Here is a 72,089-nt window from a genome sequence, read left to right on the forward strand (position 1 = left end):
TTTAGTATTTATAACAATTTGATTATATCCAGTAATTACACAAAGTCTGTTGCATTGACCAAACTAATTATATATGAATAAGATTGTAGAGGAATATTGTTAGATCTAAAATTTTATTTCTTTGATGCATCTGACACACAGACAGACACAGAGACATAGATACTGACACCAGCACCGACACACAGAAACACAGATGCACACAGACACATGCACATACTGTAGTTCAGACTGGAATCTTTACTGCCTACAAATGTGATGATAGACCTCTTTCTTGTCATCCTTTAGATTCCCCCCTCCATTTCTTTTTTTTTCTTTTATGCCTGGTCATATCACTATGGCACCATTTTGTGGGCAGCAGAATTGTTGAATTGGAAGGGTCATTTTAGCCATCATGTTCAAACCTGCTCATACAAGAATTCAAATTAAAATATTCTAGTCAGATGGCTGCCTATCCTTTGTCTGAACAAATCCAGTGAAAGGGAGGTCACCATCTTTGTAGGAATGGTTTCTTTGTCAAAGTGCTCTTGCTGTTTCTAGTATTCAACTTGAATTTGCTTTCCTGTAATTTAAACCTATTATTCCATATCATCTGTGCTGAGGAATACGAGAGAATAAGCCTAATCTTTTTATGCTATATTCTTTCAGATATTTGTAGAATAATAGCATGTTCCTTTGGCTATCTTTTGAAGAACAAACATATCCATCTCCTTCTTTGTGGGATGTAGTTTCTTGTCAACTGATCATGTTTATTATGGCCAATTTAGCAGTTTCAATTTCCTTCTTGAATTGTGGTATCCAGAACTGACACAACACTTGGGGTATATTATGGCCAATGTAGAATACAATGGAACAATTAGTTCCTATGATTTGGAAATCTTTATTTCTGCTGAAAATACATTTGCCATTTTTTGCAGCCACATCATAGTCAGTTTTTCTATTCCAGGATTATTTTTTCCATAATTACTATTGTTGAGTTAGTTATTCTCCTTTCCAATTTGATGTTTGATTCTTCAGTGAAGAACATTGTACTTGCCTCTGTTAAATTTCATCCTGTTACTTTTAACCTATTTCTCTAGCCAAGGGATTGTTATACAAGGTTTATGAAAAAAAGTATTTATGTGTTTGACTGTTGTTGTGTTTTTTTTAAAAAAAATGCCTCAGGCATGATAGCTGAGTCTGAACTTCTGTGTATTGCTAAACTTACAAACTGATTTTCACTTGCTTCCTTTTTAGCAGACAGACAAGGACTTTATGAAACTCCAAAAATATTGCATTTAAAAATGATTATATTATAGAATGTTATTTTCAAATGAACTTATATATGCTTATAAGTGAAGTTCAGTAGTTTAATACACTGTTCTAGATAACTTTTAACCATGGAAATGTTTTGGTGGATGGTGAAAGAAAAGCTAAAGAAGATCTATCTTATAGTAGTGCTGAAAAAAAATCAAGCCTAAATCATGAAAACAGGAGGAAAGTTTTGTATCTTTTGAATGGACAAATGTTTTATTTTTACTGAAAAAGGCATGGTCTCGGTGTGCTATTCATTAAACATACATTCTTACATCTGGACTATACCCAAATTTATGGCCAAGCCTACATGATTTGATAGTCTTTGCTCTTATGTTATTTATTTATTTATTTATTTATTTATTTATTAAATTTTTATACCGCCCTTCTCCCGAAGGACTCAGGGCGGTGTACAGGGCAATAAATATCAAAATATAAATACAAAAGTTAAAAAAGAGTTAAAAAGAATTAAATAATTATGCCCAATATAATACAATAATAAAAGTGTATTAAAACTAAATCCAACCCCAAACCCATCAGACCAGGCCAGATTGTTCAAATAAATAAGTTTTTAAATCACGCCGGAAGGAGCGAAGGTCGGGGGCCATCTGGAGCTCAACTGGCAAGCGGTTCCACAGGTCTGGCGCGCCCACAGAGAACGCCCTCCCCGTGGGGGCCACCAATCAACATTCTCTGATCGGAGGCACCCTGAGGAGGCCCACACTGTGGGAGCGCACTGGACGGAGGGAAGTTGATGCCGGCAGCAGGTGCTGCCGTAGGTAATCCGGACCCATGCCATGTAGGGCTTTGTAGGTCAAGATTCCTGTTTTATGTAGGTGATCTGTTATTGTCTTGTATTTGCATAGTGCTACATTGACTGTATCACTAGTTGATATTCTCTGTGGTCAACCAGTGCTTAAATTAATCTTTCATGTATAAAAGTGTCCCTGTATTTTAATAACATACCCAATAAACTTATCAGTTTTTTAAAGGTTTTATTAAAAACATATACAGCTAAAATGAATTCAGTCTAAAAACACACAAGACAGTAGGTAAAAGCATAGTGACTGGTTGAGCAGATTCAAACTTACCTGCAAACTGCTTTATGATGTATACTGTATGATTCTTATAGCTGACTATTTCACATTATAGCAAATTGACTATTCTAAAATGTATATTCATAAACAGGAGTTTGGTAATTTATAAAGGTATTGCTATACACTAAATTTCCAGGAGAGGGAGTAAGGCATCTACAGAGACCTTTCTTAAATTTAAGTGAACACCATTGCCTAACTCTTATTTAATTTTGAATTTTGGCTGCTCAGAATCAAAGCATTAAAAATTCTGCTTTAAAAAAAGTTTTAATATTTTATACAGGACACACTTTGCAGAATTCTGATAGTCTTTTAAAATTACATATATGAGAAATTTAAAATGTTTTAAAAATATTAAAGTTCAGTTTTTTCTGAGAATGCATTATATCTGAGACTGCATAATATACACAGTAAATCAATCTGTTGAGCTATATTTATTTGGGTGGGAATAAGTACCACTGAATTAAAATGAAATTATAGCATAATCCTATGTTTTCTCCCAGAAGTAAATTCTACTATGTTCAATGTAACTTAATAACTAGTAAATTTAATTTAGGATTCACATCACATATAGTCCATCAATATTCAAAGAACTAGTACAAGAACTGTACTAGTTTTTATTATGCATAATGATCCTCACATATACCATAAAGTATAAAGTATATTAATGTGTGTCTGTGTGTTCTTTCTATCTATCTATCTATCTATCTATCTATCTATCTATCTATCTATCTATCTATCTATCTATCTATCTATCTATCTATCTATCTTCCATCTAATCTTCCTTGCTTTATGCTAATAGAATTTACCTGTGATTCACTGATAAAACTATACATTCCAATTATCTATCTCAACATGTTATTCAATGATAAAGTTTGATACATCATGTAGTTCACGGAATATCATGGAATATCACTGCCTCCATGGATGAAGTGTACTTACAGTGGTATGCTTATATAATTTGATATTATGTGTCAATTAACAATCAAACATATAGATCAATACATTCTTATAGGAACAAACATAGCTGTTTTGATATTATAGTTGTCTGTCATATCCTGTTAGAGTATCACTGCATTCCAAATTGTAGAGAATAAAGATGATGGCCTTGATGGAGAAATCTATTCAGCAACAAGGAGTAAACATGTTTTGAGTCTAAAACAACAAGAAGGGATCTGTAAACCCTTCAGACAGACAACCCCCTAATTAACAGATGTCTAAGAAAGTATAATCGGATTTTCAAGATTTTGTTAAGAGTCCATCTTAATAAAAGTAGTTTTAATTTCAATGGAGCTGTTTCTTGGCCAGGTCAACATTTAGGGGTTGACAACAACATTCCAGCCAATTGCCAGTGTGTTGTGCAATTAGCTCACATGGTGTAATAAGATGGAGGGTTTGTGTCACTGTAAGTTGGGGGTGGAGTCACGAAGGGAGGCTCAGCCAATCTCAATGTATACATTGTTGTACTTTGACAATAAAGGTTCATTCATTCATTCCTGGTTTGAGGGATCCTTGGTGCACTCTGAGCTTGATTGCTTTCTTACAGCTGTTTCATTACCCAAACTAGGTAACATCATCAGTGCTTGGGTACTGAAATGTCTGCAAGAATACAACCAAGCTGAGAGAGCAACAAGGATCTCTCACTTCAGCCCTAAGCTAGAAATGTTCTCCTTTGTTGGTATGTTTGTAATACCAAGATTTGGAACAGAGTAAACTAGATTTAACCCATATTCTCTTTTTTTATTCCCTAGATATACCTTCGACTAAAATAATAATTCCCAAACTAATTGTTACGAACATCAAATCAGTCATGGAAAGCCATTGGCTACTTGGAAGTTTATACATCTGGGGAACACATAGGTTCAGAAAGATTGACCTAAGTTATCTCACATGTTTATATGAATATAAAGGGTAGACTCTTCAGCAGCTTGGAAACTTACTGTATATCAGTTACTCATAACACAGGTGAGCAATGGTATTTCTTACAGATTGCATTCCTTTCTGGCATCTCTTTTTGTGGGACAAATGGATAAAGATAGGGCAAAAAGCATTTATTTATTTATTTAAAGGTATCGACTGCCCAACTCCAGTGGATTCTTCTGCATCTTCACATTTGACTCCTCTGCAATTGTCACCTAAATGGGAGGTCTGTATATATCACAAGACTTAGGAATAGATAACTTCCATCCACTTGAGGGCTGCAACCGGTTTTGCATGGCAAACTAGCATGATTTCTCAAACTTAGCAATTTTAAGATGTGTGAATTTTAACTCCCAGAATTCCCCAGCTGGCATGAGTTAAAGGTAAATAGATGCTTACATTTCAGGGCCCCCCATCTGGTTTACTTCTTTATTTCTCTATCCAATACTGAAATGCTGACCCCAACCTGAGGGTAGAAAGAGAGATGTTTGTGAGTGGCATGTTCATTCCAGGCAACACCTTTTGCACTTTTGATTTAAATGTTACATAAATATTTCAATTCTGTTAATTTTGTATATTTGGGATTTACCAGCCTGTCAGTAACACAGTAAAAGAGAATATTGAATCTGATGAGAGAAAGAGTTGAAATACAAACTTTTATGGAATTATTACCATATTGTCTTATGTACTTCAGTAGGCCAAATTTTCATGACTGAAGTAGTCCTTACAATATTATTGTTCTCTAACAGACTAATGACAGCCACCCTGACATATATTCACAAGTTTTCCTCTACAATTATTATCCCCCTCTCCATTCGATGGCTATCATTGATACAAGTTTTAAGGATTCTAGTTGGCAAATTTCATTTTTAAAATTGGAGCGATATCAGATCTTCCAACTTGTTGTTGTTGTTAGTTGTGAAATCGTGTCAGACCCATCGCGACCCCATGGACAACATTCCTCCAGGCCTTCCTGCCCTCTACCATCTTTTGGAGTCCATTTAAGCTCACGCCTACTGCTTCAGTGACTCCATCTAGCCACCTCATTCTCTGTCATCCCCTTCTCCTCTTGCCCTCAACCTTTCCCAGCATTAGGCTGTTCTCCAGTGAGTCCTTCCTTTTCATTAGGTGGCCAAAGTATTTGAGTTTCAACTTCACAATCTGGCCTTCTAAAGAGCAGTCCGGGTTGATCTCCTCTAGGACTTACTGGTTTGATCACCTTGCAGTCCAAGGGACTCGCAGGAATCTTCTCCAGCACCATAGTTCAAAGGCCTCAATTCTTTGGTGCTCAGCCTTTCTTATGATCCAACTTTCATAGTCATACATTGCAACTAGGAAGACCATAGCCTTGACTATACACACTTTTGTTGGCAGGGTGATGTCTCTGCTTTTTAGGGTGCTGTCTAGATTTGCCATGACTTTCCTCCCCAGGAGGAAGCGTCTTTCAATTTCTTGGCTGCAGTCCCTGTCTGTGGTGATCTTGGAGCCCAGGAAAATAAAATATGTCACTACTTCCATTTCTTCCCCATCTATTTGCCAGGAATTGAGAGGGCCAGATGCCATGATCTTGGTTTTCTTAATGTGAAGTTTCAACCCAACTTTTGCACTCTCCTTCTTTACCAGCAACAAGAGGCTCTTTAGTTCCTCTTCACTTTCTGCCATTAGAGTGGTGTCATTGCATATCTTCCAACTTAAGTCCTTAAAACTTTCTTTTGCAACTTGGCCTGACTTTATGAACCAATGAAAGCATAAAACTACCGGTAAGTACTTTTGTATAGACTGAAATATAGCTATAATAACATTCTTGGCAACTCTTTTATTTTCATTTAAAATATATTTATATGATTGTTATCCTCATATCATAGCCAAAGAATTGGGGCTAAGGATGAATGTTTGCCTAAGGACATTAATGAAATTACCTCTAAGAGTATATTTGTACTGGTGACTTCCCAAGTCACGATTCATTTATAGTACATGCATTGTATGAAGTCACAATTCATATACCTGAAGGCTCTTCTGCACAGCAGCCTTCAGCTGCTAGTCTCCCATGTGAAACTGGAAATGAAGCTGGCTTAAAAAAAAAACCTTTCTAGATTTCAATCCTTTGCTTCATTTTGACTATAATAACGGCCCAGGATTGTGTCTGGAGCACCATACATACTTCCCAAATAGTGGGTTCCCCTGCATTTTTCTGACTCATCTGTATCTGCCAGTCAAACCACTTGCTGCTTTTTCTTCTCTAGGATGAGTCTTCTATTATATACAGTATATAAAACTCATTATGAAAAACATAATGCTGTCCACAATGTTAGACCATTAAAATACTCACGTGCGTTCTTAGCTTTAGAAAAAAATACTGTTTTGCATTGCTCAAAAGTTGTCTTCCTGTTGCAGCTATACAGCTACAGAACTGTTTCAGTAATATATTAGTTATTAAGTTTACTTCATGTGTGAAAGGTTGCCAGTTTAAAAAACACCTTTTTAATTGCTATTTTTCCCCTTGAGCTACCAACTTTCTTTCTTTGGTGTTGTTTTGACTGTTCACCAGTGGACCGTTTCATCACTCTTGCTGTCACTTCAGATAGAAGGGTTTGGTTCCAGCTGCCAAACTGCCCAAATAGATAACTGCTACCAAGAACTTATCACAGTATCTACCTGAGGCCAGATAAAAATTAAAGAAAACAAGCAGCAATATTTCAACCATCTCCCTGCAGATTTTTTTTTAAAAGAAAGCCCAGTGGAAATGTGAATAGCTAGGATAAATATTATTTGCTGTTTCTTCTTGGTTGTGAAAGACAAAAGAATATTTTATTTTGAAGCTGTTTTTGTGTGTGCATATGTGTGCGTTTAATAAACCAAAGCAAATCATTATTTTGACAATGAGGACCCACCACTATGAATATCAGGCTGTATTCATGCCCACAAATAACCAGGCCAGTTAAAGATCTAGCAGTTTATATACATTTGTCTTATTTGGGGAAGTTAGTGGTTCTATAGTTCAGTGAAACCCCCAAACCCTAAGAAGGTTCATTCTGAGCAGAACATTCAGTTCAGTGGCCTAACCTGAAAAAGGATGTGGAGCTAGAGAAGGATTAGTGGAGGGCAGTTAATATGATCAAGGGGCTAGATAAACCTTCCTTTTAAGAAAAGCTGTGACATTTGAGGGGTTTTTTAAAAAAAAATCTAGAAAGAAAGAAACTGAAAGTAAAGATGACTGAGATATACAGAATTCTGCATGGTATGGAAAAAGTGGACAAGAAGAAGTTATTTTCCTTTCCAAAATGCCAGAACCATAGTTCAGCCAATGAAGTGGAATTCTGGAAGAGTCATGGGGTACAAAGGAAATAATAGTTATGCAACATGTAATTCTTTGGAATTCACTACCATGAAATATGATGCTGACCACCAGCTTGGCTGGCTTCAGAAAAAAACAATCCTCAGTCCTGGGTATCAATAGTTATTAGACCTGATGGCAGCATGACTGCCACTGAAGACCACCTACTAGGACACTAATGGCCTCCTTGTGCAGTTGGTTGGCCACTGTGAGAAAAGATTGCTGGGCTAAATGGGCAGAGATCTAATCCAGCAAAATATTGCTCATGGTTGTACATTGAAATGGACATGGAGAGCACTGCCCAGGGAATGGAGAAGGTTATCACTGCACATAACAGTATAGCCAATCACTGGAAGCATTTCATTAAAATTACGTGAAGTGCAGCAGAAAAAACAGCTATTCTTCTATTAGCAAGAGGAAAATGCTAGTTTTAAAACAATAAAAGTTGTAATGGGAGTAGGTGGCATTTGCTACAAGATGTGTTAGGTTTGGGATGATATCACGCATTTCTGTCCTCCTAAAAGGCAAGGGGCTCATGCTCCCCATAGTTTCTTTAGCAAACTTTTCTTTCTCTCCAGTTCTCCCGAACTCAAACCAAGTGCTAATGTGTTTAACAGAACTGTTAATGTGTTTAATGGATCTGATTTCCACCCAGTTTTAAAGGTTTTTTTAACCTTTAACCAGTACAAAAAGACTATATTATTAACTTAACCCAGATTTCAATATCCAGCCAGTGTAAATAACCGCAACTCTTGCCCTGCTATTATGACATTTCTTTGTACAGATGGGCTTCCTGTGTGGTTCAGGAATGCACTGCAGGGTTGTTCCTAAGAATGTCTCTAGGCATGCTACTAATTATACACAAATGGCCTGTATAGTACATAGCTTCCAATTTCCTCCCCCCACTGTTTGTGCAATCAGTTGAAGGTCACAAAGGTGAGATATGATCTTCATCCAATCATGACTGAGACCATTAGCTAGCTCTGCATGGCCTACAGTGTATAGATCAGTATTTCTCATCTTGTAATGCATACACCAAAAGTGGGACTCTAGGTCTAGAGTAAATCTAGAGTATAAGTCACCGAAACCTGTAAATCTTTGAAATGCATAGTAAATTTTAAATATAATAACAGAATATCTGTCTTGCAATCATATAGATAAAAAGTTCACTTTTTTCCTATTATGGAAGGGCTCAGACAGAGGTAATTTAAGGGACTGAAGAATATGCAGCTGCACTGGGCCCCAGAAATGTGGTGACTGCTAAGCAAGTGCTGACCATCAGCTCCCAACTCCCCATATATTCATGAACCCTATCTGCTTCAGTCATCCTCTGCTTGCTGTCCCTGCCAATCTTCTGCACTGTTTTTGCACCTGCATCTACATCCTTTTTTGTAAAGCCTAAATGCATGAGATCAAGCAGGCAATGGAGGAGGAACACAGTAGCAATGTCACTTTTGTGGAGGACAGTGAAAGAAAAACATTCTGTTGTGGCATACGTCACTAAAGGAAGCACACTATCCTGCCAGCCTACCGTACTCTGTGTCCAAAATCCAAGTCAGTTTGTCCTAGTCAATGTCTACAACATCTCAGCTACCCAACCATTGTCTGCCCGCTGTTCAACTTTTCCAGCAGTATGCTGTCAACACTAAACTTATACAACAGTAACAGGCACTGCTGACTTCACTTTTATAGATCTTCTACTCCATCTTTGTTGTACATACAGTGAAGCACGGGATCCCTCCCAAATATTAATGGAAAGCATTTAAATAGGCGTACGTGAGAAATACTCACAACGAGTAGGAGTTAATTGAAAAGTGTAAGAACGTCTTGGTTTGCTACCTTTTTTTCCAATGTTTAAAGTTGTTTCAGTATATTCTTGCAGGTTTATTTATGAATCTGTTCAGCAAAGTAATCAACTTTTTGCTTACATATAATGCATTTAGTAATTTGAAGTAGCATGTTTTCAGTGTGGGAGTTCTCATGAGGAAAGTGAATGTTTTATGTATGCAGGTTTTGTGGTTGTGCCACTGTGGGACTGTGGTTTTGGTGGTGATTACTAGTTCTCTTCATTGCCTAACATGCCTCTTTTACCACTTAAACAAGCAAGCTGATGTTGTGGTGAGGCTAACAGCCAAAGGATAACGAGTCAAGTCCTATCAATATACAGAAAGCAATTCTGTATATATTTTTTTCTTACCATATCAAGCTATAAATAGTTAGTACTTTGGAGAAAGGAAACTTTGTCCAGACTTATGATTCTAGTGGAAAAGAATATGAAAATAAATAATCTTGTTTAGCAGTAATAATGCTAAATGATAAAGGACATTTTTCTGTTTGTATTTTGTACAGTAAGTTAATTTATCCAATTTACTCTTAAAACTATTCAATTATATCAGAGGCATAAAATAATCTGTTTTTCCATCTTAAAGATGCTTACCACCATATATTAGAAACATAAATAGAAAAATATACTACATTGAAAATTACTTTGCAAAAAGAATATTTAGAAAGAATATGCACAAAATATACATATTAGAAAAATGTGGCCACAAAATATTATAAGAACTTATAATTAAAATTCAATATGGAATTGAATGAATGTAAATCTTAACAAAATCAGATCTGATGATTTTGCTTATTTCTATAACTTCTGTTGTTCTCTGGTTGTTGAACTATGGTGCTGGAGAAGACTCCTGTGAGTCCCTTGGACTTCAAGGCGATTAAACCGGTCAGTGCTAGAGGAGATCAACCCTGACTGCTCTTTACAAGGCCAGATCCTGAAGTTGAAACTCAAATACTTTGGCCACCTAATGAGAAGTAAGGACTCACCGGAGAAGAGCCTAATGCTGGGGAAGATTGAGGGTAAGAGAAGAAGGGGACGACAGAGAATGAGGTGGCTGAATGGAGTCACTGAAGCAGTAGGCGTGAGCTTAAATGGACTCCAAAAGATGGTAGAGGACAGGAAGGCCTGGAGGAACGTTGTCCATGGGGTTGCGATGGGACAGACACAACTTCGCAACTAACAACAGCATAAGTTCTGTTACTGTATCATAATAATTAAATTTATTTTTAGCACAATAGGGTGTTTTTGTTACTATTTATTTCTTGATTATATATTTCCTTTTAAAAGTCATGAATAGTAACACTGAAGCACTGAGCTTCTAGTGGGGCCTAACTGTGATCTTACTGTCTCTCCAGGAATGGAAATAGCATCATGGTGGAGATCAGTGACCAGTGGGTCAAAGCTAGATCTTCAGGTAAAGGAGAGATTGTGTAATAACGTACTTGTTTTCCAGACAGTACTACCTGTAAATAAACCACAAGAAATGGAAATTTTGTGGTTCACTTGCAACTTCTGTGTCTGGGAAATGTGAAATTCCATCTATGTTCATATCCATGATGAAGCCTCTATGAACAATTACCCCAACTAAACCTAATTTCTTAGGCGTATTTGGGATCATTTTACAGGTTGAGACAGAGTCTCCTTTGTTGTAGATAGGATTTCTCTTGGCAAGTTTCATTTTTTTTTCTAGATTACAAAATTAAAAGAGAATTTAAAAATTTAATAATATTTGGCAAAAACCTTAACAAGTTATGATTCAAGAAAGCTTGAACTGGACAGGTATTTTTAAAATATGTTTTTTTCTACAAAAATCAGGGTTTTTTTTCTCATAGAATGCTCAGAACGGAGTTCCGGCACCTTTTTGGGATGGAACCTTGTGGGGTAGGCAAGGTGGATTGTATGACATGTGTGAGTTCTGGCACCTTTTTCTTTTACAAAAAAAGCACTGACAAAAATACATTGGAATATCTGTAACTGAATTAGGCAGTTGACTTTGACATTTCATGGGGAAGTTTATTACTTATTACTAAACAATGCAGACAATTGGAGAGTTGCAGACAGTTTGGTTTACAAAACAAAAATTACTAGTAACATGAGCAGACTGCGTCTGACTGAAACCATAGAGATGTGGATGTGATTACAGCATTAAATGTGCAGGAGGATAAAAGAAGAAGTGGAAATGTGTCTTTCCTTTTTTTCTTTGTTTGAGACTTTCACTTTTGGATTGTAACATAATGGCTGTTTAAGACTGCAAACCCTGTTTGGTTCACACTCATGTGCTTCCCAAGGTATGCCACAGGGGGTGAGCTACTTCACACCAGAAAGAAAGACGAGTGGCTTTTCCACAGCATCATCCAGGGCCCTCTCCCTCCTCTGAGGGAGGGAAAGGCATTGCAATTGTGAGGTTCCAGTGCCAGCAAGATTCTAACTGTCCACACAAAGTGCTGGCTCATCTCCCACTGAAGTGGTATCTATTTATCTGCTCGGATATAACATGCTTTCAAATTGTTAGGTGGGCAGAAGCTGAGGCAAGTGATGGGAACTCACCCCGCTAGGTGGTGCTAGGACTTGAACCACTTGAGCAAAGACCATCTCCAGCATCATTAAGCAACTGAGTCACTATGCCTCTTAATATAATGATGACTCAAAAGGGGAGAAAAGGATCATTAGAGTAGCCTATGGAGAAGGCTACCCTTGGATATCTTCAGAAAATGTTAATTAACTTGGCAGCAAATTGGCTCAGTCACTTGAGAATAAATTTTAGTTTTTGGGGAAAAAAATAGGTGAAAGAAATATAGAGATGAAAGAGGGAGGTGAAAGAACTTTAAAAAATGAAAAGCACAGTAAAACAGATGTCTGAAGATATAAAACAAGAATGACAAAAGTGGGAATTTTGGAGAGTAAGAAATAAATTATAGCTAGAGAGCTAGAGAGAGAGTTGGGTAATTTAAATAAAACAGATTTAATATGTAAAAAGTAAAAATGGACAACAGATATGTTCATTTGTGATATTTTATTGAATTATAAGAAGTACAGGCAGGATTTCGAAGAGGCAGAGGAACTAGAGATCAAATAGCCAACATACGCTGGATCATGGAGAAAGCTAGAGAGTTCCAGAAAAACATCTACTTCTGCTTCATTGACTATGCTAAAGCCTTTGATTGTGTGGATCATAACAAACTGTGGCAAGTTCTTAAAGAGATGGGAGTACCAGACCATCTTATTTGTCTCTTGAGAAACCTATATGCGGGCCAAGAAGCAACAGTGAGAACTGGACACGGAACCACTGATTGGTTCCAAATTGGGAAAGGAGTCCGGCAAGGCTGTATACTGTCGCCTTGCCTATTTAACTTATATGCAGAGCACATCATGAGAAAGGCAGGGCTAGATGAATCAAAAGTTGGAATTAAGATTGCTGGAAGAAATATCAACAACCTAAGATATGCAGATGATACCACTCTAATGGCAGAAAGTGAAGAGCAACTGAAGAGTCTCTTGTTGTGAGTGAAGAAGGAGAGTGCAAAAGTTGGGTTGAAACTAAACATTAAGAAAACCAAGATCATGGCATCCGGCCCTCTCAATTCCTGGCAAATAGATGGGGAGGAAATGGAGGTAGTGACAGATTTTATTTTCCTGGGCTCCAAGATCACTGCAGATGGGGACTGTAGTCAAGAAATTAAAAGACGCTTGCTCCTCGGGAGGAAAGCCATGGCAAATCTAGACAGCACACTAAAAAGCAGAGACATCACCCTGTCAACAAAAGTGCGTATAGTCAAGGCTATGGTCTTCCCAGTTGCAATGTATGGCAGTGAAAGTTGGACCATAAGAAAGGCTGAGCGCAAAAGAATTGAGGCCTTTGAACTCTGGTGCTGGAGAAGACTCCTGCGAGTCCCTTGGACTGCAAGGCGATCAAACCGGTCAGTCCTAGAGGAGATCAACCCTGACTGCTCTTTAGAAGGCCAGATCCTGAAGCTAAAACTCAAATACTTTGGCCACCTAATGAGGAGGAAGGACTCACTGGAGAAGAGCCTAATGCTGGGAAAGGTTGAGGGCAAGAGAAGAAGGGGACGACAGAGAATGAGGTGGCTGGATGGAGTCACTGAAGCAGTAGGTGTGAGCTTAGATGGACTCCAGAAGATGGTAGAGGACAGGAAAGCCTGGAGGAACATTGTCCATAGGGTCGCGATGGGTCGGACACGACTTCGCAACTAACAACAACAATTGAATTATGTAATACAGAACAGCTTATTCCCAATTATTCTAAATAATATGTTATACCTTTACTCTTTCTCAATCTATAGATTTCCAAAGCATTGTTGATTTCTCAAGTATGACTGATAAATTTTCAGTATCTTTAAACCTTTAAAATGTCCTGAATGTAATGTTGAGCTATTTACATGGAATTTGCTTGTTCCATAACGAAATTATATCCATGTAAACTTATTGGCATTCAGGTAAAGGTAAAGGTAAAGGTTCCCCCGCACATGTGTGCTAGTCGTTTCCGACTCTAGGGGCCGGTGCTCATCTCCGTTTCATAGCCGAAGAGCCAGCGCTTGTCCGAGGACATCTCCGTGGTCATGTGGCCGGCATGACTAGACGCCAAAGGCGCACGGAACGCTGTTACCTTCCCACCGTAGTGGTCCCTATTTTTCTACTTGCATTTTTACGTGCTTTCGAACTGCTAGGTTGGCAGAAGCTGGGACGAGTAACAGGCGCTCACTCTGCTACGCGGCACTCGGGATTCGACCCGCCAAACTGCCGACCTTCCGATCGACAAGCTCAGCGTCCTAACCCACTGAGCCACCGCGTCCCTTATTGGCATTCAAGGCATCACTAAAAAAGGAAAAGCTGCTATGCAACTGAGAATGTGGAGGTCATTTTACATAGGAAAGAAAAATATTTATTTTGCATGGCTTCTACCAGCACTGAGATGGCTAAATTCAGTTCCAAGCAAAGTCTGTAGCAGAATACCTTTATGTTGAATACAATAACAGGATTTGCTAGTTCTCACCTTTCTGTTCCTCCTCAGCGCTCACTTTCTGATCTTTACCTGCTTATCTATTGGATTCCCTTTTTGTCTACATTCTGTTTATTCCTCTTGAATTCTCACTAATGCTTTTCTAAATTAACAAAGATAACATTATTAAACTTTGGAATTAATGCTTTGAATGACATTTCAAAATAATAATAATAAATCTTTATTGTCAAAGTACAACATGTGTACATTGAGATTAGCTGAGCCTCCCCCCGTGCTCCCTCCCCCCAACACACAGTGACAACAAACCCGCCATCCTACCACACCATGTGAACCAACTACACCACACTCTTTCACATATTGGTGAACACAAAAAGTTAAGCTCTTTTATCCAGATTGCTAACAGGTCATTAAAAATATTATTGCCTATGTGATTAGGTTAGTGATCTCTTTAGCATCTGTAAGGGGGGGGGGGGAGTAGAATTCTCTAATTTTACAGTATAAAGCTTCTGTGCATAGATAATATGGTAGCTTTTTATATGTATAACATTTGAGGATCTCAAAATGAACAGCATGGAAAAACTAAGCCAACATTAGAGACTAACATTATTTTTAATGCAAATGTACAAACATAGCTGTACAGGGAGAGCCAATTCCATAAATATTGAGACCTGCCTTGTGACTAATTTCTGATTCCTGAGAAATACTTATGAGAACTAGAACTTTACAATTCTTTTACCTGTCATGATAAAATGCCTAAAAAGTATCTATACATTTTTGTGGCTTTTAAAAATCTGAATCAGATACACGTTGCAGCAGTTATATCATTATAACAGGATAGTATATATCATATTTAATACCATTTGGAACATGATTTTTAAGTTACTTTATTAATGTGCCCATTTTTTCCATCAGAAGAAATGAAACCTACAGACCAAGATTAAGGTGTTATGAAGCAAACCAAAGTAATGAAAATTAATGTAGGAATTTTCAGTTCATGGTACAAAACCTTTTGATTCGAGTAACTGCTTGCTCAGACCACTTGCCCAGTAATTCTTTCCTAGAACAATTCAATGGTTCCCTGCTACTTCCAATTTTTGATTAGTGATTCTGTCTAGTAAATGCAATATGGTCAAAACAAAATGGAAACAAAATAAAAAGCAAAAATAGGAAGATTAACAAATGCAACTATAGTCTGTGTGTGCGTGTGTGTGTGTGTGTGTGTGTGTGTGTGAGAGAGAGAGAGAGAGAGAGAGAGAGAGAGAGAGAAATACAAGCAAGCTAAGGAATTTGCAGGAGGAATAATGAACAAGAAAGATGACTAGGAAAAAAACTTGTAGAACTGAAATGTAAAATCATGAATGTAGATCTATAAATGGCTTGGTGATTCATAATTCTATTTCATATTTATATTACTTTAAGTATCTTTGACTACCATCATTATTGGATAGTAATGAAAATAGCTTTAAAAATCTGAAATAATTTTAATTGCATGACAAAATCTTAAGCAGTAATGGTTGGGAAATTCGAATCCATTTTCAGAGACAACAAAACAATTGTTATGAATGATTCAAACTATAATTGAGTCTAAACAATATAGAATTAATACTTGTTCATAAACATTCAGTTCCAGATATTGCTCAGAGATAGCACCTTCCTGATATAGCAAGTCCATGACACACAGCTCTTGTTAGAACAGTAGGTAGAAGCTATAGCCAAGGGGTTTTTGCTCTTCTACTTAGACAATTGCAACTCTTTTGGATTGGTAAGCCTTGGTGATAATGACTCATGCAGCTACCACATGTTTTGGCTACTGTAATATATTCTTTGTGGATCTGCTTTTGCAAATAACTCAGAAACTACAGCTAGTACAGAATATAACAGCTTGTTTGCTGGGAAAAGAAGCTACTGCAGCTATTATACCATATTCACTTGTTATTGTACTGGTTGCTAATAGCTTTCTTAACCCAATTCAAAGTGCTCATTTAAACCTATAAATAACCTCACAGCATGAGTTAACTTGGGAATCATTTCATCCCATTCTTCTCATCTTATGAACTCATCAAGAGAAGAGATACTTAGGATGCCAGCTCCACAGAGTTGAAGAAACTGGACCTGATGACAGACCTTCTCTATGGTGATCCCAACATTTTGGAAATCCTTTGCTGTCAGAGATGAACGTGGCCCTTCACTATAGTGCTTCCACAAGGCACTTAAAATTATACATTGCTCAGGTGAGTTGTTGAATTTTTAGTAAAGATGTCAATCCTTGGGTTTGCAATTTTTGATCTGGGAGTGATAATACTGATAATATTGTTTGTGTGTTCTGTTTTTCATGGGATGTATTCTGTTATGTAAGGGGTAATGTATAAAATTTAATATATGATTCAGTGACATGATACTTATTAATCAATGAGTCATACTTACTAATTACTGTTTTTCACCATCCAATAAAACTATATTGCATTTGCTATGGGAACAATGTACATAGGAAAATATAACATTGTCATTTACTAAATTAGATGTCATATATTAAGGTAGACTTTTTTTTATTTAATTCCATTTATATCCCGCCCTTCTCCGAAGACTCAGGGCGGCTTTACAAACTTAGCAGCAGCCTTCATTCTATGTATATGCCGGCTTATTAGGGCTTTCACACACACCCCAAGCAGCATTATTACAAAGTCAGCTTAATTGCCCCCAACAATCTGGGTCCTCATTTTACCTACCTCGGAAGGATGGAAGGCTGAGTCAACCTTGAGCCTGGTGGGATGCGAACCTGCACTAATTGCAGGCAGCTGGTGTTACTTAAGGAGGCATTAGCCCACTGCTTCACCAAGGCTCTTTAACCAAGGATTGTTATTATGTCATACTGTTTAAATGGGACCCAGGGCAATTCATTACATTTTTATATTTAATTTTACTGTAAAGACAAATAATATAACAGAATCCTGTAAACATATCTTGAAGATCATTAGGTGGCTTTCAGTTAGTCGGTCTAACCTACCTGAGTGGGTTGTTGCCAGTATAAGATGGGCGAGATGTATGTTCTGTAAAATCAGACTATACATGTAATCGATAATCAACACATGGGAAAGCAACACTATCCATCAAGTGACCTTGGCTCCATTTCTGTGCCATAACATTTCGGTTGAAACCTCTTCAAGATTCTCCACCATCCTTTCAGCCTGAATAATTGCCCATTGACCTGTCTCTGAGAGGATTCTGAGTGACATTGGACCAGCCTCTCACCGAACACCCTGGCGTGCGGGGGAGGGGGGGAATGAGGATGGTGGGTGGCTACGGACCATTCCCCGCCTGGGGTACTGGGGAGGAGTGAAGAGTCCGGGCGCGTCACGGTGGGTGGGCGCGCCTCGGAGCTTGGGATAAAGGGCTGGCAGCGAGAGGCGCTCCGCTCCCCAGCAGCCGGCTTCCCTAGAGGCGCGAAGTTCTCCCGTGCTGTCGAGGGAGAAGAAAGACTAAGAGACACCACATAGTCAAAGCGCGGATAAAGGGGCTGCGGAGAACTCCCACTTGGGCACAAACGTGGGAGCGCACAAGGTGGCAGCAGGCGCTTACGGGCTCCTAGCAGAGCCGGAGGTAGCTCGTCCTTTTCTGCGACTTTGCTGCAAACTTCAACGACCTTCAAAACTGTGTAGCTCCACCGCGATCCGCTCTCGAAAGAGGACCGAGGTAAGACGCTTCCTTCTCTGCTGCAAACGTGCGCGTGCGCACACTGGCCAGAGTCCCAATTTCCAGCGCGATTCCTTTTCTGCCGGCTGTTTGCATCCCTGGGAAAAGAAAGCAGTCCTTTGAACCGAGGGGCGAAGCTGCCTGTGAATTTTTAGCTTCTCTCCTACCCGGTGGCCTCCCTGGAGTTCGGCGTCGTTCCCAGAAACAGGAAAGAAGAGTCATTGTCCCAGGCAGTAGGAACTCGTTGGCTCTTGCGAACAAGGATAAAAGAGAATTGAGGGGTGGTGGGGTGGTGGGGGTGGTATTGAGGGACTTTGATCCTTCTATCAGAGTTGTTGAAACCTACCGATTTTTAAAAGTATCTTATAATAGGGATGTGATTATGCAAGGAAAGGGAAAAGGCATTAGTCAAAAGGCACATAAAACCTGCCTCTTTTATTTTTCACCGGTTTGTATGATTGTGCCCACTTTCCATTTATTAATGAAATGGTTGTAGGTTCCATTGATTTCTGAGAGAATTGTATCTTCCTTATTGCAGGTACACGAAACAATTCTTATTATTTTTCTACTACAGTTTAGAAAGAACTCTAAGTAACTGATCATTTTTTTTGGTGGGGGGTAAGGAAGGGGTTTGCTTGTTTGCTTTGTCAGACCCCTTGAATGTGAATTGTGACTAAAGGTTTGAAAATATTCATGAATGTTGTTATACAGAAAATATTAATTCTAAAAATAGAAGGCTTTTGTTCAAGCTTACATAAAGTTGAGATTAGTGTTAAATACTTTTGTATCTCAATGAAACTCCCAAACCTTTTCCTTATTACCCAAAACCTGTTATCAGAAAGTCCTCTTTATTCAGTGTAGATAAAAATTTAAGTCAATTTAAATGTCCCTGAGTAATGGGTTCATGTATCATTAAAGAAAACCAAATTTGGGATAATTTAACCAGATTTTGAAACCACTGAGTTAGAGAGTTTATCACAAGTTTAAACGTCTTCTGAATGACTGAAAGGTAGAAATATGACCTGTAATGTTTTGCAAATAAATATGTTTGGCTTGCAACATAAAATGATTATTTTTTTATAAAAATATTTTTCTGCAGACCTCCTTAGATAAGGTATTTTCCTTTTTTATGCTTTAAATTCATAGTACATTTTAAGTTACAAAACTTATTCAGAAGAGATCCTTGGAAGACAGTAGGACTGTCAGTTAATTATATAGTTTTTTTTCTTTTTAAAGTGTTTTTGTAGGAAATATTAGTTTCTGTCAAATAGAGGCACAATTATGCATTTAAGTGGTCCAACATAATGCTAGTGAATAGAGATGAAGAGGTTGCCATTCAGAATCAATGCAAATATGGTCTCTTTCCTCTTTGGTTATGACACTGAAACAGCTGTACTTTCACTGCCGCAAAATAGCTTAACTCTCTTTTGCCATTTTAGCCAAAAGACCTGAAAGAAGCCTTTGGTTTGGAATTAACCCAGAAGAGTTTTGACATCATTCATCATGAACAGTGAAGAATGGTTTAGAGTAACTGCTTTGCTTGTCATAACTCAAGCAGTTTCTACTATGGTGCTTCCCAACGCAACAGTATTTGAGGACATGCTGGAAAAATACATGGATGAAGATGGTGAATGGTGGATTGCAAAGCAAAGAGGAAAAAGAGCTATCACTGATAATGATATGCGAAGTATCTTGGATATTCATAATAAATTACGGGGTCAGGTTTATCCACAAGCTTCCAATATGGAATACATGGTAAGGGTGTATTGTTCTTCGTCTTCGGAAATTGTATGGAGGGAATGGGCACGGAGAAGAACAAAATGATAGAATGATTTCTACCTTTGAAAAACATAGAAATATTATCTACTTGATGTTATAATATGCTTTACAGTGTTTTCTATTTATCTTTCATGAAGTTATAAAAGCAAAGTAGCACTTTCTTTTCAGATCAATTTCGTGGTTTCTTCCATGAAATGTTAAAATGTTTTCTAAAATTCACATTTTTAAAGTTATACTAGGCAATTGGGTCGTCCTTTCAGAGATATTTACTTATTTAAGCACAGAATGACCATGGGTGGGCATAAAAGGCAGTGGGAGTAAGAGTGATTTTCATCTTCCTGTTGTCTTCCCCATTTACTTCAATTTGGGGAAGCTGGCAGGGAGGGTGGGAAATTATTTATTTATTTATTTATTTTTATTTTATTATATTTATATACTGCCCTTTCCCGAAGGACTCAGGGCGGTTTACAGGGTGATTAAAACAAAAAATACAAAAGTTAAAAACAGATTTAAAAAAATTATATCCGTCCCTGAACAAATAAAACCCCAGTTAAAATTAAAATTAAGATTAAAATTCTCAGCCTGGGCCAGAGAGCTCGAAGAGCCAGGTCTTCAGGTCCCGGCGGAACGAACGGAGGTCGGGGGCGGTCCTAAGCTCCACTGGCAGCTGGTTCCAAAGGGCAGGCGCACCCACTGAGAAGGCCCTATCCCTGGGTGTTGTCCGCCGGCAGTCTCTTACCGGCGGTACCCTGAGAAGACCCTCCCTGTGGGAGCACACTGGACGAAGGGAGCTTGATGCCGGCAGCAGGTGTTCCCTCAGATAACCCGGACCCAAGCCATTTAGGGCTTTATAGGTCATCACCAGCACCTTGAATCTCACCCGGAGGGCAACCGGGAGCCAATGCAGCTCGCGGAGTAGAGGTGTTACATGGGAGTATCGGGAAACCCCCATCACAACTCGTGTGGCCGCATTCTGCACCAGCTGAAGCCTCCGAGTGCTCCTCAAGGGCAGCCCCATGTAGAGAGGGTTGCAGTAGTCTAAACATGACCATGGCCGACTGGTGCGCTGCAGTGGCCACAACTTTGTGCAACTATGAGGAAAAAGACAGTTGATAATTAGACCAAGAACAGGAAAAGGAGAGAACTAGTATATGTGGACAAGAAGGAAGGGAGGGAAGGAAAATGGGTAGAAAGGAATGAAAGAAATGAGGTGGAGAGAGAGATTGTTAGCATTTGTGACATAGTAAAAATTTTGAATAAAGGGTAAAAAGGATGAAGTATTGAATGGAATGAATGAAACTAAGGTGTGTTTCTAAGAGAAAGGAGAAGGATGTAATAGATTGAATAGGTTTGACCTTATAGAGTGGAACTGATGAACAAATTCATGGAAATGAAAGTGAAATATGCATGAGAGTTAAACTATATTCCAGGAAAAACCAATTGGTTATTATTTAGATGGTAGTATAGGAACCAGTAGGATTGAGTATGTTGGTGATAAGGTTGTATACATTAATCTATGCATGCATTACTCTATGCACAGAAGAGACAGGTTTTCCCAGGTCCAAACATTGTTATGTTTCTGTGTTGACCCAGAAATTCTGTTGATCTGGGAAGATCAGTAGCTGAGCTGGCAGGAAAAAGCATAAAGGAAAAAGGGAAACCAACTTAATTTCTGAGCCATAATATCTTTAAGAGCCATGGTGGTGCAGTGGTTAGAATGCAGTATTGCAGGCTAACTCATCTCAATGCCAGGAGTTTGATTCTGATCTGCTCAAGGTTGACTCAGCCTTTCATTCTTCCGAGGTTGGTAAAATGAGGATTCAGATTGTTGGGAGCAATATGCCGACTCTTTAAACCGCTTAGAGAAGGCTGTAAAGCACTATAAGTGTAAGTGCTATTACTATTGCTATTTAATATATGGAACAAAACATATTTACTGTTTTGTGCATACCTCTAAGTTGGTTATAATTGCATGTTACACTCTACTGAATGGTGATAATAAATGGGTGAATCACAGGTTTTGGGAAAAATGGCTTAAGGAAAATATTCTGAAGGAAAAATAATTCAGTTAGATGACATAACCAGATATGTCAGACTGAAATGAGAGAGTATATAAAAATGATTGGAAATCCTAGAATGAATAAGAATGGTGACTGGTGAGTATTTATTAAAAATATTGTTTTTTTAATAGAAAATTTAACTTTGCATATTGTAAATAATTTAACATAAATCTAAAAGTGTTATTAATTTGCCTGTTTCCAATGAAACACCAAGAGAACAAATGAAGAATACAAAGGAGATGAGAGTTTCTAAATATGGGACAGACCATTATTTGGTAAAAGTGGATAGTAAACATATGTAAGAAAAGGAAAGTGAAAGAAATAAGTGGTGGAATGACTGTAGGAAAAGCAAGATAAGTCACGGTTATGAAGTTTTAGAAGATAGATAAATCTTCCAGTATAATGAACACAAAATGCATAGAAGGAAAAAGTATATATATGGCAGCTGCATGAAAAGAATTACATTACCAAATGCCACAGAAGTGAGTGAAGTTTTGCAAACAAAATATTCTTTGTGAAGTTCCTTGTTAAACAAAGTTCTTTCAAGTTCTTGTGAAATTTACAGAGTTCTTTGTAAATTTATGTGTAAGAAGCTGGGATGAGAAAAATACATAAGAATTTGCTGCAGAAATGAAGATCGTATAATATGTAGGAATAGAAAAATACTGTTGGAAAGAATATTGTCAAAGAACAAGGAATGGGTAAGATTGAAAGAAGCAACAACAACAAAAAAGACAGTGTGATCTTCAGGGTCTTAAATAATTGCTTTGAAAATTAGTGAAGAGGGTTAAACAAGAGACCTCCAGCAGAGTTAATAGAATTAAAAATAAATGTGGTAAAATAATGTGGGATATAACTGAAGTAAGGAAAGGGTTATTTCATAGATACCTATGGGAAATTCAGTGATATGTTGAAAAGTGCAATTCAAACAAACCCCCAAAAAGAATTGATAAAAACAAAGTCATAAATGCTGTGAGAATGTTGAGAAATGGAAAGGCTGCATGTGTTGATGGTATAAGTGAGAAATGTTGAAATAAAGATGCATTTGGAGTTGCTATGAGACTTAATATATATGTGAAGATAGTGTTTGTTTCTCATGATTGGAAGAATGCTACTATTGTTCTATAGCAGTGACACTGAAAGTGTGATTCAAAAATCATTAGTAGTAGTTTGCAGATGTCTACAAGACATCCAATGCACTTTCCCCACGTTCTTGGGCCAGACCCGGTTTCACTGACTCACCTGGTGCGTGCTCATTGCTGCATTGCTTTCTGGCTCCATAGGCCAACACTAGAATAAATTTGTGACTGGAAATTGTCACTGATGCATTAAAATTATAGTACAGATAGCTGTGTGAATACATTCAGAAATCAGACAAGAGTGGATCAGTCAATAACAAATACAATAGCAAGAACAATAACTGAATGACACAATCAGCTCAAGAATAAAAGAATATCTAAAAATAGTCTTTATTGAACTGAAGATCCATTCATCCTTGATAGCTAAATAATCATATTTTGGAACAGGAAACATGTAGTCAGAATTATTGACTATATGGAATATATGAGTTAATATATATAGTTAATTTTGGTTTAAAGTTTTAGGACAAAATTTAATTTAAAAAAAGCACTTAAAATGGCAAAAATTGGAAGGGCAATATAATAACCTGCCTGCTCTTAAAGATAAAAAAGGAGAAAATATTTTGGGGAATAGTCTCTTAATGTTATGCATTTTAGTTAGTCCACAATTGCATAAAATGTAAGATATTCTTTATACCAATCCCATTGATTGTTTAGAATATGTAGGCTGATGATGTGTCTTTTGTATGCAGAATAAGTTGTGATGTTGACTGAAAGCACAAATTGTTTTCAGACAATTTTAGATAGACTGTTTCATGCAAGGAAAATGAATAGAAAGGAAATGTATCAAGGTAGTTGTGTTTGGAAGAAAAAACCCAGACTGAAGGCTTACATTTACATTTAAATATTAGAGCAAGCAAGTGAATTTCATTAGAAGAAACAACAATGGTTGTGTATAAGCATTATTCTGTCTACTTGATCAAATGGAAATGAACGATGAGCATGTGAGGAGAAAGACAAAATAGGTTGAATGTGGTGGGATTGTGTACTTGAAAAGTATCGAAATAAAAAATGTAGGAGTTCAAAAAAGAAGAGGAGATGAATGAATGTGCATAGTATACAAAAGTGAGTGACCAATATAGAGAAGAAATGTTGAGATGGCTTGGTGATATAGATGAAACAAATGGGTACTGAATCACAAAACAAATATAGGAGGATGAGTGGGTATGTTGAAAGAAAGTAGAATGGATCATAACATATGTAGGTACAGTGAATGGATTGAGAAGAAGTTACAGATAAAAAATCATGCTTGGATGGAATTGATGACATCCTCAAAAAAGTTATATGAGAAATTTAAAGAATGAACAGCACTCTCTGAAGTAGTATAAAGTCTTGACAGAAATGGACATTTTTGCAGGAATAGAAAGGTTTTACAGTAAATGGTGCTGCAGTAAACTAGAGATAGATTTTCCTTTCTTATATCATTTGCCTTCAGGATTAGCACCTATCATGAACATAGCAAGTATATGTTGCATATGACCCCGTACTATATGTACAGCTGAACAGTCTCCTATCTTACATATTCCTTTTCAGCCTTACATAAGGTTGGTTTCATTCTTTGATAAAGCGACTAAATTAGTAGACCAGCAAAATGCTGTGTACATAGTATATTTAGATTTCAGTAAGGCATTTGACAAAGTAGACCACAACCTTCTGCTTAGTAAGCTAGAAAAAGTTGGGATAGTTAACAACACTATCAGATGGATCTGTAACTGACTGACAAACCATACCCAGGGAGTAGTCCTCAAGCAGTGGAGTACCACAAGGCTCCGTTTTAGGCCCAGTACTCTTCAATATCTTCATTAATGATTTAGAAGAGGAAATAGAAGGCAAACTCATCAAATTTGCAGATGTTAGTCTGGCAGGAATAGCCAACAGCCCAGAAGACAAGCTCAGGATCCAAAAAGATCTTGACAAACTTGAACAATGGGCCCTATCGGACAAAATGAATTTTGATGTGGAGAAAAGCAAAGTTTTACACTTAGGCAGGAAAAATCAAAGGTACAAGTTCAGATTAGGTGAGACCTAGCTTAAAAAAAAGTAACTGTGAGAGGGACCTTGGAGTCCTAGTGGATGATCACTTAAACCATGAACCAGCAGTGTGCAGCAGCAGCCAAAAAAGCTAATACAATCCTGGGTTGTATAAACAGATGCATAGAATCAAGATCACATGAAGTATTAGTACCGCTTTATAAAACCCTAGTAAGTCCACACCTGGAATACTGCAACCCAATTTTGGTCACCATGCTAAAAAAAAGATGTTGAGACCTTGGAAAAAGTTCAGAGAAGAGCAACTAAGATGATCAAAGGAGACTAAAACATATGAAGAATGGCTGGACTTGGGTTTGGCTAGTCTAAAGAAAAGAAGAAAGGGGACAACATGATAGCAGTGTTCCAGTAATTGAGGGGCTGCCACAAAGAAGAGGGGGGTCATTTTATTCTCCAAAGCACCAGAGGGCAGGACAAGAAACAATGGTTGGAAACTAAAAGAGAGAGAAGCAACCTGGAATTAAGGAGAAACTTCATAACAGTGAGGACAATTAACCAGTGGAACAGCTTGTCTCCAGAAATCGTGGGCGCTCCAGCACTGGAAGTTTTTAAGAAGAGACTAGACAGTCACTTGTCTGAAATAGTATAGGTTCTCCTGCTCAAGCAGGGGGCTGGACTAGAAGACCTCCAAGGTTCCTTCCAGCTTCTATTCTATTCTATTCTATTCTATTCTATTCTATTCTATTCTATTCTATTCTATTCTATTCTATTCTATTCTATTCTATTCTATTCTATTCTATTCTATTCTAGTTTCTTCTCCAAATGGAAAAGAGTATCCATGCAGAGAAAATGAAGTTAGAATTGAGGAAGAATGACTGCAGTTGACACAGTTATTGAAAACTAGAGTTTTATTGACAGTGTCAAAACTCAGATAAGATTGAAGTATTGTTTATCAATAGAGTTGAAAATAAGCTATAGATACCAGTCCAGTTGATTTCTGCTCAGAAGCAGTGGTGGCACATGCTTCACTCAGACAAATTGTCTTGGGCTAGCCTTATGTCCTTCTTAGAATGATTTTGAAATGTTTGCTTCATTTCATAATTGGATACTATATATTTTGACACAGCTATTAAGAAGCATATATGTCAACCATGTTTAATCATCATGAGCTGATTAACTTTCACTTTCACCCTACATTGGTTTAAGGGGGCGTGGTGGCCTAGCAGTTAAGATGCTGGGCTTCTCGGTCAGAAGGTCAGCAGTTCTGGACCCAAGCATCGCGTGATGGCTTGAGCTTCTGTTCTTGTCCTAGCTCTTACCAACCTAGCAGTTTGAAAGCATGCAAATGCAAAGATAAATAGGTACCACTCCAGTACGAAGGTAACAGCATTCCATGCTCCTCGGCATGTAGTCATGCTGGCCAGATAGAAGGGTCTTTGGACAACTCTGGTTCCCATGGCTACGAATTGGAGATGAGTACCTACCCCCTAGAGTCAAACACAATTAGACAGGGGAACCTTTACTTTTTTAATATTGGTTTACTTTCAGAACTTTCGGTGGATGTGTGTGAGTCAGAATAATAGCTATAATTACATAATTAAAGCCTCTTCCCTTTTTTGTCTGTATTATGGATGGTGCCTGCTTAGTGTTCTCTTCTATGTGTATAAAATGGTACAAATCATACTGAATACTGCTATTCCAAAACATAACTGGTTGCATGGATTACACCAGTTGACATGCAAAAAATATGTTTTGTCTCTGAGGTAGTTTCTGTTTTGCTTCTTTATTTGTAACTCCATCACTGAAGAACCTGATACCTGGAAAAAATCGCTTTTCAAACAAGCTTCAAAATAGTTTCTAGAATACATTCTTGTTTATCCCAGTTAAATCTGGATTAATGCAGCTGAACATTGTATCTCAAATAAATTATTTAGAGATATTGCCCTACATATTATGAAGCACTGACTTATAACATTTTGAGAAGTAAAGAATCTAAGAATCAGTGTTTTTAGGGCATACTTTGCTATAATTTTCAATCTGGCTATTTCCTAAAGGATCACAATAAACAGTACAGGTAGTCCTTGATTTCCAGCCATTTGTTTAGTGACCATTCAAATTTGCCAAAGCACTGAAAAAAGTGCTCCATCACTGGAGGCTTTTAAGAAGAGACTGGACAGCCATATGTCTGGAATGGCATAGAGCAGGGGTAAGCAACCTTGGCTCTTTTATGACTCGTGGACTTCAACTCCCAGAATTCCTGAGCCAATGGCTGGCTCAGGAATTCTGGGAGTTGAAGTCCACGAGTCATAAAAAAGCCAAGGTTGCCTACCCCGGCATAAAGTCTCCTGCTTGAGTTGGGGCTGGACTGGAAGACCTCCAAGGTCCTTTTCAGCTCTGTTATTCTGTGGTGTTGAGTGATTTCTCACATTTACGACTGTTGCAGAATCCACAGGGTCACATGATCAAAATTCAGATACTGGGCAATTGGCATATATTTATGATGGATGCAGTGTTTCGGGGTGATGTGATCACTTTTGCAACTTTCTGACAAACAAAGTTGATGGGGAAGCCAGATGTACTTAATAAGCATGTTGCTAACAACTGCAGTAGTTCACTTAACAACTGTGGCAAGAAAAGTAATAAATGGGACAAAACTCTCTTGACAACTGTCTACGCCAGGGGTAGGCAACCTCGGCTCTTTTATGACTCATGGACTTCAACTCCCAGAATTCCTGAGTCAGCTATGCTGACTCAGGAATTCTGGGAGTTGAAGTCCATGAGTCATAAAAGAGCCGAGGTTGCCTACCCCTGGTCTAGACTCAATTGTGGTTGTAAGTTGAGGATTTGTGTAATAATATCCAGGGTAAGGTTTTTGTTCACAAAATCCTTAAACACAATTAAAATAAATGAAAACCCTTTATCAGAAGCAGTAGTACTGGGCAATCCAGAATAGTCAATATATACTAGAATACCATAATTTGTAACAGTGGATTTTTTTTTAGTTTGCTAAGCTTATTTTAATCATTTGTGGCAGGAATTTACCGCAATCAGTATGAAGTATTAACTGTAGCATTTTGGTAACTTCCCAAGAGTTAGGATTAGGCATATGCACTGCAAATGAATACTGTAGACTAGTCTTCTGTTCACCAGTGCAGCTGCTTTGTTTTTTAGAACCAGGCAATCTATTACTTCGTATTTTTTCTTCAAAAAGCTATGTGGTCAAACACACTGCACAACTCCTATTATATGAAGTAAGATGATGCTTTTTGTATTCTGTAACTGCTTTACTGAAGATAGGCCTGATGTCAGCAAATCACATTTACATTTACTATACCTTCTTTAATTTTTATCGGAAAATGGTGCAAATTCACCGGCCAGTGCTCTCTTGTACCAGGATCCTGTTTTAGTTGTCATGAAATTGTTATTTGTAGCCAAAAATGATCACACAGGCATTAACATCAGTATCATCACTGTTTCTTTTTTTTACAAAAAAGCAATGCCTTTATCATAAAATTAGTGCAAACTTTAAAAAAAAAAGAAATGTGCTCATTTTAAGAAAACATGTAGTTTCCACAAAATAATGGATCAGTGGAATGACTTACCTCCAGAAATTATGGGTGCCCCAACACTGGAAGTTTTTAAGAAGAGATTGGGCAATCATTTGTGTGAACTGGTATAGGGTTTGCTGCCTGAACAGGGGGTTGGACTAGAAGACCACCAAGGTCCTTCCCAACTCTGTTATTCTGCTAATGGCAGTGAGTAGGGACCATTGGTTCTCCAAAGTGACATGATAATCTAAAAAGATAAGTAAGAGTTGTTTATCAGTAGTGAATTCATTTATCCCTGCTCCCACCTGAATTATAAGAGCAACAAGTTATAATATTCCCCATCCATGACTGCTTTTTAATTTCTTAATAAGAAATTCATTCTAATTATTTATGCACAGCAAAGGAGAAAGATAAAAAGTGAGACATTAGATTGAGAGAAAGTACTAGTCAAGGAAGAACAGTGAAGTTGATTGATGAGATGGTAATTGGCACTGAGTTTTGCCAATTAGATTTTAATCTGTATTCAGTAGCATTTTGCTGGCCATATTTTTACTTTTTGGAAAACCTACTGACATCTGTATCCCAGATGAATTGAAAAAAAGAAAAGAAAAGGAGGGAAACATCTTAGGTAAGGGACACAGTTTTTTAAACAAAAAATGAAACATTATAAGAGACAGCTGAGAAGAGGCAAAAGAAACCCCAAAAAAGGAGGCGTCAAGCAACTGAGAAAATTTTTTAAAATCAACCCATAGTTGCTTAGGATCACTTATGGAGTCATCATCAATCCAAGGGAAGCATAGAAAGGATTGTGGTCTTATTTGAATATGAGAATACCAGGACATCACACACTGCAGACTGTAGCTGGAGTGCAGAGTAAAGGGGAGTGGGTGGAGAGAAATGACGAATCCAGTAAAAATGATATAAGAAATAGATCAGATAGGGAAATTCAGGAAAGCAGGGGACATAAATAACTGTAGAGCAAAAGGAACACAACGCAAGAAAGGGAATAGGAGCATAATATATTTCTATTGATAGTTGTATTATTAAAGGTAAAGGTAAAGTTTCCCCCGCACATGCGTGCTAGTCGTTTTCGACTCTAGGGGCCGGTGCTCATTTCCGTTTCAAAGCCGAAGAGCCAGCGCTTGTCCGAGGACATCTCCGTGGTCATGTGGCCGGCATGACTAGACGCCAAAGGCGCACGGAACGCTGTTACCTTCCCACCGTAGTGGTCCCTATTTTTCTACTTGCATTTTTTACGTGCTTTCGAACTGCTAGGTTGGCAGAAGCTGGGACGAGTAACAGGCGCTCACTCTGTTACGCGGCACTCGGGATTTGACCTGCCAAACTGCCGACCTTCCGATCGACAAGCTCAGCGTCCTAACCCACTGAGCCACCGCGTCCCTAAGAAGTTGTATTATTAGAAGGATAAAATTACAGCTGAGGGGAATTCAGTATAGGACAGTGCTTGACTTAAGTAGATCAAACAGTTTCCTTTATATGCAGTGCTTTTTTTGTAAAAGAGCAAGGTGCTGGAACTCACACATGTCATACAACCTGCCTTGCCTACCTACAAGGTTCCACCCAAAAAAGGTGCCGGAACTCCGTTATGAGCATTCTATGACAAAAAAAGCCCTGTGTATATACCGGTATTTTACTGCATCAAAATCACTGGTGTTTCTTTTTTCTATTCTCCCTCTCTTTCTTGCTGCAAATGCAGTTCCGATTTTTAATTACAAGATATCCTGACCTATGAAGTGACTGATTTTCATATGTGGCACATTTAACCAGAAACTATTTCAAAGTGAAAATTATTTTCCTCCTTGGCTTTCTTGTTTCCTTCTCAACTTCAAAGCTTAGTGGAAGTGAATGAGATTCCATGCTTGAGTCTAGAAGCTATTGACCTAGTATCAAAGGGCTGAAAAATGTCAACTTCTGTTTTTATTCTTATCTTGAACTATTTCATCAGTATAGTCTTCTTTAGATGGGTGGCTAAGAAAGCAAACAGATACTCAGTCTTTGTTGTGATATCTAAGGATGCAGAGGCAGGAATGGTTTAGAGAATATAAATACAAGTCAGAAAAATGTCAAAGCAAAAACAGGACAGTGGACACAAGGAATTCACAAACATAATCATAATAGTTCCACAAGATAGAGATAATTCTTCATCAATTAGTGATAGTAATAAAGTTGGAGGGGATCTTGGAGGTCATCTAATCCAACCCCTTGCTCAGGCAGGAAACCCTATACCATTTCAGACAAATGGCTGTCCAGTCTTTTTAAAATCTTCCAGTGTTGGAGCATTCACAGCATCTGGAGGCAGGTTGTTCCACTGATTAATTGTTCTGTCAGTTTCCAGCACTTAATTCTGGTTTCCAACAAAAAATACCCGTTGGGAAAATTTATTCACTTAACAACAGGCATACAAAATATCAAAACATCAGGTCTGGTCATGCGCTGCCATGACTTACGGCTGCAATGACTTGTGATCGTCATTCCTGGCTCGATTATCATCGCTAGTTGACAAATATCTATGTGCCATAATCCATTTTTTATACAGATTTGGATATATTATATAGTCTTATGGTGCAGCAGAGACTTTTTGCAGATTGTGTTTAATTTACACAAATTAAAATATATATACGTATTTGTACTTTTTTAAAAAAAGCAATCTTTTCTTAAAACTGTTTTCCAAATAGCTGAGGTCCTAGTGTATTTAATGATTGATAAGCAGATTAATATTTTTCTAAGCTTTTTAAAAGTTTATTGACATTTGACTTGCATAACAGCAATATAATTTCTCTTTTTGATGGGAAACATTTTAATATAGTGAATGTAATACTGTATCAATGATATATCTCCATAATATAAATAAATCCATTGGTAGGTTCTTACACCCTCTTAGCTGGTATGCGTCCAATTTAAGCCTGTTTCAAATATAGAAAATTATATTCCTCAAGCCTGTTTCTGTACTTTAGATAAATGCATAATTAAAATTAGTACTGTGATATTTTAACTTTCTTTATATTTTAAACAAACAATAAAGAATATAGTGTGTTATTAAAGAGTAAATATCAGCCATACTGTACTGTACTGTACTCTGATATTTACTTTACCACTCTATTTCTTATATATAGAATGAATGCAACATTGAGGCCTTATATCATGCCACAGTAAATGTTTACTTCTGTTGGTGCCAACTGTGTGCCTTACTATTCTAACTATGAATCTTACCTTTTTATTATAGTTTGCACATTTTACATCTACCTCTGAAAGTGTTCTGTTTGTTCTATATTCCAAAGACTTCTTTGTCAGAAATACCTTACATATAGATTAAAAGTTACTGCACTCACATTTTACAAAACTGTATGGACATCGTCTTATTACTGCTATATAAATAACTGTGCAAATTATGTCATATGCAATATCATGTGTATGTATTCACAGGAACACTCATGACAGGCTGAGAATTCATCAAAATGACAAAATGTGTGCCATGATATCATAGTGTAAGCTTCATCCCTTACATCTTTATGTGAGCATGAAAGGCATGGAATTTGTATCATACTATAACACACTTGTGTCATTTGCCTTTTCTTGACCTCTCCACAGATGTCCTACTCTATTTTGTAACAGTGCTTAAAAAGATTTGTTAGGTATGTCCCACTTCAGAGTGAAAATTGCAAACTTCGATAAATTAAACATAGCTTGGTATTTTAGGATCATGAGTAATTGTATTAACTTTTAGTATTTAGATTGGTAGCATTTTAAAGGTTTTTCTACATAGATACTAGAGAATTTATTTGAGTAAGGGTTGCCCTCTTTACATCAGATTTTTTTAGCTGAGTAAAATGGCAATAGAGTTTTGATATACATTTTATCTTTTACTACCTTGTAGCCATATTTGCCTGTATGACAAGACAGCCACCAATCTCAGTTAGGATGGCTATCCTGAGACTTATACTATCAGTGAACCTCTAACACATTGTTGGAAATAAAACAATCAAATTTTATAGATAAATAATACAAATAAAATGTAGCTTTTTCTCTCTGTGCTTTTGCTCTGCTTTTACTATTTCTAAAACTCTAAGGCTCTCCTTTCAGCCAGGATCTTCAGTACTTCCTTTCTTCCTCCTCTGTTCTTCCCAAATGCCAAGAACTGCAGGATTTTGATTTTAGCATCTTACAGAACTTTCTTCTTATTGTTTTATCTTTTTTAAAAAAAATACCAGGAGAGTCATGAACTCACATATAAAAACTTGTATGTTATTATGCATATATTTAAACAATGTGTTTTCCTCTAGAATAACAGAATAGCAGAGCTGGAAGAGATCTTGGATGTCTTCTAGTCCAACCCCTGCTCAAGCTATCCCATTTCAGAAAAATGGTTGTCCAATCTCTTCTTAAACACCTCCATTGTTGGAGATCCTACAGCTTCTGGAGGCAAATCGTTCCACTGATTTTTTGTTCTAACAGGAAATTTCTCCTTAGTTCTAGATTGGTTCTCTCCTTGATTACCATCCATTGGCTCTTGTTCTGCCTTTGGAGAATAGGTTGACCTCTCCCCCTCTTCTTCGTGGCAGTCCTTTAGGTATTGGAATGCTGCTATCATGTCACCTCTAGTCCTTCTTTTCATTAAACTAGACATACCCAATCCCTGCAACTGTTCTTCAATATATTTTAGTCTTCAAGTCCCCTATTCTTCTTTGTTGCTCTTTTCTGCCTTCCTGCCTTTGGTTTATGATTTTAGTACTCTTACCTACATTTATTTAGCATATTTCAAATGATCAAATTTTAGCATCATAAAACAACTCAGTAGTGCAAGCCTGGTGACAGAGATCCATCCTGTTATTCCATGCAATAGATGAAAAACTGTCTGATTTACATAGTTATTTGAAAGGCAGATGTCTGGAAAAAAAATTATAAGTAAATTCACAGCCTTGCTTATTAGTCATTGTGCTGAACCATCCCTTCATCTCGGAGCTGGCATTAGCAGATCTTTCTTAATGAAATAAAACTAAATCAGTGTTGTAGAATGTTTTGCTCAAATAGAAAAATAATTGGTTTGAGGTTGCTTAAATGAAACTGCTCCTAAAATCAGCTTCAAATTTCTGTAGATTCTGTGTGGGTAAATATCATCTGAGTCATGATTGTGAATTCTGATTTTTATAAGAGAGTGAGTTTGTTATGAAACCTAATAGGTTAAAAACAGCATCAATTTTAAAGAAACATTGTTCCAGAAACTGCCTACTGTCATGACTCAGAGAAAATTTGTGAGAAGTTATAGGTAGCAGGAAAAGAAACAAAGAGAAAGACATAATCAAGAGTCAGAATGCTTCCATTATATTCTCAGTCTCCTCACAATCTTTTACTGGATATTAAACTTCACGTCTCTTATACTGACCATGGATGAATAAGCCTAGTTTCAGGCCAGGTAATATTCAGTGAACCAAATCATTGGATAGAAGGTTCATTCATTCACCTTTGGACATCATTATTGTATACCACTCACCCATTGGCTAGCCTGCCATATCTTGGCAGCAAAAATCCAGATGAACATTATATGGACCCCAAAATATGTTTTTTTGCCTTCTATTGATAGTTCAGAGTTGGACAGCTGAAATACAGTAGGCCTATTCACTAGAAGGAAATCTTCATGGATCATCTATATCTATTATCGTGCAACTCAGGGGGATCCTGATGTGGTCTCTTAATCCAATACCAATAGCATTTCAAACAAACTTGCAAAAAAATTGAGCATGTCTACTCAGTCTTAATTGGGGTATGCACGACAGCCTGTGATTAGGCTTTCTGTTTTTGCCTTTCTGTTGCAACAGACGAAACTCACAAAAGGCAACAATGTCCATGAGGGAAGAGCATTGTGGAACTGTGACATAAGTCCTACCCTTTTTTAATATGTGACATATAAATGATATCTGATCATAAGGTCAATTATTAATGCTGGAAATATTTTCTTACTTTCTATTAAAAAATTGTCTAGGATGACCATGATGCATCATTTGGGTTATATGATGCACAGTGCGGATTGCATAGATATATTGGTAGAAAGCTTTTTTTTGGAAGAAACAAGTTAGACTTGATGGATACTTTTCTGTAATATTATACTTATAACACAATATATTTTAATAAAGATTTTTCTTAAATTAAAGTATTTTAGGGATGAGTAAAATACTAATAATGTTAACATATATTTAAATCACCTCATGTTTATCTTTTCTCTTAATCCTTAAAATGTAGACATGGGATCCAGAGTTGGAAAGATCTGCTAAGTCCTGGGCTGAGACATGTCTTTGGGAACATGGACCTGCAAGTCTTCTTCCATCCATTGGTCAGAATTTGGGAGCACATTGGGGAAGGTAAAAAAAATACATTATGCTACTCTTTCTTTAAAAGTGAAAAAAAAACATTTTTTTTCTTTTGATAATAGATACTCGAATGATTTGGCATTTTTTTCGTTTATTCATTATAGGTATAGACCTCTAACATTTCATGTCCAATCATGGTATGATGAAGTGAGAGACTTTTCTTATCCATATCCTCAAGAATGCAATCCTTATTGTCCCTATAGATGTTCTGGTCCTGTATGTACTCATTATACTCAGGTGAGCGAATAAGAATAGAATAGAGCTGGAAGGGACCTTGGAGGTCTTGTAGTCCAGCCTCCTGCTCAAGTTGGAGAACGTATACCATTTTAGACAAGTGACTGTCTAGTCTCTTTTAAAAACCTTCAGTGATGGAGCACCCACGATTTCTGAAGCAAGCTGTCCCACTGGTTAATTGTCCTTACTGTTAGGAAGTTTCTCCTTAATTCCAGGTTGCTTCTCTCTTTTATCAGTTTCCAACCATTGTTGGAATGTGCTTTTTAAAAATGAGTAATAGGTTTCAATTCATCAGTTTTTGTTGGAATGATAGAAACCAAGAGATAAATTATAGCAAAATATTTAAGTCACATGGAAGTTGTATCTGTGTTTAAAAATATTTTCCATTTTTTAAAAAATAGCTTGCAGCAATGTATTATCTATTTTTTATTTCTATATGTTACCATTGCAAATATTTTTAAGAACACATTTTGATATGAATTTCTTGGAATATATCAGGATATCTATAGCAGTCTATATAATAGTAATTTGGTTGATGAATGAACTGATTAACTTACAGACTGGGTTATTTTCTGAAAAGAATTAATTAACCCTTTGGTAAAGCTTACATGTTCATTTGTGGGCTTGGAGCAAAATACATGTTTAACAATTTTTCTATAGAAAACTGGCTTGGTTCTAAAGTTATTCACACAATACATATTTCTCATTCCTAAATCTGATTAACAATTTAATATTGCATTAATTCCATATTTACCAAAAGTAATAATAATTTAAATTGGAATTAATATAATTAAAATATGTATTTTAAGTAAAATTATTTTTCAAATTTATAATTCCTTCTATTTTAATAATAAAAGTTCTCATTTAGCAACTGCCTTATTTAGTAACTGTTCACAATTATAAGAGTGATGAAAAATCAACTTTACGATTAATCCTCACATTTATATTTGGTGCTGGATTATGTCAATGGATTTTAATGGAGATCCTTACATTAAACTTGTTTTCTCTTTATGAAATAAGAACATAGGTATTACAACATTAATCTATTACATCCAATTTGAATCCTTTTTATATTTATACCTCCATTTATATTTAAACAGATTCCCCCTTTCATCTCTTCAAATAGTAAAAGTCCAGTTCATATCAAAAAGCAATTATCAGAAATAGCCATCGTTCCCAGTCTCAATCAGAAAATAATTAAGCAAATCCAGAAATAGAAACTCATTATTTTAACCGTGATCAAATAAAATTTATTTTGTATTCTTTCTTCTTTCCTCAATTATCTTTAAATTCCAAAAAAAAAGTTCTAATGTCTGCTTTGTTATACTCTCATTGTCTATTCTGTCACAATTGTCATCCTTGTCAGGCCCCTTTTGTAATTTTGCAATTTCAGCAAATCCTATTTGTAAATCGAATACAAAACATTTATCCACATCGCTTTTCTAATTTATTACTTGTATTTTTTTTTAATTTTTAAAGCTTCATTTAATTTCATTTCTGAATCCATTATTTCCTTTTCTTGGTTGCAGTCTATAATTTTTAAATCCACCTGTAAATCAGTTTCAATTTTATTCAGTGATGCCTATTCCTATTCAACAATACCTGATTGTATTATAGATTTAAATGCTGGAAGACTTCCTATACCCAAACATTTCTTGTAAGGTAGCTATCTGGTGCTCTCTGAGGTGTGATCTTCAAACTTGTTTCAAAATATAAACAGAATTATTTTCCCATGAGAAAGGATTTTTTTCAATTAGTTTCAAACATTTAAATCAAGTCCATCTGAGCCCTTAATCCATTTAAAGCTTTCTAAAGCCAACAATGTATGGCAGTGAAAGCTGGACCATAAGAAAGGCTGAGCGCCAAAGAATTGAAGCCTTTGAACTATGGTGCTGGAGAAGACTCCTGCGAGTTCCTTGGACTGCAAGGCGATCAAACCGGTCAGTCCTAGAGGAGATCAACCCTGACTGCTCTTTAGAAGGCCAGATCCTGAAGCTAAAACTCAAATACTTTGGCCACCTAATGAGAAGGAAGGATTCACTGGAGAAGAGGGCAATAGAAGAAGGGGACGACAGAGAATGAGGTGGCTGGATGGAGTCATTGAAGCAGTAGGCGTGAGCTTAGATGGACTCCAGAAGATGGTAGAGGGCAGGAAGGCCTGGAGGAACATTGTCCATAGGGTCGCGATGGGTCGGACATGACTTCGCAACTAACAACAACAACAACAACAAAAAGCCAACAATAGTCATACTTTTTCTGTATATTCCAAAACCTTTCATTATAAATATTTAAACTTGTAGTTAAATGTTTTTAAAGGATTTAAGGAAACTCACCCAATGTTTTCAATAATGCTTGCCAATCTGAAAGTGTAAGGGAATGCATAGATAACCTTAAGGAAAAGGAAGAGCAGATACTGCCTAGGAAACAATCAGATAAGAGAGATAGAAGACGGTAATCATTTAATAGTCAGAGAAAGAAACTTAGGAAGGAACTGCCCTAATAAATGTAGCAGTTAAAAGTAGTAGGCGGAAAATTTGTACTTTCAGACTTATACATTATGCTAATGTAACCTTACAGTAAAGAAGATTTAGCTCATCTAGTTGTGTTTCCTGTCTGGTTTACTTGGGAAGGTCAACGTAAGCTTCTCAATTTTTTTAAACCAAACAGTAAAAGGAAAAAAAAAATAAATTTAAAATGATTAAGAGGAGGTCCTTGAATGAAGTCCATGTAGGTGACATTAATGGCTATAACCACAGTGAAATCCATGTCTCCAGCCAATTTCCAGCTTACCACAAAAAATACAGTTTCTGCCATTAGGTGGCAAAACACAGTTGTGCATAGTTCATGTCGGTAATTTTGTTACTATGGACAGATTTCGGTAACATTTTTCAGGTGCAATATGTTCCTTTTTGCCAAAGGGGTATCAGTTCACTATGATGGCTCATCAAAACTCAAATTTGGATAAAGTTTTAAAACTTTTTCCTTTTTTCTTCCAGGTGGTATGGGCAACAAGTAACAGAATAGGCTGTGCAGTCAACCTGTGTCATAATATGAATGTGTGGGGACAGATATGGCCAAAAGCAATTTACTTAGTGTGCAATTATTCACCCAAGTAAGTATGATGGTACAGATGTTAACATAAAAGGCATATCTAACTCCTCACTACCACTGCTTAATAAAATTATGTAGGATTGTGTTTTGCTTTAGACTAGAATCATGATAGGAAATTAATGTTTTGCTTGGATCTGCACCAGAATTGGCCATAAAATATGTAATTATCTTGAAATATAAACTGTAAAAGATTTGAAATAATATTGGTGATGGGAAAAAAAATCTGCTTTCTGCTTTTTGCAAAGTATCTTTTGGTCTTTCTAAAAGAGCTTTTAACACAGAGTAATGCTAAATATTTTGTATTTTCAGAATGCTAGCCAATATAAACCAGTATAAACCAAAGCACAATATTCAGAGTATTCACTGTAATCTGCAAAGCTAGCAGATAATAATAGAAGAGAATTGATTGGCCAGAGTTCATATAAATTTGGTCTTTACATTCCGTGACATACTGCTGGTTTTCAAATAGTATAGTCAAAACAATCCAATTTTTTTATACCAGTATGAGCACACATAAGCCTGCATTGTATCAATGAAATTATACCTTGTGCCAGTTAACAACTGCCTCATTCAGTGACCATTCAGACTGACAATGTTGGTAACAAGTAGACTTACATCCAGTTCTCAGACTTAAAGCTATGCAGTCTCCAGGAGAAGCAGAGGAAGCACTAAATTGCAGAAGCAGCTTGCATTCACATTCAAGGGATGCCAGAATGAAAGCCTAAACTAAAAATGATGGGTAGTAGTTTATACTGTCATATAAACGTTTCAGTCATATGCTTCCCTTGTGTCCTTTTGCATGCTGCATTTATCTTAATGGGCAAGTCTTTCCAAATTGCATCTCAGCAAACTTTCTTATCTTTCATCATCCCACTTTTTCTTCCCTTGTAAACCGATTGCTGAAGATACCCTGGCAGAAGTCCCCTGCCAAGCCAGGCTAAGGATAAGTGAATGAGCGAGCTTGCCTTCCTCAAGGCTCTGTCTTGAGAATGACTGATATCAATTCATGCTAGTTGCATGAAGAAATTCCAACCTTTAAGAATATAGAAAAGATAAATGGGATACAATCTGAGATGATATTGTTTATATCATTCACTTAGGCTGTCCTTCTATGCCTCAGAAGCAGAGGCTTGACAAATCAGCAGAAATAGTGTTTCTCATGGGGATCAGGCACTCCATTTATTTCACTGTATCATTTTGTTTTTTTTATTTTAGGGGCAATTGGTGGGGCCATGCCCCATACAAACATGGTCGCCCATGTTCTGAATGTCCCCCAAGTTTTGGGGGAAGCTGTAGAGAAAATCTTTGTTATAAAGGTATGTATTCAGAAAATTAATGTGTGTACTGACAAGTATGTAGTTCTGCTAATGCTTTAGGAGACAAGCAGTTGTTTTCTGATTTCATAATGAAACCTATGTGCTATATAAGGGTTCTATAATGGTTCTTTTTTCATATGAAGAGGAGCTTTGGGCATGAAAATACAGTTAAATATGTTTTCACAAGCATGTATTTATTTATAAGATCCTGAATCACCAACACAGATGAGTTAAGTAATCAGCACATGAATTCTTCTAATACTAAAAATTACAGTACCTGTTAATCAAAATGCAAATATTTCATCCAGTTAAATCAGGGGTGTCAAACTGCCGGTCCGTGGGCCGGAGCGTCACGGAGAAACCGCACCCATCCCATTTTCGGCAATGGGAAAAAGTTCCGATACATCGCGTGATGTCACGTGACGTCGCGAGTTTGACATGCCTGAGTTAAATAGATTCCTGTTTTGTCAATGTGGCATGAATCTAGTAATTTAAACATAAATGCTTTGTAAACAATTTTGCAACATATATCTATAATTCCATCTTGTCAGAACCTCCGTGATGCATGTAAATTCATTAAGAAACCTCTTAGGATTTTCTTTCTGAATGCAACCAAAGTCCATTTCACAAATTAAGGATAATATAGTTTGTATATGAAATTCTGCCATTTGACCTATATATATTCATTAGAATTTCAATAGGTAGCCCCCTTCTGAACCACTCAAATATTATAAATGATCTTATATATCTATATTTGTCATTATTTTGCATCCTGTATAGTGTTGTTATATGGAACACTAAGAAAAGAACTGATATTTTTTGTTGGTTTTCTAGTACTGTACTTTGAATTCTGTATATTGTTTTTTGTGTATATCAGTCACCTAGTGCAATGAATAGATAATCTCAGCTCATTAGCAATACATGGTAGTAAAACAATCACAAGCTAACCAGTATTAAAGCCCATTGATTTAAGTGGACTGTGGGATCAAGAAGCACTTAAGTCTGTAATCCTTTAAGTAAGTTCCTAGGAGTAAATTCCACTGAATACAGTAGAGTTTATTTCCAAAGAAATATGCACAGGATTACTTCCTGGCCTTATCATGTCTAGCAAACATTAAATATGTCATATTTATGCCATTCTTAATTATAACTATTGAATGAAGCCATTGTAAAAAAGCACTTATTCCTTTCGATTGCTTTACCAGAAGGTTCAGAAAGGTATTACTCTCCAGAGATAGAAACCAATGAAGTTGAACAACATCAGTTACATGTTCAGAATACATTACAAAATCAAGTGCAACCACAAGCATCTCCCCGTGATGACAGTGAAAGAAATGAAGTCATAAGCAAACAACAGATGTGTAAGGAAATTTCATTTGTAACATGATTTTTGTTGTTGTTAATTGATTCACCAAACCGTTCTATAACATTGCAGTAACATCACCTGCTTTCCCCTTCAGCTCAAATTGTTTCCTGTGAGCTACGGTTAAGGGACCAGTGCAAAGGAACAACATGTAATAGGTAAGGTATCCTTTCATTTTCATGCTTATCCATTAATTATGGAATATTATGGTGCATTCTATCTAAAAAACACCCTAAATTTATTTGCTACTTTTCTCAACTTCTTTTTTTTTAATTCTTTAGGTATGAATGTCCTTCTGGATGTTTGGACAGCAGTGCCAAAGTTGTGGGAAGTGTCTATTATGACATGGTACAGATATTGTAATTCATAGCATTTTGTTTTATAATTTACTAAGAAATTTAACTAATGTGTTATCCTTGACAAAGTGTTCGCTCAGTAAAATGGCATTAAGTTATTAATTTTGGCAGGAATTTGAGGTTTCTCTTATATTGATTAGCTTTTACTCAATGTATTGGAAACATGGGCAGCAAACATATAAAATAATCCATGCATAGAATCATACTAGTATACTGATATTTACATAATTTGTTAACTAACTTTTCTCAGTATGAAACTAATGGTGAATTTTCCATAGTTCCAAATTTAATAAAACACAAAATATTATTTCTAATAAAAGTATGTATAAAAATAATGATCTGGTTGAAATTAATTTCTGTTTCTGGGATTTTCTTTTCTTCCTAGCAATCAAGTATCTGCAGAGCGGCAATACATTACGGTATCCTAGACAATGATGGTGGCTGGGTTGATGTTACCAGGCTAGGAAGAAGAAATTACTTCATAAAGTCCTATAGAAATGGAGTCCAGTCAGTTGGGTAAATAAAAATGAAATATCCCCACACAAATTAGTTCTCAAGTTTTCAATATAATATAAACAAATTTAGGGAATTATTTATAAATAATTATAAAACATTTAATATTATATATCTTCAGAAGTTGTCATTAATGAGTGCTGTGTTGCATGATGATGTAAGAGCCATGAAAGCTTGTCTGAAGTCATCTCCACTGGTTCTCTATGGTCTCCTTTTTATTATCTGCATTATTTCTGTTAGTCTTTATAATCTGTTTGTGACTGGTCTGAATAAGGTGTTTTAATTATATATTTTTGTTAGTTGACTGTGTTAGATACTGCTGCTCAATTATTCACAAAGTGTTGAGTCCATTTAGAAATATAAGAAAGACAAACTTAATTCATACTAAATAAATGCAACTCCATAAGATCCACTTTTGAAACCCTGAGAGCACACTAAGACTGTGCTCTCAGCAGTATAATTTTTGTCCCCCTATCTCTAGAAATTAAGGGAGCTAAATCTTTATGCATGCTTCCGAATTTACAACCCCCTCCCAAAGAAGCAAACATTTCTGTTATCCTAGGCCAAAAGAAGTTACGCTTTCCTGATGTAGACTACAGATGACCAAAATATAATCCTCAGGTACATGGACCTAAGAACCTTTCCAATGGTTTTCATCGTTTTCTACCCAATTAATATGATGATCCAGACAGCACAATATGGATCACTGTCTTTCTTTCTGCAATTAAACCAAGCAGTGTGGTGTCTGTCATCCATCTGATTAACTGATGAGATTACTTGAAAGGACCAAGTCACTCTTTGATAATTGCAATTAGTTGTAGGAAAGCAGCAATCAACAGTAAATCAATCGAAGCAGCAGATTAAGTGATGGAGAGGGATGAAGTTTAAGTTTTCAAAATTATGTGTGTAGGAAAGAACGCATGTTTGATGCACAAATGCATGTTGAATGCACAATACAGCAATCTGTGTAGACCTTGGGGCTGAACACATTGCCCATTAATGTTTTAGGTTATGTTCTCATGATATAAATGCAGTTGATTGCAGATTATTTGTTATAATAGCTATTATGTAATAGTAATAGTATAAATAAAAAGCTTTATGCTGAAAAAAATTATACTACACAAGATGGGCAATACATACATACATACATAGATCATAAATTAGTTCTCTTAGTTTTCTGTTCAAATTGCGTTATGAAGATTAATTGAATTTGTATAGTTCTATTAAATAATTCTTCTCACTTTTATATTTGTCAGAAATATTGTAGAGCATTGTAAGATAATGGTATTACTGATAATAACAATAGATTCTGTTTTTCCTCTAGGAAATACCAATCGGCTAATTCATTCACTGTCTCTAAAGTAACAGGTGAGGATTTATTTTTATGATACATCTTTCATATTGATGAATCTCTTTATAGCAAATATTTGTGTGTATTTTTTCTTGTTTAATTTCAGTACAAGCTATCACTTGTGAAACTACAGTAGAACAATTATGTCCATTTTATAGGCCAGCCACACACTGCCCAAGGTAAATCTTTTCATTATTGTTCCCATCCTATGAAAAATGTTTGTAACTAATCACACAATAAAGCTAAGCATTCTATGTAATTATTGATTTTTCCAGAGACATACTATTTTTGTCATTTTTTGAATGTCAAACTGTTAAAATGTAAAGACTGCTACACTTTATGACTATAATACAAGTCATTAAACTGCCCAATCTCTATTTTACAATCAGGTTTTTCCATTAATTGCAAAGATCTACTGTAGTTATGGGCATCAGTGCATATACAGCACTAAACACTGGTGGCAAAGCAAGATTTGTTGAAAAAACGTCAAGCATCCCATGGCCTGCTCTAGTGAATTGATATGACAGAACAACACTTTAACAAGCAATGCATTCTGTTTTAAATGTTTATACATTTGTCAATAGACCTGATTAGCCAGAGAGGTGATAGGATCCTTTTCATTGGAAGAGTTTGTATAAAAAATGGACAGCTTTCTGTTGGGGATATTTTAATATGAATAGTTCTTAGTAGAGTATTGGCCTTGATTGGACTTGATAGTAGAACTGACTTCTGTGGTTCTGTTATTCTATAATATTTCATTGTTTACATTCAGTACAATGATAATATTTGCCTTCATGTTATTATAGTATGCATATAGAGTCCTTAATCTTTGTCTTTCCCCTCAATTTTTAAAGAATCCACTGTCCTCACAACTGTATGCAGGCAAATCCACACTACGCCCGAGTGATTGGAACTATAATTTATTCTGATGTAAGTATGATAACTTATTTTCCTCTGGAATATGATTTAAAAAGCTTAAAATATATGGTCATATAATAATGATAATAATTATAATATGATGATGATAATAATAATAATAATAATAATAATAATAATAATAATAATAATAATAATAATAATAATAATAATATAAAAAACAGCTAGTCCCATTCTCACCAGAAAATGGAAACCACATTAAAGTGAAAGAAACAGTATGGCATATATAATTTTTTTTGTAATTTAAGGAAAGATATAGCATTTTAAACATCAATATTTATATCAGAGATATATAGGTATTTATGCATTTTTGGGGAAGATGTATGAATATCAAAGGTATTGCATGAACATTTGTATAATTTTTCAGTTTCCTCAAAATCTTTCAACCACACTGAATAAGCTATCTTCTCATTGATGAGAGAATTTGTATTCAAAATGCTGACAGTTCTCAAATCTTTGGCTAGCTGAGATTGGGTAACTTGGGGAAGATTCTTTTCCTTCTCAGCGAATTTTCTACTTGTGGAATCCATATACAGGGAGCCTTCAACTTACAGCCATTCGTTTAGTGACTGCTCAGAGTTACTGAAAAAGGTTACAATGGGTACTCCCACTTACAACTATCACAGGATCTCCATGGTCACATGATCAACATTCAGATGCTTGGCAATTGACATGAAGGCTGCAGCATTCTGGGGTTTCATGAACGCCATTTGTGACCTTCCCAGCCAAGCTGTCCTACTGTCGCTTAATCTGAATCAACAAGGGGACATTAGTAAAAACAAGATACTGTATAAATTCAGTTAATAATTTGTAAGCCAACACTACTTTCTAATAGAGGAATTCTTCTATTATGTATTTCCCTCAGATGTCTAGTATCTGCCGAACAGCAGTGCATGCTGGAGTAATTCGCAATGAAGGCGGCTTTGTTGATGTCATGCCAGTGGATAAGAGAAGAATGTACACTGCTTCGTTTCAAAATGGCATTTTTTCAGAAAGGTACAAAGCGTGCCTTTATAGTACACCTGGTACTTTTTATTGCATTACTGGAGAAGGCATTGCTTTATTATCTTTTTTTTCTTTGATTCAATTGTGTCTGATTCTTGGAGACTGCCTGGATCAAAGTTTTCAGAATTGCTTTCTATTGCCTTCTTTCTAAGTTGAGAGAAAGTGACTGGCTGAAATTCACCTAGTTAGCTTTGTGCCCAAGACAGGATTAGAACTCAGTTCTAGTCTCCCAGATTCTAGTCTGATGCCTTTATCACTACATCAAACTGGCTCTCACTCCATTCAATCTACAGTTAAGAATAATCATGTTAATTATCATCCCATCATCCTATGTTGCCAAATTAGCAAGTTCTACATGAAACCTTTCTATCATAAATTTGCCAATTGGATGATCCCGAAGAGCATCTAAATTGCAGAACAAGTAGGTTTCTTCCAGATTATTCAAATGTTTATGAGTGTGTAACCCCAGATCACCCAGTTGAGAAGTAGTTCAGTTTCCTAAGGAACCTTCTGTTTATTTGGAGGTGCCTCTTATCTCAGTCCCCGAGAAACATTGTGGCAGATGCCATCTGCTTCATTCACTAAAGAGTGCCTCCTTCAGCTGATAAGTCACATAAAAATGCTTTTATGCTGAATCCTAAAAAAGAAATAAAGCAGATGTATTCTTGTCCTTTTATTATTTAATATAGCATTTACAATAACGACATAATATTGGCCCTTGCAAAAAAAATGACATGTCATTCTCTAGTTTTCACCCATCTTTATAGATAATGTAGCTAACATTTACCAAGTCAATCTTTGGGGGCGCTAGGATACTTATGCCTTAGAAGAAAATTAGAAATTAACTACAATAAAACAAAGATATGATGTTTTAATTAGATAATTTACTAAATTACTCTTTTAAAATTAGCTAACTTAATTAAAACTTTTTGACTAGTTTCATAACTGAAAAAATAATTATAGTCAATCAAGTTAGTTAAGGACTTCCAGAATATAGCTATTTATGTTCCATCTATATTCAATAAATATACCTCTAGATTCAACAACTGTTAACTCACAATACAATCATTAAAAATACATATCTCCCTTATGCTTTTTATATTTGTAAGCCACAAAGGCAACTAATATGTATCTGCAGCAGTTAGACTATTTAAACAAGATTATAAATTTCTTAATGTGCAGCCCCCAAATCTGAAAATCTGCCTTGGAAATCATTCAATCTAAATTTCTGAAAGCCATCTGGTGTCTTTCAATCAACAATGAATGCAGTTTTCTGGGCAGAATGTGGTTTGTTCCTGCTAAGACCCTGCTGATTTAAATTCTAGCTAAAACAAATATTTGGTGGCAAGTCTTTGGTGGCCTTCACTTTTTTGACAATTACATTCAGAGATAGACACAAATATACCTTGACCTGTCCTATTGTGGGCTGCCTCCTTCAGGTATACTCTTGCTGAAAACTGTGATAGAGCTCAAATTGAAAATTGAGGCATCTAAACTTTATACTTCCATTATGGAATTCTTGTAAATGTTCCTTCATCACACCTAGATATTTTTATGGTATTGTCCATGTGCAAGAAGCACATTTAAATAGGAATGAATCAATACCTTGCTTTCAGTGGTAAGGTTGTGAAGATACTGTAATATTCCTTGGTAAGACTGTCTCTGAGTCTACTCAGAACTGAAGTTGTCTTTGTGACTTATATCAAACCTAGATCTTGAGCTCACTGCACTTCTTGTTAGTGTAGCAATTATAGATGGGCTTTTGTGAGATGAATGAAATGTTTAGAAAGGCCATAGCAGTTCTAGTTACTGATAGAAATAACTGTTGCTTTTGCCTTTAGCTATACAGTAAATTAAACATGCTATGGAACTTGACCATGCTGCTCAAATATTTATAGGTCATCCTTCTGGTAATGACATATATAAGTATATAAATTTAATAGAGAGGTTCATATGTAAAATGAGAGTACATGATAAGATTAAGTTCCTTTAAGCAATTGGTTCTTTATTTTTCTGTTACAGTTTACAGAATCCTCCAGGAGGCAAAGCATTCAGAATATTTGCAGTGGTTTGAAGATAAGAAAACGGCTTCTATAATATCAAATGCAAATTTTTAGAAGAATTTCATTTTGATGTGCTTTAAGTTTGTATAATAGTGTATTATGGTTGTACAGAAGATATATACTATTTGGTGACTTAAAAAGTGTTTAACTGCATGAGAATCTTAATGAAGAACAATTTAAAATGTTAAACATTGGAAATTGAATTTGAGAAGTGATGATGATAGGAAAGTATATTAATTCTGTGTTAAATATTGCTATATTTTCTTAGCATTTATATCTATGCAGTGCATTCAAACTCATAAATGTTCCACATTTTTTTAAAAAAACAGACTACATTATTAGTATGGTTAAGTTTTATATATGCCACTAACATTAACTGGAAAAGTATATTTATGATAAAACCTATAACTCTTGTATATAGAATATTCCATTGTTTAAAACTAAAAAAAAGTCCCTGAAGCAAGGTAAAAAATTCTAAAAAGATTAGGAAATGTTGTCAGTTTTACATAATTTTTCCACTGCCTTACAAGTAAGTCTTTTTACAAAAGAATTTAATTATCTTTGAATATACAAGCACACACAGTAGTAGATTCATTATTAATAGCAAATTTTAAAATTGCATTTTGGTAAATGAACTTTGTTTAAAAAATAGGAAAACGTGGTTGGATCCCACTAATCTCATTACAGCATTACATCATAAAGTGCAAGCATACTCATGAATTGATTTTAATTTTATCCATGTACAGACATCAGTAGGAATGACATTTGAATACAGGTAATCCTCAAGTTATGAATGTAATAGAGCTTGCCAATTACATTCATAACCCAAGGATTCATTGATTGGATCACATTAAATGAACGCGATCCCTCCCTGCTTTCCCAATGCATTTGCTAATCTAATCCTCAGAATGAGATGAGTGTCCCATCTCAAGGTGGGAAAGACCATAGAGTGGGCTAGTGTTGGAACAGGTCACCTCTTCTGACCACCCAAGGCCTCCCCACACCCACTGAGATATCTCATGCTCTCTTATATTGGTACCCATAATTGCTTCCCTCCCAGTATCCTGCCCTGCCGGGTCTCCACAAGGCCAGTGGACCAGGATGGGGGGCGGAATAAGCTATGGGCATTTTGCAATGTTTCTGTGGTTGGTCATAAGAGCAAGTGACTGCTGTGGTGCTGCAACATATGTAACTTCAGGACTGGATCATAAATACTTTTTGGGGGGGAGGGGATTGTAATTTTGAATTGTCGCTAAGTGAACTGTCGTAACTCAAGGAATATCTATATATCTTTAGAAGTGAGTTAAATTAATTAGAGTTCTTTTTAGGTCCCCTAGTCATTCTTTAAAATGTCTTGCATAACCTTGCAAGTAGTATTGAGTAGATACTAATTAGATCATACAATATTGATGAATTGTAAGAATGTATGATATTGTGCATAAGTACTCTTTATTCATCTGGCATACATTCCTGCAGGGCAGGACATAATGCCAAGGATTATAATCCCAGTATTATATTTTTCTATCAATGAATTTAATTTCTTTCTAACAACAGGCGCTATGCATTAAATAAATCAGATTGTGATATATTCAGAGTATATTCTAAGGCTGCCCAGAATCACTGCTGAGTTGAACAGTCTTAGAAATCTAAATTATAAATAAATAAAGCTGGTGACAGTATCAAATTTTGTAAGAAAATTGTGTTATGAAACACTGTAAAATTAATAAAAACTTATGTTTTGTTTTTGTAACTTTATAATTTGTTTTTTTTCCAAGATATTTTCAGAATTGCTGTTCTTCATACATGCTTCTTAAGACTGCCTTTTTTGGTAATTTTTCCTATAGATATTTCAGTATTTGTTTCACTACATATACTACCTCTTGTAGTTAGGTAAGTATTTGTAAAATTTTTGTACACATCCCAGAGTTGGTAAAGGATATACCTCTGGGGCAGGAAAGAGTTCTGTAAAGTGGGGCAGTTCCCAAGAAGGCCAGCCATCTCATCCACATACAAGTTACAAATAATGGAAACTCTGAGGTTGTCTTTTGATCACCAGACTTGTGAGATAATTCTATTCTGGCAAGGCAGTAACATGATATTCTGATATTGCTCCATGTATGGGATAATGTTTCAACTCCTGAGTTATATGAACAACTGAGCAATTTTACACCTTTAAGGTAGTCATCCTCATAGGCTGCCAGGAAAAAGAATAATTCAATACAAACTTTACACTTAAAACCATATACTCTGTAAAAATTACCACACAAATACACACACACACACACACACACACACACACACACACACACACACACAAACATATATATATATATATATATATATATATATATATATATATATATATATGTGTGTGTGTGTGTGTGTGTGTGTGTGTGTGTGTATGTATGTATGTATGGATTTATCAGGTCCTTGGACAAGCGCTGGCTCTTCGGCTTTGAAACAGAGATGAGCACCAGCCCCTAGAGTCTGATAGGTACCTCTGTTACCTCTTTTCAGCAGTTGCAATTTCCAGAGCAATCTTGATTTGCTAGTACATAAATTACTGTACATGGTTATTCTTATCCAGAAATGGCCATAATGGAAGTGTAATTATAGTTGCTGAGTCAGCTTGAACTGGGCAGAGACTTTTGGAGATGGAGGCCATTTATGGTATAACAGTTTTGCCTTCAAAAGAACCACCATGAGGTTAATGTGTCTCCTCAGGGGCAGAACAATTCCATCCAGTTATAGGACACTCTTTGCAAATTCCTGGATAAAGGAGTTGCCTATTCATAGTGATTCTACTTTCTTAGGATTTAGCCTCAGCTCAATAATCTCATAATTAATTCAGTGCAAGTACCATCTGACTCTACTCACTGTGTGGCTTAAAAAATAATAGACCATAAAAACAAAACAAGATGGATATATACAAAAACAGGCAAAAACACATCAACAAGGACCTCCATACATCAACCCAAAGTCCAAGAGTATATCATGACCACACATTGTTTAAAAGCTAGGAAGCAGCTTTTAAATATAAAAATATGAAGAGCAACTTTCTTGAAGTGATTCAGGGCTGTCTTAGGTGAGAAGTGCTTTCAAGTGTAGCTCACACAGTCTATTTCAACACACCATTTGGAAGAACCAACTCTTTTCAAAGGCAACTATTAAATAAAGCAAGCTGAGAAACAGAATGGCCAGGTTCACTAAATAAAACTTGCATTTTAAACTGTAAAGTCTTTCTTTGTTATTTGTTAAAAGCCATCTGTTTCTTGTTTTATTTTCATTTATTTTGGAAGTGTTAGGCTTCTGAATAAGCAGTTGTATTACTGTTCTATGGTAGATCCAAATCCTTTTGGTTAGAAAGTAGTATTAAACACAGAAACAAAAAGTATTGTCTTTCTTTTTTCACAGAAAAAGATTAGTTTCCTATTCCAAAACTATGTGAGTACATAAATATTTTTTGTAGAGATTGATTTAATATGTTTGCATTGGAGATCATAAACCTACTTTGACATAGCTATATCTGATCTAGGAGCTAAAGAAATAGCATATTAAAATATTCTGCTCTCCTCTCACTCATCTAGCATGAATTGTGGATTTAATTAAATTCTTGTGTCTCTATATTTTGTGAGCATAGGTTTATGAGATTTAATAACAAAATGGTCACAAGTCTTTGACTTCAAGACTATTATATTCCAGGGTATTTCATGTTTGAAATATAACACAGAAGGTGTTTTATATGAAATCACATAATTTACATGTCACACTAAATCATGGATAGTTTAACTATCGTTTATTGAATAAAGGATAATTGGCCAGTTTTACAGAACACGGAAAATGAAAACCAAAATAATGTTTTAGTTTAGTGAGAGGAATAAACCAAGCCATTTTAATATTTAGTGGATAATCCTGTTTTTCATATTCTTTGGCCATGTCTTTCTACAGGATCATGTATTTTATTTCTTGGTCATGATTTGCTTAAATAATGTCATCCAGGACCAGGCCTGGGACATTTTGCAAAATATGCATTGAGCTACAGTAATAGTGTAGCTAATGATTATGTATTGACTATGGAAGCTAGGCTTAATGATAGGACATAACCAATAACTGATTTGTATCTTATAAACTGCACCTGGCATTATCAAGATGTTGGAATAATATTTAAGCATTTTGGGAACTTAATTACAATTTACATTACAGCAGAAGACCAATTCCTGTCAGATAATATCACTTTCAGAATTGTCAAGCAGTTAAAATATTAAATCACCCATAGCTTTTTTAGTTTTCACTGAGACTCAGTGAACATTACTACAAGGCTTATCATACATCACTCTAAACTTGGAAAAAAGAGACAACTGGACAATTCACAAATAAATATGTCAGCCAACAGATGATTATTCTTCAAGAAGAGTTATGTGTGTATTCTACAAATGAATTAAAAATATAGAAGCTAGTATTCTTTGGAATTAGGGAAGATAATACATTTTATAAACAAATAACAATATGCCCCTATGCATAAATCACTGTATATAATAATTGTGAAATAAAAATCCCAATAAGCAGCATACAATAGAAAATATATAAAAATGGTTCTAACAGTCTAGGCTCTAATATCTCTTAAATAATATTTACTTGAGAAAAATATAAGCATCAAACCTCCAAACGGTAGAGTCCATAGAGTGCTATAAGTAAAGAGATTCCCTATTTTGCAACACTCCATGTAATTTTATTAATTACATTTTTATTGCCTGAAGACAAGTCTTTGAGGATGACCAAAAGAGATTAGGTTTATATCTGCCAGCACAGAAATACCTAATTTTTAATGTTTTCTGCCATACCATTTTGAAAACCCAATGCAATAACCTTTTTCCACAGAACTGGAACAGGTATCATGCAACTAATGAAGCACTGGAATATCATAAGTATAATCATATCTATAAATCCTAGTTAGTAACATTGCTATGCTGTTACTAAGTTTGTAGACCATTTTCAAAAATACTCTTTCACAAAGCATTTTTGCAGTGTGGAAGAATTTGAATTAGGCTAGTCACCAAGCCTATCATTTTTAATAAAAACATTTTGTCATACAAGTGCTATCAAATCAAATAGGCAACTTTAAACCCCAGTATTCCATCCATCACTCTTGTCTATGGTTTCTTGTACATTCAGTGTCTTTTTAGAGTTGTTAGATATATAAGGACCAAAGACACAATATTGTGCTCCCTCTGAAATAGTTTTGAGATTTCTTTAATTTTCATTCACAAACTACTCCTTGCTTCTGTCTAAAAACTGGTATCTTTTCTGGAATTGAAATAAGATTCTTTAAACTGATTTCAACTCATTATTGGTAAAAATGGGGAAATAACACATTTATTATAGAAGTGAATCTTGGCATGTAGATCTAGTAGTCTGTTATGAATAGATGGAAGGGAATTGTTTCCTTTTCCCACCATGCAGTCATTTTAGGGAACAAATATTTTTAAGGTAATAATGACCAACAAGGTTGTAAAAAAAGATTTGGTGTGATAATAAATGAGCATCCCAAAGGTGCTTTTTAAGAGACAATTGCACTTACTTTTTTGTTTGTTTGAAGACATTTTGCTTCTCTTCCAAGAAGCTTTTTCAGCTCTAATTGGATGGTAGGTAACGGAGGGATTTATATTCCTTGCAGACATCATCATCATCATCATCATCATCATCATCATCATCAAGTTGCAAGGGACCTTGGAGGTCATCTGTTCCAACCCACTGCTCAGGCAGGAAACCCTATACCATTTCAGACAAATGCCTGTCTAGTCTCTTCTTAAAAACTTCCAGTGTTGGAGCATTCACAGCTTCTGGAGGCAGGTTGTTGCACTGATTAATTGTTCTAAATGTCAGGAAATTTCTCCTTAGTTATAGGTTGCTTCTCTCTGGTTAGTTTCTATCTGTTGCTTCTTGTCCTGCCTTCACAAGCTTTGGAGAATAGCTTGACTCCCTCTTCTTTATGGCAGCCCCTGAGATATTGGAACACTGCTATCATGTCACCCTTCGTCCTTCTGTTCATGAAACTAGTTCCTTATATGTTTTAGCCTCCAGTCCCCTAATCATCTTTGTTGCTCTTCTCTGTACTCTTTTTAGAGTCTCAACATCTTTTTTACATTGTGGTGACCAAAACTGGATGCGGTATTCCAGGTGTGGCCTTACCAAGGCATCGTAAAGTGGTATTAACATTTCACATGATCTTGATTCTATCCCTCTGTTAATGCAGCCTAGCACTGTGTTGGCTTTTTTGGCATCTGCAGCACACTGCTGGCTCATATTGAAGTGATTGTCCACTAGGACTCTGAGATCCCTCTCACAGTTACTATTATTGAGCAAGATACCACCTATACTATACCTGTGCATTTGGTTTTTCTTGCCTAAATATAGAACCTTACTTTTTTCACGATTGAATTTCATTTTGTTAGATAGCTGGTCATTTGCATTCTTTTAGAGAATCATTGAGGCCACTTGGAGGCTTATCTGTGTCCTCAGGGTCACCTGAGTAGTGCAAATGGATGTGGAGCCTTTTTGGAACTGCTGAAAGGACTGTGTTGTAGACTGGAGATACATGATGTAGTATCCCTCCCCCTCCGATTAGAGAGGGCTGTTGAATGTTGATATGGATGGCCTCTTTGACCCCTCTTTGACCCCTCTGAAAGAGACTATGCCAAAATTGAACAGCCCTCTTTCAACAGAGATAGATGATGTCATATCTCTCCCCCTCTGTTGAGAGAGGGCTGTTCAATTTTTACATAGATGGCTTCTTTGACCCCTGTTTGACTTCTTAGCTTCTTGGATGAGAAGCAAAATGTCTTTAAAGAAAAACAACCATGACGATTGTCATCTTCTTCTTCTTCTTCTTCTTCTTCTTCTTCTTCTTCTTCTTCTTCTTCTTCTTCTTCTTCTTCTTCTTCTTCTTCTTCTTCTTCTTCTTCTTCTTCTTCTCCTCCTCCTCCACCACCACCTCCTCCTCCTCCTCCTCCTTCTCCTTCTCCTCCTCCTCCTCCTCCTCCAGATACAAAGTTTTTTTTTCTCTTACACTTCTTGTGACCTCAACCATTGTTATTTGATGCTGCTGTAGCATGTCTTTGAGGTTGTCATTCCATCTTTTTCTGGATTTGCCTCATCCTCTTTGACCTTCTCCTCTATTTATGTATGCCTTATGTGATATGGAAACCCCAGACATTCTCTCCAGATGGGCAAACCACTTTTATTTTCTGTCTTTAAATGTAGTTTAATATTGGTTCTGTTCCAATTCTTTCCCTTATAATTTCATTCCTGATTTTATCCCTTCTAGTTATTCCAGCAGCTTTCCTCAAGCAGCTCTCAACCTCTCAAAGTTCAACCGTATGTCCACATTATGAGAGATAGTAACAGGATTGTAACAGGAATATTAACAACAGGGATTGTTAATATTGGGCAAAGTATGATGTAGCATCGTGCCACAGGACCACTATGACAGCCATGAAGGTCTCAGTCACCCTGAAACAGCCTGACAAAAGGAATGTTGAAGTTATGACAGGCCCAGCAAGCTGGCAATGGATATTATATAGGTATACATATCCAAACGTGATACAATCAAACAAGAAACAATTGTAGCAATGTCAAAGGATCAAGACGTAGAATATTTCACCTTTATCTAGAAAATATTCCACTAATTATTATCTGCTTTTATTAGTGTTAATTTCTGTATCCTAAACGTTGGCTGCCAAAGCTGAACTGTCCTCAGAAAAAGCACCCATGGCCTAAATTGTACAAATAAATAAATTCATAAGGATGCAAATAATATTTGCACAATATTTATAAAGAAAATGTTGCTTCTCTTGAAAAAGCAAAAAAGAGTATCAAGAAAGAATACATTTTTTTCAGGAAGGGACAAATGTTTTTTTTTAAATTGAAAGAACTTGCTATGCTCTTGAACTCATTCTCTCTGCCCAATTCACCTCACAGAACTGTTGTGGGGAAAATAGGAGCAGAGCGCATTACACATGGACACTCTGAAGGTGTGATATAAATCAAACAATGAATAATGGTTAGATGATAGGCAGACAGACAGACGATTGATTGATTGATTTCATTCTTGGGAACAATTACTTATTTTTTGAGCATTGACATCCTAAATGCCTTGAGCATACTGGTTAGTGAATTCTGGGAATTGAAGTTCACACATGTTCAAGTTTCCAAGGTTGAGAAACATTGGCTTTAAGCCTAATGGTCCCTTAAAATAAATTAATCCCTGAAAGCTTTACCTTCCTTTTGAGAGAAGCATTCAGTGAAGATGTTTTAAGCAATTTCATTTATCCTCAATATTAGTCCTCTGGCAATCTGAGGAAAAAAAAGTCTCTAACTACACACTTTATATAAACAGCAAAAATAACCTTCTTAATGTGTGTAGCAAAAGTAAATAACTGTCGTCCAATATAAGCAAACCAGTTTGCCAGCCAGCCAGATAGTTCCTAATAAGGTTTCTTGAAGGAAAAAGAGGGAAAAAGATTTTCTTTATAATGAATACTATAAAAACTGAATTCTTTTGCAGAATTTAAAAATATATCTGATGTTACAGTAAAAACAGTTCAGCTTGTTGTTAGAATTAAAATGTCCTGTGTAAGCAAAAAATAAAAAATACCATAGATGTCCTGATTTTAGTTCTTATTAAAGTATAAAATATTAGCACATTCATGAGAAGTAGTTTCATAAAACCATATTACATTGTCTTGTCATAAATCAACTGCTCAAAGCGTCTGTTGCAAAAATATACTGTTCCTGATCTTAGAAAATAAAAATGGGGCCTAAGAAATAACATGAAGGATTTCATAAGACCCAGCTCATTTATATTCCTTACAATCTTACAATCTATGTTCACCCTTAAGATTAAAAAATGTATAACTTTTGAAAATGGGTGTCCCAATTTGCAACATTACCTCAGATTGCTATTTGTTTTCTCTCTCATTTCTACATATTGGAGTTATCCAGTGAATTAATGCATATTCTAGATGATTATGTTCAAGCAAAATTATTGCTTCTTAACACATGGCTAATTAATAGATTTCAATTCCTTTCAGTCTGTTTTAAAGAAAAAGAAACAAATACAATCATATATTACAAGTAATCCTCTACTTCTGACATGTCAAACTTGCAATGGTGTGGGCATGGTTTTATTGTGGTGTGTGCAGCCCACGGGCCAGCAGTTTGACACCCCTGCTCTACTTGCAGCCATTTACTTAGCAACCTTCCCAGATGGCTTCCAATGAACAAAGTTAATGGAGAACCCGGATTTGCTGCATAATAACTGCATGGTTCACTTCACAATTGCATCAATTTGCTTAACAAGCAGGGCCCAAAAGATCATAAAATTAGGCATGATTACCGTACTTAACAGCTGCGTTGCTTACCAACAGGAATTCTGTTCCCAATTGTGGCCACAAGTCGAGGACTCTTTATACTGAGTGTTGCAGAAAAGATTCAGGGCATTCCACTGATCATAAAAAAAAATTCTTTGACACCCTGATGATCTGTATTGTTTCATATATGCTCTTCTTTCTGGACCTCTAATAGTATTTTTGATCGACAAGCAGTATAAAAAATACATTGTACATGTTTTATGATTACCTACAATTTATATAAATTAGTTATCATTTCACTTTCAAGTCTGGAGAAACTCTAGTTATCTTTCTTTCTAATGAATAGCAATGGAATGGGAATGAATTTTTAATCAGAATAGACCTGAATTTTCTTGGCATTTTTTAACTGTCTCCCTCCTCCCAAGATAAAATGCAACTTTTGCACAATTAATGACCCCTTCCTATTTTTACACAACTATTTTGTGTATCAGCTGAGGTTACTCTTCTCCAGCATCACAGAGAAAGCAAATACCTGTGTTATTGCCATCACAGTTATCATTAAGAAACTGATGGATTCTGCCTTATTCCTAGCCTATGGGAACACTCTTTTGAAATGTTTATTTATCCTCTACTCTCTTTGCCTTTTGAAAAAAACTAAGATATAATTATTGTACTATATTTCAATTGCTATAAATTTTAATATTACTTTTAAGTTTTTTTAAAGCAGTTATTTTTTCATTTATTTTTTGTTAACTATCATGAATATGATATGGACTTCTGTTTATATCCATATGTTGAATCTGTACGTTCCATAGAATTTTGGACATAAAAAGAAACACTGCAATCCTTAAAAAAGATTTTGACTATACCTGCCAATGTTATAAGGGACTAAGATACTTTTTTCCCCTCAATTTTGACCCGAGTTGAATACTAGAAAGGAAATGACATGCTTCACTGTTTATAAAGCTAACTTGTTAAGAAAAGGGTCTTCTACATTAATACTCTCTTTTTTTGAAACAAAATAGAACAGAATAGTCATTGTGTTACTCACAACGAAATTAAGTGCTGTCCACAGTGCAAAGTACACACTAGTAAAAACCACAAATAAGAACATACATTATATACACACATCCTTCACATTCTATTCACCATTGCGCTGTCTCTAATATTGCACTTCAGTGTTGCACTGTACTGTGGTATTTAATATGGTTACAGGTCTGGGATATAAACTATTTTTCAGCCTATTTGTTGTTGTTATTATCCTGTACCATCTGCCAGATAGTAATAGGTCAAAAAAATAATGTCTGAGATGAGATGAGTCTTTAAGAATATTTTGAACTTTCCTAAGACAACAAGAACTGTACAGTTTGTCCAGGGAGGGGAGGAGAGGACAGCCAATAATCCTATGGGTGATGGAGCGCTTTCTGGAGCACTTTCTGGAACGCTTTCCTATCTGCTACTGTGCAGCAAGCAAACCACACACAAATGCAGTAGGTTAGAATACTCTCTATGGAACAACAGTAGAAGGTCACCAGCAGTTTTTCATTCAGTTGTTATTTCCTGAGAAGTCTCAAGAAATATAATCAGTGTTGGGCCTTCTTAACCAATGCTATAACATGAGCACTCCAGGTCAGCTTGCCACCCTCTCCACCTCATCTCCTCTGATGATCAGGGGCTGAAGGTCTGATCTATTCCTCCAGTAATCCACTATAAGCTCCTTGGTCCTAGTTGTGTTGAGAACCAAATTATTGTCTCTGCACCACAAGAGAGGTCGGAAATGAAAAATAGAAAAAATGTTTGAGTAGAGTGACCAAATCTTATTTCAACACTGGAGTCAGCTTCACGTCTTACGGTAAACGTGAGCTCAAAGTCTGAAGCACAGACAACATGGCACAGACTTCTGTTGCTTCTGGTTCCACGAACCTTTTCAAGAAGGCATGGAGCTTTCTAAATAAATGAATAAAAGAGCTAAATTAAGTCACATTTATAAATCACCACCTAGTTAAGGGTAAAAAAAAAGAGTTCCATCATAATAGGAGCCATTTACAACATTACTCTAAACTTTCACCACAGTTAACTATTTCTAGCATTTAATATTATAGCTTGAAAAAAAATCTCTTTCAGCCCTTTCATACAAAGGTGAAGGCATAATAAATAGGATTTCAACTATGAGAGAACATAACACTAAACAAGATTAGAGGTCTTTATTTTTTAATGAATGCATGAACCCTGGAGATGATCCAGCTTTACTTTCCAACTGGTGACATTGTCCCTTGTCTCTGACCTGTACAGAAATGGGATCAAGGTGTAGGAATGCTGAGTTGTGTTTACATTCCAGTGAACTAAAGAGACCCAGACTGAGACAGCACTAACTCTCTCTAAATATGTTAAACATTTTACTCAATTGACTGGTGTTAGTGATGGAGAATTATTATAAGTAATCTGATTTTCAAACATCTTGCAGGAAGAAAAAAGAACAAATATACCTGATAGTGGGGAATTCATCTGAATGGATAGATACAAATGGGCATATATTCTCAGAAATTAACTCTCACCCTAGTCAATATTTTAAATTATATTTTTTCTTCTGACACATATATAGTAATTATTGGAAGAGTTCATATAATGCTTGAAGGAGGGCATTTTTCAGATTTTAAAGCCTTAAATAGTTAAGATAAAGTCTCCAAAGTGGCTAAAGATCAGGAAATTCATAATGACACCTTGATAACTGTCTATACAGTACTAAAACTCTTATTGTCATACCTTTAATTGGGTGAAATGGTCCGTCATACCTCAGGTGATCTAACGTGAATGTATTCAAAATCTGGTGTCTGATGTGTTCAAAATGTATTCAAAATCTGATGTCTCCTGAGGAAATAAAATTTGGGGAAATTGTGGCTACTTCACTGCTACTGACTGTTGTGATCACATGATCCTCATTTTCAACATTCTGTGACAGTTTCCAAGCCAGTCTCATAATCTCTTGATGCCTCCAACCCCATAGGAGCCACTTATCTGGCTGCAAGAAACAGAAGGGAAAGGGGAAAAAAGAAAGCAAGAAGAAAGGGATGAGCTGGAAGGAAAGAATCCCTTATGCTGACTCATGCCACCTCCTTATGCTGTCCCTCACCTGCACAGCACCTCTTGCTTACTTCCAAGCACCCTCAGGCACACTTCCTAATCACACTATCTGACTGACATGTCATCCCTGACCAGCATGGCACCTCTCACACACCCCTGTGACCCCATGTATACTTATTGATTTGTATCCCCCCCCTTTGTTCACCATACTAATGAATGCACTAGTTTTGTGTACTACTGTGATGCCCTCACATACTTCTTGACATGCAATGCCACCCTGTGCCCTCCCCAACTTGCTCTGCATATCTCCATGTCCCCAGGCAACCTTCCCAACTTTGTCTGCCCACCTACCTACCCAGCACCTTTCATGCATTCCCATGTATTGTTCCTGACCCCCACCCCATACCATTGCTCCTTCCCCCAATTATCTGCTTGCTGGCCTTGAACTGCAACTTCCTGCTGGCTTCTCCACTGACTTTCTCCTTTCAAGCTTTTCAGATATAAAGTAAATGAAGAAGCCAGCAAGAAGTTGGAAGTCATTCCCACTTCCACAGCTTTTTTGCTTACCTGTGGTGATTTCATTTTGTTTGTTTAGGTAAAAGAATATCCTTCAAACAATGACCAAATGGGACCTGGGTTGACGAGTTATTTTATTTATTTATTAGACTTATATGCTATCTATCTCACCATCAGGTGAATCTAGAAGTAAAGTCTAGAATCGTGGTGGCGAACCTATGGCACACGTGCCACGGGGGGCACGCAGAGCCCTCTCTGTGGGCATGCACACCATCGACCCAGTCCTAGGCCTTCAGCTGAGTTTTATAAAACCTTTTCACTTTAGGCCTCCTCCTCCGTGTGCCAAAAAAAAAAGGTTCAATCAATCAATTTCAACTTCTCGCGGGGAAAAAAAAGATCTTGCAAAGTTGGAATTGATTAATTGAACTTTTTAGTCCCACCCAGTCTGCCATTACCACTGCAGCCATGCCCACCCAATGGGCCACGCCCACCCAATTGGCCACACCCATCCGGCACCCGACAATACATAAGTGGGTTTTGGGTTTCAGTTTGGGCACTCAGTCTCTAAAAGGTTTGCCATCACTGGTCTAGAAAGTAAGACTCGTAGTAGACTTTTTGTTATTTTTTCTATATGTGTTGAAACAGAGGCAATTACTACAACAGTTCTACAGAAGTGCAGATACAAAAAGTAAGGAAAATAGTATTTCAGAAGAATTTTTTTCTGTGCCAGGTATGAGGCTGTTTATTAAATTAAGAATTAATAAAAATAAGAAGAATTAAAAAATATTTAGATTTTATACATAACACATTTCTTCTAGATACATGTTTAATTTTATTTATTTATTTATTTTTATTTGGAGGGCCATCTTCTCCCAGATGACTTTGAGCAGCTAAGAATTGAATCGAGAAAAAGGCAATTAGAAAAGAAAAAGCACTCATATGCCCAGATAAAATTACATATTTTATTATAAAAGAAAACTGTCAAGAAAATAAACAAATTAACCATAAGTCTGGCAGAAAAGCATGTTTTTAAAATTTGCAGAACTTTTGTTCAGGTTCTGTTAATCTTTCATTTTAATATACTACACTAGTTGTGTAGATGAAGTAATTGTCCTGCAATGAATTCTATTCCAAATTGTTCTTTTTAATATTTCTGAACACTTTAAAGTAGTGAAACAATCATTTCAGAATTTATTAAAGTTGCTGCTTATTCATCTGGTTTGTAGATGAAGTGAAGAAGCACATATTTCTCCAAGCCTTAATTTGGTAAAAAAATAATAATAACAATAATTTAAACTTTAGGTGTTTTATGAAAGCCAGGTCCTACAAATATTCAGTGACTATTTCGATTTAAAGTTTCCAGAGCATAGTGTAGATCTTTACAGTTATGGATGGAAAATATTTTTTTCTCTAGGTTCCTCAATTCAGATTTACAACTTTCTATTTAAATATTTGGAAAATAAATAGTGTTATATGGAAAATGGCTTGAGAAACTGGAAAAATGAGAGAAAGGTTATGGAGATTGTTTTTAACAAAATCATCCAAGTCTAGTGGCTCCAGGCAACACTGCAGCAGTTCCAATAAAACATTTCTCTGCTCCAAGAGAAAATGGTAAGCTCTAGACTGTGCAAAGCATTCAAAGGAGGTGTTTTCACTAAATGTAATGGCACGAATGAACAACCTCTTTCTGAGGATTCAGAACAGCCACATGCATTGCAAGGCTGATGCAGCAGCTTCATCTCCAGTTGTTTTGCACATATGTGCATACATGGTGATGTCAATTCACTGGCAATATCAGTGGAAGTTTTGCATAGAGGCAATTTTGCATTTATGATTAATTTAGTGATGGTTTTATCTACTGAGACCTAAGATGTCAAAATACAGGAGCATTTAAGTCAGTTGAATTTGTGAGCTGAATTGAATTTGTGAGCTGAACATATATACCTATGCCTATACCTATGTCTACGCCTATACCTGTACCTACAGCTACACATATACACATACACGTACACATACACATACATGAGCTTATTTGGGAAGAAGACATTAAACCCAGTGAAACTTTCCTCTGTACTGCTATATTTTTGTATGTTATATCTGCCAAGTTAACTTTACTGGAAAGTGAGGAAAAACAAAAATATGCTGATAAGTTGTTTATGCCTGACCATTCCCTGCAATCATATCTTTCAGCCCTGAGCAATAGCTTATGCCTATAAGCATCCACATTGAGACATAAAAAACCCTATGTTGCCTAATACTATGTCTTACTAATATAAAGTGACCTTCCTGAATAACATAAATAGAAGGACATGTCACCACATGCTGCGTCACTGTGGCACATAGGAACAAATGTGCCGTTCAGTACACTGTTGAATATACTTAAAATGTGTGATTATGACAATATTTATTTTTCCAGTGTAGAATGATTTTCTATCCACATAAAAAGTGTAGGCTAGTTGAAGATCAGGCTGTTCCACTGAAAGTCTTCACAAGTTTAATAATACCGATGCATTGGCATTAAATGATATTATTTAATTTAGATTTTGTTTATGTGATATGAAAAAAATGGTAATGTTTGACACCATAATGAATGAAAAACTTTTGTAAATCAGTGGCAAACCTGTAGTTAGCTGAAACTTTTAATTCTGGATCACTGTAGAGATTTGGATTTTTTTAAACAACAACAACAACAACAACAAAGAACAACAACAATAATAATGTATCACTATAATTCTGAAAAATCCCCTGTTTTGTTCTCTTTTGGTTCTGTTGAGAACATTTAGTTATTAATCAAAATGATATATGCAGATGTTAAATATGTGTGTGGGGGGAGGAGGAAACAATGTATTGTAGACATAGAACTGTATGCAGTATTAGAACTGTACGGAAAGGAATGTGTAGTTTTCACAGAGTTAATATAAGCATCCTAATACATAGGTCTAGCATCCTAAAGTCACCCAAAATCATAAATTTGGGGAACTCAATCACCAGCCCCGAGAGGATATCGATAAGCTCAGGCAGGGCTGCTGCTGCGCGACTAGGTGAAAGGTACACCAGCAGCAAGCCCAACTGAGCCCTAGGGCCACATCTCAGGAGGAGGGATTCACACCCAGCTATTTGGACAACGGTGGCCAAATATATATAACATACTTCAAGGAATCCTGTTGTTGATATTTCTATATTGTCAAATTGAAATATATGTTGAGCTGTAATAATCTTAATCCTCTGGATGATTACAGAAACCAGCCTATACTGACAGAGGAAATGTTATATCTCTGAGTTAAAATGATTCTGAACATTTTTTATTAATTTGGTGCTCATATATGTTCTCCTATAATCCCTATCAACACCAACATGGCCATACCATATTGATTATGGATAATAAGAGTTGTAATCCAGTATATCTCAAAATACAGGTCAGGGGAGGTTGATTCAAAGGCAGTTCAGCTTTTTAAAATCCCTTTGCAGGTGAGTGCACAACCCTGTTCAGATGAAATCCACCCTGGACTTTTTTTTAAAAAAAATATATTTTATTGTTTTTCCAATTTTACATATAAGTATTTAGAAGGCAATGTGGTAATTGGGTTGAACAATAGTTCAGTAACACAATCTTTGATAAGTATCTCAGGTTACGTCATCAAATATTTCCTCTCTGTTTCCCTTAACATTTGCTATTTCATATTTAAGCTAACAAATTTCTAATTGTATCAAAACTTAGTATAAACTTCATTATCACAGTTATAAATACATTTTTTGCTTATACATATCGTAATAAATCTCAACGAACAATAAATATCCTGTTATTAAATTTTAGCTAATTTTAATTTTTAATTACATATTTCCAGTTTGATCTTTAATATCTGTAGTATATATGGGCGCAATAAGCTGACTTTGTAATAATGCTGCTTGGGGGGGGGGTGAAAGCCCTAATAAACAGGCATATACACAGAATGAAGGCTATTGCTAAGCACATTGATTTGTGCTTTAAATTGTAAGCCACCCTGAGTCTTCAGAGAAGGGCAGGATATAAATGGGATTTTTTAAAAAAAGACCAAATGGGAGATCCGCTCCAGGTTTTCCAGCCAGCCCGCCCAGTTCCTGAGTCAAATGTGTCCTTAGAGCTAAGCCGCTGCTCTGGCTGCTGCCTTCCCCACCTGCCTTTCAAGTTGGGATATACTACAGCTGCTCTTCAACTTTAGAAGGAAAGACACCCAGACCCCAGCCTGTAAAAAATCACAGACTGCAGCTTCTTCTCCAATTGGTCCCGCTTTCCCTGCGCAGACTAAATGGGAGATCCGCTCCAGGTTTTCCAGCCAGCCCTGTCCCTAAATTTTCAGCACCTGGCGTATAAGACGACCCCTGACTTTTGAGAAGATTTTCATGGGTTAAAAAGTAGTCTTATACGCCGGAAACTATGGTATATTCTTATTCTATTCCATAAACATTTTCTACTTCCCACCTTAATACATCACCACCTTGATTATATTCTCTGTGCTAGTCAATAATTCAAATCTATTTTCTAGTAGATAGTTTACATTTCCCTTGTACATCTAAATCTTCAATATTAAGCAGATTAATCCCTTATTTTTTGCTATTTTCCAACTATTTTAAATCTAGTAATCAAATTTCCCTTTGTCTCGAAATCTCCCTTTAGCCCACTAGCTGACAGTTTAGTGTCCTCTCTAATAAATCAAAAGGCCCCAGTTTTTCAGCCTAATTCTAGCTTTCTTCTTTTGCCAACCAGGCTTCCATACCAGTATTTTTAAATCATCAAATAGATCTTCCTTCATTCTTGTATGTATTATTTGAATTAAGGGAGACCATCTCATTGCCAATTTTCTGAAAAATCTGGCTCATTTATAATCATTAGGCTGTCGCCCTGATATCCCAGGTCCCTGTGTTTGTTCTGATGTAGTTGTCTTCATTTTAATCTGGTCTTTTTTCCCTTAAATTTCTTCTGGTTTGCATAGAAGATCATTTCCAGTTTTGGAATTATTGTTTTGTTGTCTGGATTTTCAGTAGACTGTGCTTGTTGTTCTGTAAAACCCTCTGTCTTAGTATTTACTTGTTCCACTCTGTTGTTTTTTGAGTTAATAATTTTCTAGCTGCAATCAAGATTTACCTTTCTGGAGGTAGGCTGGCACCTTTGTCTTTCAAGTTAGCTTTAAGTTTTTCAGTGTTTGCCAAGATGATTTCAAGTATAAGTTTTAGCATATCCGAGATCTTTTGTTGACCCTCCTCCATTTCTGACATAGTTAGAGGTGGTCTTTCTAGTGAAGGCTATATATTAAATGAAAGTCAATAAGTATTCACCTCCACCATTCCTACCAATTGCATTATCCAGCTGCTCTCTCAAAATTAAGTCTCTCATAGATAATACCAAGGTCAGATCTGGGCAGTGAACAAGTGTCTTTGTCAGAGCTAATAAAACTGCTGTACCAAGCTTTACCACAAGATGTCCCTGCTAGCATTTAGAGTCTTTTTCAGATCCCGGGCTAGATTCTTATCTGGTTTAAGTTCTTTTTGCAAATAAAGCAAAATAGCAGATTCCAGTGAGAATAGGAACCTTTTGGGTCCCCAGATTCCAAACAGAAGACAGATATGCAAATGTGGTAAGTTAAGCTTTTCAAAGCTTTATTCCTCCTGAGTAAACAGGAGCGACCATTTTAGAGGGTGGGGTAATGGAGTTCCCTTCCCTCTCTCCTCAGAAGGGGATAGATTTTCAAAATGCTTTTAGCAGGAAAGTTACTTAGGGTAGAGAGAAGATAAAATCTCAACCAATTTTCCACATTGCTTTCAAGGTGCTTGGTAGTAAGTTTGGCCTCAGCTGTCAGCGGCTTGATGATGGGCCATAAATGGCTGATCTTTTCCCTGTCAGTTTGAAGAGCTGCCTGGATCAAACAGGAGGGCTGCCACCCTTCCACGATCACTCAGGGGTCCTCTTCATGCTCATTTCCCCTACAAGGCAACTTCCAACGTTCTTCAGGGTCCCCTGGCGGGAGAAACTGGACAGTGGAGGGAGCGATCTTCTCACACGTTCACCAGCACTGCGATTGCAAACCGGAAGCCAAAGCCACCCTGGGCTTTTGAATGGTATCACAAAAACTGTGCTCCAACAAGAGAACAGAGTAGGGACAAATGCAGAAACAAGGCAGTGTAACAGGATAATTAGGATTAGGAACAAAATTTGGATAATTTTAGAGAGTGTCTAATCTATACCCAAGGCTTTGTGAGAATACGTGGACTGTGACAACATATCTAGTAAAGTAAATATAATTTCTCTCCAAGGAAGGAAGCAGGGAGGAAAATATGTGTAGAGTTTTAATAGGGACAAATATCACAAATGGAAGACTATCCTGGTAAATGGGCCAATGTGACAATATGGTTTTTCTGGGTTGAAGTGAGAAAGAAGCAACTGGCTATGTTGCATATACTGCTGTGCCGTCTATATCCTTACCTGAGTTAACAAAGAAAAAATACTTGTTGAAAAGTTGGCTCAGATAAAAATTAGGTCTTGTCCATGGATGTTCAAGCTTAAGACAAGCACTTTCAGTTATACCGGAAAGAGAGGATAATGTAGACTTGATATAGTACAGTTTAAGTGTCAAAACTCTGTCATTGTACAGGATGCCATGTTCTATATACCAACAGAGGTTTCCAAATCTACTTCAAAGGCAGACGCAGCTCTGCATATGTGTAATCACAATAGTCTAACTTGCATGTAACAGTAAAAAAAAAGCAACCTAGTTTTCATCACAGCTTTTGTTGTATTTGCTGTATCAGCCTAAGCTTGCAAATAATCTCCAAGCTGCTGCCTTCAGCTGTGCTTCCACCATTACTGCTGAGTCTCAATTTCCCACCAAAATTATTGTTAATTGCTTCCTTTGAGGAGAGAATGGAATGAAAAGCTAAGCAAACTGCAGTTAAAAGCTGATGGATTTGGCCAAAGTATCATATACATGAAAAAATAACCAGTAAAATGAGTATAATTATTGCCATTTAGCTCCTCTTTGAAATATAACTATATTGTTCCTATTGCATTGTACCTTTCACAAGCAGTATTAAAACATTGTTTTTATATATTGTTTCTGTTCAATAAATGATTAACTGTTAAGTGGTTTTTCTGAAATATAAAGTCTATCATAAAAGTATTTTTCTACTGCCTCTTCCCAATTCCATAAAGCTATTAAAAACACTTTTTAAAAAATAAATAAATTGTAATAGTACGTAGGAATGACCTTGGGAAACAGAAGGAAGAGCTGCGGACTGAACAACAAGCATGGAAAAGGTATCGCAGTAAATAGAAGGAGAGAGAATGTAGGAAGTATTTCAGAAGTGACATATCCTAGATTTCTAGGCAGGAGTCCAGAGAAGAAACACAATATAAAATATTAGCAATATCTTGATTGTAAAGTTACAATAGCAGAATCTTGCAACTCTGAAAATATTTCTCCCTGCCTCTCCTTTTAGTCTCTGAAAAACTAGGAAAGGTACTATATATTAATAGCAAAATCTAATTGTGTAGTGGATAACTACTGAGTATTTCATTTATATAGAACCTTATATTTATTGAGAAAGCACTCAGTCTTTAATTTTTCTCTCTACATATTCTTTACATTGGGCACTGAATGAATGACTTAATCATACATCATATTGCAACACTTCATTCCAGACCTAATACTGGATCCTTTGGAAGAAGAAAAAGACACAGAAAACTTTGTAGAAGGTGGATTAAGTTTTGAAGACAGTGTGCTATATATGATATAAACTTCTTAATGAATGGTCTGGAAACATATAATAATTTGCTTCTATCCTGGACTATTTGTACTGTGGGTCATTAATGTATCTTCCTAGTGTGCTGTTTGTCCTGGTGACTAATACAGAAACCACATGTTTTAAAAGAGAAAGATGTGGTTTGAACCTTTGCTTTACTTCGGTTGAAAACTTGTTTTACAATGGGAGGATTTATGGGAAGAATTTACTTAATTATTTAAGTATTAGGAAAGGGAACATTGACTGGCTGATAATGCCAGAGATGGGATGTCTAGCAATCATGATGTCATAATCCTGAATTGAATAGAAGGTTGCAGTAGAAGATTGCTATTTCGTTTTCACCATTGTAGTCATGCATCTTAGTGTTGAAGGAAAATTTTCCAGCAGATGAACTTAAAACATTCCCTCCTCGTAACATTGGGCTGTTCTTAAGAATACAGAGAGAGAAAGGAAAAAGGGGGGAAAAAACCAAAACATTTTTCTTCACTCTGTTTGTTGACCAGACAAATAGAGTGAAGGTATTTTCCTTTTGGTGGCTTATTTTAACCAGAATTTCTAGCAGAAATTTAAAATTCTGTTTTCTTTGGATTAGAGACAGTTAACAGTCACATTTACCTCACACACAAAGACTTTGACAAACATATACACACAAAGACAAGAGAACAGCAAAGGAAACAGAAGTCTTAGTTTTACACATCCTAGTCATTCCCACCATAAATTTCAGTTAACTCAAATTAGGGAAGGCACAAATCTTAAACATACCACGTGGTTGCATAGAAGGAAAGAGAGAGAGAGAAAGAAAATCACTATTTCTATATTTTAATTTCCTTTTAAGTACCTTTATTTAACCAAATTGGTTTCCCAGCAAAGCCCTGAGCAAAGCCCCCCTTTTTTTCAAATTTTATGTGCTCGTTTTTTCCCCCATGCCATCCAGGACGGGTATCTGCCTCTCATCTCATGCCTCGAGCAAATCTCTAATAGGTGACCTAATTCCGACTCTCGAACTACAGCTACCTATGTTCCCCTTCTGATGTGGGGTTCAATTGGCTTAGTCGGGTCCCTAGTGGCACTTCCCAGCCACTCTTAGCGACACTATCCCTGCCACCCTGCCGTCGGTTTTTGGGCACACACACAAAAAAAAATGCCCAGGAGGACTTTGCTTCCCTAATAAAGTACTGAAACCTCCTACCTAGGGAACTCTGCCACCTGCGCTTTTCTGACCAAAAAGGGGTCTGGGGAGGACCTTCTGCCCTTGGCTCAGACAGGTACTGGTGCCTTCAGACAGGTACTCACCGCCTTCAGTTTTCAGGCTCAGGAGGAGTCTGGGAGGACCTGTGCTTTGTGCCTTAGTATGAGCCCCTCCTACAGATGAGCTTTGCTTCAAAGCTGGTTGCCCAAATCCATTTCTCTCATTCACTCATTCCATTTTCACACAGCCTCTCCCTTTTCCCTAACAAAAGGCCCTGCACTCTGGCCAAACCCCCATGCTTTCCAGGGTCTGCCACTTGAACAGATCCTTTCTGCGGTTAGGAAAGACCAGGAGGAGCAAAATCCAACTCTAAGCTTCTAGCTGGGGGCGTCCAACCTTCCTGGATTATTTACATCTGCATTTCTACAGCTGGTTTCTGCTTGGGGGAGGGAGACTTGGGGTTATTAAGAAAAACTGGGAATGCTTTTCTGCCTCTTTTAAGATTTTTTGAGGAAATATAATATTCTCCCTTTTTAATGTTTCCTTCCTGGGAGTGGGGGGGCTGACTTAGCTTAAAGAACATTTTTGTCTTTGCAAGTAGCTTTGTTAATTAATTCAAGTGTGATTTAAATATGAAAAGGGGAAAGAGCCATTTTGAAATTGTCTGTAAGCAATTTGCATCTGTACTACAACCACAGAAGCACATACATTACCTGATCACTGTTTTATGAAAGGGTTTTGTGCCTGGGTTTGTGCGTGTGCATATGCTTTCAAGTTAGTATTATCTCTTGTCAATTGTATGAACAACTCTCAGAAATTTTCTTGGCAAGATTGCAGAAGTGGTTTGCCATTGTTTCCTTCCTAGGGCTGAGGCAGAGAGACTGGACCAAAGTTACCCAGTTGACTTTGTACTAAGGTGGCACTAGAACTCATGGTTTCCTGGTTCCACTTCTTCTTACTTTATTTGTTCCTTATTTTGTTGTTTAGTTTTAACAGAAGTATGAGACTGTAAAAGCACCTGAAATGCACATTTTTTTGAAAGAGAGCTGGAATAAAAATAATTAAATAAAGTCAGAAAATTTATGTTTATAGAAAATTGAACTTTTTAATTGGGTACAGTTTAAACTATGATGACTGCCATGTGAGTCAATTGGATATGATGAGATTTCCATTTATAATGGTTGGAATTAATGAGAGTGATGAGTGTTCTACAGTGATTTTGATGGACCAGGTAATTTAGTTGTAAATTGCAAACACATTTCAGATTGTGTTCAGACATGCCTAGTATCCTGTTTATCTTTGCTATTTGGGAAACTGTCAATAAACTGTCCAGAACATCCTCTCTATAGTCAGCTTTCAGTGGCAGCTCTCCTGGGCCCCAATTCAACCTGCTGTGAATAAATTTTATTTACCGTAGTTTTTCCTTAGCCTTCACAGACTGCAGACTCAGTAGTCAGGATCCAAATTTTATTTTCAGTTCTTTTCTAATACAAACAAAACCCAAAACAGATTCATATACTGTCTTTCCACTTTTAAATCCATTCCTGTTAGTGGCCATCATCTTATTTGATGCTAATAAAATCTACATGTTAATTTTGTGCTCTATGGAAGTACTTTCTTGTGTTCTAAATCTTCACTGGATGTTCCCTCCTTTGTAGGAAATACAATTTTTATCTGCAGTTTCTCCGTTTTTTGCATGAATTATTGATCACGTTTATGTGTTTCACTGCTTGTATTGGTTTTTTTTGTGTATTTTGCAAGCTATGTAGAGTATATTGGAAGGGTGACTATAACAAATTTAAAACAATGATTTCTACAAAATTAATTTTCACTACAAAAAAATCAAGGGGATAGTGGATAAAGATAAAACCTGGCAATGGCTTACAACTGAGACATAAAAAAAATAAATCGAAGGGTTGATTTTGGCTGATTAAGAACAAGCTATTCAAGCTAATACAATCAAGGCAGAATTTAAAAATTATCAAATGACCCAAAGTGCAGATTGTGCAAAGAAGCAGAAGAAACAATAGATCATACACTCAGCTCGTGCAAGAAGACCACACAAACTGATTATAAACAACAGCATAACAGATTGGTTATAATTTACTGCATCATATGTATTCACTGCACCATATGTAAAAATTATCATTTGCCAGTAATGAAAAATTGGTGAGAACATATAGTTGAATTAGTAGTAAAATGTGGTATTCTTGTACTTTATTAGTTGCGGCCCAGTGTCTTCAATCAAGCATCATAAAGGAATTTCTTTTACTGGGCAATATGAATAGTTAAGGAGGCTTAAGATTGATGGAAATTTGTTTAAGAGAAAACTTCAACACTAGCATTTTCTTGCACTTCCAAAAAAAAATCTTAAAAACCTAAAAAAAAGCTCCACGTGAAAAATGTAGAAGTACTAACTTTGAGAATATGTTAAAGAAAAAGCAGAAGTTTCCTTCTTTGAAAATGAACAAGTCAGGCAAATTTCTGCATAGCATTAATAATGCCATTTATATTTTTTGTTCTGTTCTTTCCATGAAGACCTGCTTTTTAAACCTACCATTGAATATATTAAAGGCCCAATTTCAGTCCAGTGAATTAGCCATCAGTGACAGCATGCTAATATACATTGAGCAAAGGTAGTGTCTTGGTTATAATGACTAATATAATAGATGTAAAGGGATAGGTAAATATAGAATTTTACTGTAGTACTCATGTACTTCTGAGGAAAATCTGTACTTTAATTAAAAATTCCAATATGTAAAAAAAATCTTGGATCTCAACAGGTTAACAGAATACAGGTTCTTGTATCCCAAAGCCAAAAAAACAAATCCCTGCCAAACTGTAGCCACTTTGTAGCTCAAATGTAA

General features: G+C 36.3%; 1 protein-coding gene across 1 annotated transcript; it reads left to right on the plus strand.

Moving 5' to 3' along the window:
* Positions 1–19,652: 19,652 nt before the first annotated feature.
* On the plus strand, positions 19,653–47,306 carry CRISPLD1 (cysteine rich secretory protein LCCL domain containing 1; the record flags this gene model as incomplete). Its single annotated transcript, XM_081322791.1, has 14 exons — positions 19,653–19,904; positions 34,920–35,038; positions 35,152–35,284; positions 38,278–38,393; positions 39,608–39,708; positions 40,914–41,069; positions 41,169–41,229; positions 41,353–41,419; positions 41,813–41,943; positions 43,265–43,308; positions 43,398–43,470; positions 44,146–44,221; positions 45,093–45,223; positions 47,255–47,306. The coding sequence occupies 14 exons, from the start codon at positions 19,653–19,655 to the stop codon at positions 47,304–47,306; spliced, it is 1,512 nt and encodes a 503-aa protein (XP_081178917.1).
* Between the last annotated feature and the right edge of the window lie 24,783 nt (positions 47,307–72,089).

The sequence above is a fragment of the Vipera berus genome (genome assembly GCF_964194415.1).
Source record: "Vipera berus genome assembly, chromosome: 3".
Classification (NCBI taxonomy): domain Eukaryota; kingdom Metazoa; phylum Chordata; class Lepidosauria; order Squamata; family Viperidae; genus Vipera; species Vipera berus.